This window comes from Coloeus monedula (assembly GCF_965178545.1).
Source record: "Coloeus monedula genome assembly, chromosome: 7".
Taxonomy (NCBI): Eukaryota; Metazoa; Chordata; class Aves; order Passeriformes; family Corvidae; genus Coloeus; species Coloeus monedula.
The window spans coordinates 2,108,059-2,178,039 of NC_138787.1; the positions used below are offsets into that span (position 1 = coordinate 2,108,059).

The 69,981-nt window shown below is 50.2% G+C and overlaps 2 protein-coding genes across 2 annotated transcripts; both read left to right on the forward strand.

The window, feature by feature from the left end:
* Positions 1-4,219: 4,219 nt before the first annotated feature.
* On the forward strand, positions 4,220-11,172 carry COPS8 (COP9 signalosome subunit 8). The gene is made up of 8 exons (XM_082284640.1): positions 4,220-4,349; positions 5,410-5,480; positions 6,219-6,267; positions 6,424-6,556; positions 7,385-7,492; positions 7,729-7,791; positions 8,942-8,983; positions 9,619-11,172. Exons 1-8 carry the CDS (start codon positions 4,272-4,274, stop codon positions 9,696-9,698), a joined length of 624 nt encoding a protein of 207 aa, XP_082140766.1. The 5' UTR covers positions 4,220-4,271; the 3' UTR covers positions 9,699-11,172.
* Positions 11,173-29,487: 18,315 nt separating this feature from the next.
* On the forward strand, positions 29,488-34,885 carry LOC309575065 (uncharacterized protein; the record flags this gene model as incomplete). Its single annotated transcript, XM_082285230.1, has 6 exons — positions 29,488-29,882; positions 30,172-30,461; positions 31,047-31,175; positions 31,310-31,453; positions 31,613-31,714; positions 34,712-34,885. Exons 3-6 carry the CDS (start codon positions 31,071-31,073, stop codon positions 34,883-34,885), a joined length of 525 nt encoding a protein of 174 aa, XP_082141356.1. The 5' UTR covers positions 29,488-29,882; positions 30,172-30,461; positions 31,047-31,070.
* Between the last annotated feature and the right edge of the window lie 35,096 nt (positions 34,886-69,981).

Here is a 69,981-nt window from a genome sequence, read left to right on the forward strand (position 1 = left end):
CTTTGCCACAGAGGATTAAAATATGTGGAGAGCAATAACTGCTGGCCCAGGAGCCAGGGAGGGGACAGAAACTTGGCTGAGGATCCCGGAGAACAAAGCAAAACCAGGAAAATGCACAGACAAGCCTAGAAAGTCATAAAAACAATGTTTAGGTTAAATACACAGAAGGTCTCTTATCCCCTTGGCAGGTTAAGAAAGGGCAACTTTTGCCTCCAGAGCCTCTGGCAGAAGCCATCGCTCCTGGTTACTCACAGGGAAGACAAGAGGAGGGGGATGGAGGTGTCCAGGATGGACCGAAAGGAGCTCGGCCATCCCCAAATCTCAGCTCCAGGGGAGATTTGCTCCGGAGCAGCGGCAGAAGGACACAGAGCCCCATGGGCAAGGACAGCTGGGTGGACAACCCTCGGCATCTCCTGCCACTCTGGTCCCTTTGTGGTCTCCTACACATCCTCCAAGCTCCTCAGCCTCTCTGATTTAGGATTTTTTTACCTTTACTTCATAGAATCACAGAATTATAGAATGGTTTGGAAGGGACCTTAAAAATCATCCAGTGCCACCCTCTGCCATGGGCAGGGACACCTTCCCCTAGCCCAGGTGGCTCCAAGCCCTGTCCAACTTGCAGGAATGGGGAAGCCACAGCTTCTCTGGGCACCCTGTGCCAGATATTTATACCACCATGCTGGAGTATCAACCTGTAGAAGTGAGACCTCAGGTTTGAGCTGAAAAATCAAGGATGAGGACAGCAAAAAAAAAAAAAAGGAAAAAGTAATATCCCAAATATCCCAGATAGCTCCTTGTTTATTGGAGTTTAAACCAACGCCCCTATGGAAATGCAATAGATTAGAAAGCTTGTTTGGGGAAAAAGGCAATGATAATTTCCCATCGGCCGCTCGCCGCTTCCTTTTGTGGGCGCAGCTCCTCGAAACGAGGCATTTTCCCCTTTGATGTCATGGAAGGAAATAACGTGTTTGGATCCAGATTTTCCTCAGATCAGCCCAGCTAATGCCAATCAGGCTGTTGAGGGAATGGGAAGGGTGTGGAGAGGTTCAGCTTGACCCTTTAGCACCGTTCTCTTTAACTTTCACATTAAATTACTGTCCTATTGTTCCGTACCGCGTCTTAATTTCCCCATCATGAGTCTTTTGTTCCCCTACAAAGCTTTGGAAGCAGATGAGAAAGGGAAACCACTTGCAACACATCTTTCCAGAGGGTACCTCCAGATCAGAGGCAGCGGCACATGGAAACGACTGGGAAAATGAAGCGCTGTCACGAAATCTCTGCTAATTTTTCTTGCAAATGCCTTGGTATTGCTTTGAAAGCTACATGGGACTGTCCAGGACGGCAGAACTGGGATCCATTTCCCTTCCTGCTTTGAAATTCATGCGAGGCACAAAGGTTGCTGAGATTTTCCTGCCATCATCACCAGGAGCTGAACAAAAATCACATTAAATTTACTTTACACTTCTGCAGCAGCTGGCAGCCACGTCTTTAAGTGCTTTTCAAGCCTGTGGGCCAAAGAAAAATCAGGATGCTGTCAAGTCAAGGAACCTTCCCGTTAATTTAACGTGGTTAGCTTCGCCAGTGGGATAGATTTTCCAACGTGCTCAGCTGTTTTATGAGTCTAGCCTCTGCTTTTGGTGTCTGTATTGAGAAGAAACTCCTGAGTGAAATAAATGACCCTGTGGTTTTCTGGGATGCTGGCTCAGGCAGACCCCACCACTGTCCAGAGATCCTGGATGATGCCACCGTACTGAGGTCAAGCTCCAAACGACCCCAGGAACATCCTCCAAACCTCCCAGATTTACAACAACCCTGGAAATACAACAAATTTGTTGTATTTTACCTTGGTCACTTAAAAAGAAGTGTATTCCCTTATGGCATATTGGAAAAGGAGGGTAAAGAGAGAGGGAGGATGTAGCACATGCCAAGGAATTGCTTTCCAGAGAGGGGCTGGTGGATTTGGGAGGCTCAGCTCAGCACACCGGGAAGCAACACTTCCTCTGTTGTTCCAAAAGCAAAATCAAAATCAAAATGAAACAACAACAACAACAAAAAAAAAAAGCCGAATTTCCCCCAAATAGGAAGAGTCTTTCGGGTGGAAAGGGCAGTGGCATGTTTGGACGTCCAGTTTCCTTGGGTTTTTAGGCAGTTTCTCTTGCAGCTAGTGCCCTCTTGAGGAAACCTCTCGTCTATTCCATTTCTTACAGGGTTTTTTTCCCCCCCGCCACAAATGAAATGATCTCCCGGCAGGGAGCAGGAGCAAAGTCAGGGGCTGCGATTCTCCCCAGGCCAAACACAGCCAGCGGTGCCAGGGACCGGCTCACGCCTTCCCAAGCTGGACTCACCAGGAAGGAGGATGGCATCGGGACGTGGGATTGTAGCGCCGTGACACTCCCCCCGCCCCCCAGGAGACGAACCCTTCCCAAATCAACGTGTTCCCGGTGGCAATCCAGGATGCTGTGACCCCAGCCCTGGGGAAGGTCTCCCACCGGCATCATCACAAGCTGCCGCCCGCTTTGCTCCCCTCCTCGCCTCCCGAAAACACGGGATAATTGGGAACGGGAGCAAAAGGTGAGGACAGTGCTCCTCTCAGATGTCCGAATGTCAAAGCGACGCTGGCACAGAGCTGGCGGCAACAAAGGGCCGTCGGGATCGATGCGGCTGGCGGGGACGGGAGCGGGATGAGAGGTTGTTTCCCGGGAAAAGTGATGCCTGAGCCGGCGGAGCAGCAGTGCCATCGCCTGGAGCCCACCTCCAAGACGCTGTGCCTTGGGCAAATCCCAAAGCGAGCACAAACACGCATTCGTTGTGTTTTTTCCACAGCCAAGACCTCTCCCGGAGCACGGGAACTCCACGGCAAAGGCATCAGGATTTTCACCGCCCTTCATTTTTTCACCCCTCAAAAGTGTGGAGAACACGTGAATTTCGCATCGAGGTGGTGCAGCTCTTGAGCACGGCTTGGGAAAACTCCCGACACGAAGAATTAATGGTTTGGGGAATGATTTTTAGGGCAGTGCTGGGGATGGAAGATGATGGGAAGCGCTAGGGTCAGGCTTCGTTCAAGGAATATGGGGCGGAGGATGACGGTGGAAAGCAAATTCGTTGTATCGGAAAGCAAAGTTTCGCAGAAGATGAGCCCCTCGGGTTAACTTTACCCCAAAAATATGAATTTACATCTGTGGCCCTGGTAATTACACAGATTTGGAGACAATCCTGCCATTTCCCATCACTTTTTTTGCCTCAAATTGGGCTGCAAAAGCATCCAACCCCACTCCAAGCCATAAACACGGCTCCTGAGCCTTATTCTGGGGAAAGACAGGCAGGGCTGGGGGTCCTGGTGCTGGGTGGGACCTCACTGGGGATGAGGAGCCATGGAAAGGCCATGGACGAGGGGTGGTTCCACCTCCAAAATAGCACCTGTGCTGTTAAATGCCATTTTTGCATCTTGTGGGCTCTTTCACAGGATAGAAGCGCAGATACAGATGCTTGGCTGTATATATATCGAATATTTATTGCATATATATATTGCAGGTGTGTCAGGGAAGGTTTAGGCTGGATATTGGGAAAAGGGTGAGCTCTGAACAGGCTCCCCAGGGAATGGGCACATTCCCAAGGCTGCCAGAGCTCCAGGAATGTTCGGACAACGCTCTCAGAGGTGCAGAGGGTGGGATTGCTGAGCTGTCTGTGCAGGGCCAGGGGTTGGATTTGATGATCCTTGTGGGTCCCTTTCAGCTCAGGATATTCCATGAGCTGTCTCCAGCAGCGCTGTTTGCTCTGCAAGCGGGGGACTTTATAGGGAACAAACATAAAGAAACCCAACTGTAAAACTACTTTTAAAGCCCACCAGAAACAGGCACAGAGCTGCAAAAACACTTCCTATCCCTTAAGAACATCCCTTATGTACACGCAACGTGCAACAAGGGACGGAGTGTGCCCGTCTCACGCGACGAGTACAGAGAGAAGACTGAAGGCGGATCTCCGTCTTGCACGCCAAACACACGCAGTTCTTTTTGACGACACGGGAATCCTGCTTATTACACAGAAAGAACGGGATTTCAAAGGGCTTTGATCATCGCCACCCTCACAAACCGCGCGCCGCCCTCAGCCCCTCACGGCCCTTGGCCGCGCCCCCCGCCCGTGGCCACGCCCCCCCCGCGGTCCTCCAGGAGCACAGAGAGGCGGCCGGAAGGTGCTGGGGGGGGGGTGCTGGCGACGGAAGTGACGTCAGAGAGCGGGCGCCTGATGCGGGCGGGCGGCGCCGTGAGGGGAAGATGCCGGTGGCGGTGATGGCCGAGAGCTCCGTGAGCTTCAGGCGGCTCCTGGAGCAGTGCGAGACGCAGGAGCTGGAGGTGCCGCGGGGCGGGGGAGGCCTGCGTGTGAGGTGGGGAGGGTTGAGTGTTTGAACTTACCCCTTGGGCTCGCCAGAGAGCCCGTCAGAAACTCGCAGCCTGCAGATAAATGAGTATTTCCGTATAACTATTCACGTCGTTTCGGAGGGAGTATGAGGGGGTAGTTTGTGTGTTTCCGTCTTTCTCGTGGCTGAGAAAAGGAAAATACTGACAAGGGAGGTGGAGCTCTGAGCCAGGCTCGGGGAATTACGCTTAGGTCGAGTTTTATTGTGGCAGCTCTCACCGGAAGCTTCCTCCGTGCTGTTTTACATTCTGTTGTTCGCTGGGTGCCCAAGCCTGGCTGCAGGCACTGTCAGGGAAATACGTGGCACCACCGTGATGGTAAAAGCCCTGCCCAGGTGATATCCACGCATTTCCAGCGCTTTTCTAAACGTGGAGCTCCTGCATCCCACTGCAGTGATGCAAAAGCGGGGCAAGCTGTGACTTTTCCTCTTCGTGAACTCCTGTGATCCTGATTTTAGGTATTGCTGCCTTAATTGGCTTCCTGTGAGTGATTGCTGCCCTGCCCCTTGATAAAAGGCCTGAAGCCTTATCGGAAATCTTTCTAGCTTTTAAATTATTATGGACTTTCAAAACGTTACAGCTTTTCTATCACTCGTTTGTTTCCTCCTTGTGCCATTTGTGAGCTCTGCTGGGAGTGTGGCCGGGGCCGAAGCTTAGCTTGGGGTTTTTTGGAGGGCCAGAGAAGCTTTACTGTGGTGCAGTGGCCTGAGCTGAAGGTAAATGAAGTCAGGGGTGATTTAATTTCATTTTCAAACCAGCTGCTTGTGAGGAGCTGCAAAGCCAGCAGCTGCCGCTCTCGTGAGCATAAGAAAAGAGTAATGGAAGATGTAGCCTCGCTTTATTTAATTAAAAATTGCTCAGGCCTCTTCTGTGGTGTGAAAAAAAGAAGAAATCAGTCCCCTTGGAGGGTTCAGTTTACACAAGAGTTGGCTTCCTGCTGTGTTTTGTATCCACCCCTCTTAAAATCTGTAACCCGAGAATCTGCGCTCGTTTTCAGGCCCCCGGAGGAATTGCCACACCCCTCGTGTATGGGCAGCTTCTGGCTTTGTACCTGTTGCACAATGACATGTGAGTGGCCTGTCTCAATCTGTGACACTGGCTTTGTCACCAGCACGGTAGGAGTGGGTCGTGTGGTTAACAAAACACTGTGTTTGCAGAGAAATAATAATAATAATAACAGCATTCCCGGGATTAAGTCTCTTTCACCCCTTGATCTGACAGGAAAACTATTCTCCTTTCTCGCTCTTCTGTTGAACCGTGAGGAAATTAAGGAATAAAGTTCCTTAAGTAGTGGAACTGGCTCCACTGGGAGGTGTTAAACATGTCAGTGTTTTGTTTTGTAGCTGTTCAGGGCTGCATTTGTTTTGGGTTGGATTTGAGGCTGCTCCCTGTGTTTAAATTCCAGCAGGGTAACTCTGGACTGTCCGTGTTAAAAATGAGGGGCACTGTTGGCTCGAAGGAGCTAGATCTGCAGGACTGCTGGGAATTTGGTCTGGGGGGTTATTCCGTGTCCCTGTGTGAACTTGGTGCACTAAACTTGGGGTTTTAGTGAGAAATTGCTTTCCCAATCTGGTGTTAATTAATTAACAATTAATGAACTGTTTGTTGTGTTCTGCCAGTCCAGTGTTGTCTGCTGGAGAGCAGCTCTGTTTTTCTACTTCAGTATCAAATATTCCTTCCTAGAAGGAATATTTTAAAGCACTGAGAGTGTTCATTACAGCATCTGAACAAACCTTGTGGTGTCTCTTTGCAGCCTTTGGTGACTGAGAAGTATTTTTAACTTAAATTTTTTCTTCATTTTTTTAGGAATAACGCACGTTATCTCTGGAAAAGAATCCCTCCTGCTATCAAATCTGTAAGTACTGAGCCAAATTCAACTCAGAAACCTGCTGTGTTTGTTGCACAGCAATGTTCTCTGTAAATCTGGGGGTGGAAATGGGTTGATACATATGGTCAGTGTAGAGAATATTCTTCTGGATTAACACTTTGGGGGTTTTTTTGGTCACAACAGGCAAATGCCGAACTTGGTGCAGTTTGGTCAGTGGGCCAAAGGATCTGGCAGAGGGACTTCCCAGGAATCTACACAGCAATCAGTGCACATCAGTGGTCTGAGACTATCCAGCCAATCATGGAAGCACTCAGAGGTACAAACTGAGCCTGGGTGGGGAGCAGGGAATTGCCTGGAATTATTTCTGTCTGCTCCAACACAAGTAGACAAATGGTTAAGTGTGAAAAATTGTGAAAAATTTCCTGAAGCGGTCAGGAAAACTGTTGCCAAGTCTTTGTATCAGGTGTAAATAAAAAGCTCATTACAAAACCTTGTAGCAACAAATAAATTGGTTTTAGTAGGATTTTGTTTCTGTATATTCTTTGACACTGGAATTTCATAAACTGTGTGCTTTGTTCTGTAAGAGTAAAACAGACCATTAATTACCACGTTTTATCAGACTTCTAACCAGTGATTCAGGGAACTTGGCTTGGCATTTCAAAACCTTGTAGCACTTACAAGAAGGTTTTTCTGTGAAATGTGACTTCAGGCAAATGTTTTCTGTCCTCTGTAATGGTAACATGCAAATTCTTGCTACTAGAGGGCAGTGCAGACTGCTAAAAAGAGGTCTCCTGCAATAACAAATTCTCTGTAGCTTTAGAAACAACCGCTTTTTAGATGCCATTAATTGTTAACTAATCAGATGCAGAGCTTCCTAACGTGTTTTATGTACTGGTGGTAGAGCCCAGGATGCTGCCAGCTGCATTTGGAGGTTCAGTGTGGGCTCTGAGGGGTTTTGTCCTGGCAGAGAACAAGTTGTCGTCTCTTGCTGCTGACTGTGAACTGTGGGAAGGGAGGGGGAACTTCTGAAGTGCCCACTGAAGGCTGGTGGTGATTTTCCAAAGGTGATAGAATTGAGGAAATGTTCTCTGATTTCCCAGCCATGGAGATGAGTCTCTTGTGTCCTGTGTTTCTCTTTCCCTAGATGCAACCAGGAGACGAGCCTTTGGACTGGTTTCCCAGGCTTACACATCCATAGTTGCAGATGATTTTGCAGCTTTTGTTGGCCTTCCTGTAGAAGAAGCTGTGAAAGGTACTTGGCATTATTCCCTGAGTAATTTTTGTACTGATGATGAGAGCAGAGAGCTCTAAGTGATGCTCACTAAAAATGTACCTACAAATTCTGAATCTGGTAAGTGATTGGGCAGTGATTAGAGAAAAAAATCTTGGTTCTGGATAGAGCTTTGATTTTTTTAAAGTTACTTGCCACTAATTATCATTGCTTATTCTCTCCTTGTGTATCTTACAAATGCCCAAATGCCTTTCCAGGTGTGCTAGAACAGGGCTGGCAAGCAGACTTTGCAACTCGCATGGTGATGCCCAAAAAGCCAGGTAGGTGGAGCTGTTACTTCGTCAAACATTCAGCATTTTCTAGGAATTAGGTGTTAAGTTTTTAATTACAGCTTTGCACAGGATCCTATTAGATATTTTTGGACACTCATGCTGCTTATAAATACAGGGCCATGTATAACACGTGGGGAAGTACAATGTCTTGGGTTTGGTTTGGACTTACAAATAGTTTGGATTAAGATGCATCCTCACATACACTTGATTAAACAAAAGCAGACAGGATGTGCTGTGATTGCTCCCTCTCTTCCTCCTCTGCTGCTGGCTCTGCCTCAGTGGAACACAAACTGGATGACCTCAAATGACATGGCTCAATATAATAAAGATGAGTAAAAAATAGATCATCTTGAACCTGAGTTGTTTTTTTTCTTCAGGAGAATTAGAACTTCTTTTTAGGCAGGGATTTAGTGAATCTTTGTGTTCTGATGAGCTCCAGTTGTTGGTATAATTTCCTTTGCTTTTAAAGTTTAAATCTTCTGGATTCTTCACTTTCATGGTGTTGATAACAGAATATCTGTTCCTGCAGAGCTTGGTCTGCAGAATACTTGGCGCTTTTTTTTTTCTTTTTTCTAAAGCTGTACCTGTGACTGGCTGAGGCAAAAATAAATATTAAGCTATAAAAGCAGGGTGAAACAACTGCTCTTAAACTGCTCTGTGCAGCTCTGGCAGAAGGAGCCAAATTACAGCACATCCAAAAGGGCAAGATCCGCTAGACTCAGAAATGACACTGTTTGTACGGGCAGAGTTTGAGGGTGTTCAGAGCCCGTAATAAACAGGTGCCAGGTGTTGAGATTTAGCCGTAAGGCACAAAGCCAACCAGAGCCCTGAGATTTTTATATGATCAGGTGGGGTGTTTGTGGACTGGTTGCAACACATGCAGAGCTTAAAAAAACTGGGAATTACTTACATGTGGGTTTTTTCCAAAAGTGAGTGCGGGAACTACTGTGCAGGGAAAAGAAAGAGGCAGGAGGCTCTTTTGAAGCAACTACACCTTGGGTATTCTGCTTTTCAGTTATAAAGCAAGGTGTGATGAATGAACAGGTTCAATTTAATTACCTTTTGATCTGTGGTTTGCTGCATAGAACTGTTTAAAACTGTTCCACTGGCCTAATTTCTTATGGGTTTTTTTTTCCAGGTGTGCTGGAAGCTTCCTTTAACAGATTTATTCCTTCATCAGGTATTTTTGTTTATATATGTAATGGATTTAGCTAAACTTGCATTAACAGTGTCACCAGCACCAGGAACTGAGTCCTAGAGAAGTTAATGTTCTAACTGGCCCCTCCAAATTTAAAAACAACAGCCCACCCCAATCAGGTGCTATGTAAACTTGCTTCTGCGTTTGTCTTCTCACTCCCTCATGGTTTAAGAAGTGCCTGAGATTCCTGAGGTTCCTACTTCTGAAGTCCTGTGTGTTCTGGTGGTCAGATCACCCACTAGTTTTGTTTGGGGTCTTCAGAATGGCAGCTTGCAAGGGAAGGAGAAACCAGAGAGCTCCAGGAGCTTTTTTCTCAAGTCAGAATCCTGTCAGCCTTCATTATTCAGACTCCAGTGTGTGCAGAGAAATTCTGGAGGCTGTTGGCAAGTGCAACTTGTTGCAGCAGTTTTTGTGTAACTCTTGGACTACTGAATGGTGCAGATAACAGAAAAATTATGTCAACTGGAGCTGGAGGAGATACAGTTAAGATCTGCCCTCAGAAGGCTGTTGAAAGTCAGATGCATTTAGATTTTTTCCCTTACTGTTGTGATGGATGGTATTGCTGATGGATTTGCATTTTAAATTTCATTAATGATCCATTCGTTTTATCTTTATAGAATCTGCTCCGGTCCCACCAATTCCCAATGAACAGCAGTTGGCCAGATTGACTGACTATGTGGCTTTCCTGGAAAATTGATCACCCTGCTCCCGTGTTCAGAACAACTTGGGAATCCTGTGTACTGACAGTTTTAGATCTAAGGTTTATTTTATTCCGTATCTGTTAAACGTTGCAGCGTCCCCCACTCAAAAGTGTGAAGTATCCAGTGTATGTCAGCCCCACTCCTGTTTTGCCAAAGCCCAGCTAGCAGTGAAACAATCCCTTAACTGCTGCAATATTTATTCAGTAGGCACACAGCATACACAGCAGTATTACATAGTACTTTTTTTTTTGTTTTTGACTCAAAGCAGAGCCTTTTTCAGGTGTGCTAGAAATGGAGAAGAAACAATTCTCTGGTGAGTAGTGCAGTGCTTATCACAGACCTATTGCATGTTGAACTAGAGGACAGAGAGTGGAAGACTGCCATGCCTGTATCTACAGAGAGAAAATATTTTGATGAAAGTGAAAGAAAACAATTTTGCAGTAACTCTTACAAGTATTTTTGTGGCATATTTATCATTGATTTTTTTTTTTCTTGTTCTTTCTGGATTGTTAAATCTTGTTCTGATACGAGAAATTTCACATCGGGTATTTTTGTAGTAGAATAATTGTTTAACAAAGACAAATTGACACTTTGAGGAAGTATTTTGACTTTTGGAAGGTTTTTTTGAGTGACATAGGACACCAGATGTTTTCCTGGGTAACCCTACACCTTGAGACCTGTCATGTCTTGCTCTGTTTCAGTACACTGGGCCAGAATCAACAAGAAATAACAATTCTTACCTGTCTTTAAGCTTTCTGGGTTACTTTTGCAGTGACTGGAGAGGAATTTCAAGGTTGGAGTAGGAGCAGAGCCCAGCTGGGAGGGCGATGCATTGTGCTGCAGTGTCAGTTTGAGGAATAATTCTCTCTGTCAGATCACTGCTCTGTTAATCTTTGAGCTGAGAGTGGATTTTGGAAGCAAACGTGAATTCTGTAGCCATTTGTGTTCCGTTGGTAAAAAGGCTGTGGAGAAGAGTGGTGCTTTGAAGGGCACTGCACGTCTCCATTTGCTTCTCCCCCGTCTCTGAAATCCTGTCCAGAGGCTCCACGGAAGCTGGCGAGTGTGCCCTTGTGCTGTGATTGGTATTCCAGTGTGCACTGCCTACTGTACATTCTCTTGGTGAGGGGCTGTTAGCAGGGAGGATTTACAAACTGTGCTCTGCTGCCTTGAGAGCTCCCTTGATATGTAAACACTTTCTCAAAATTATTATTTATTTGAAACCCACCTAAGACTTGGATTGCTAAATTTGTCTTCAGTGATATTAAAGAATATGTTTACACTGACCTTCTGCACTTGACTTTTTAAATTTTCTGCAGAATGCAGGTCTGGTTTGGTGAGTTTTTTAAATGAATTCTTACTGGCCTAATTTGGATAGGGCTGGTTAAGGATTATTGCAATATTTTGTGCCTCGACAGCTTTGTGTGCAGCAATTGTATGGTGTTGTATTAAAAAAAAACCACTGGTACCCTCCAGATGTCGTGAAATGTTCCTTGGTGTAAGGTATTTGAACAGCTGAGTGAAAATTTCCCTTCTGTGTTTGTATTGTGCATCTCTGCACCTGTTGCTAGCACGGAGCCCTGCTTGGAGAAATGAAAATTAGACATGATTAAAGGATTATTATGTACCCAATGAATGGTAGTAGGAGAGGAGCAATGTGGACACTGGTAATCTGTGTCTGTCTCAAATCTAGTATCAAATCTGTATCAAATACAGTAAGTTTGACTGCTCTGTTCTAACAAGTTGATAACTTTGGGATTTCTGGTCTGCTGTAAAATTGAAGCTGGCTTTTAGTTTTGGGTGAGGCATTAACTCATACCTTGCCTTGAGTACTGTGTTCCCAGCCACGCTTCTTGCCTTGTGCAGATTTGGAATCCAAACTGTTTCACGTGGATTTCATTCTCATTGCCCTTATCCTGGTTTTTGGTTCACAAATACCTGTCTTCAGATGAGCAGCTTTGTGCTTCCCTATACAGAGCCCTACCTTGGGAAACACTGTGTGAATTATATCCTAAAGTGACATCCTCAGGCATTTGAATCCTTACCTGGCCTGCACTAACCCTGTGCTTTCAGCTCAACAAAGAGGAAGTATTTATTTTTGTGCTTGTATTTGCTGTTTTAATTGAAGCAATTGGTGTGGATTTTGGAGTTCTTCCCAGTGCTGAGTGGGAGGACCTTTGAGTTAAGAAACCATTAGGAATTCAGTTGGGAACAGAGGTTCGTAAAGGATTTGGAAAAAAGGAAATTTCAGTTTCAGTTTTCCATTTCATCTGCATCCCACATGTAATGGCACATTGTTTCTTGGCATTTTATTATCTTCTCCTATATGGGTCAGCAGTGCTTATTCACCCACAGTTCCAGTCTCTGCAGGGAAAGCTACTCGAGCTCCAAGGTGGTTAAAACAGGAGAAGCTGGGCGAGGAAGCAGGACAGTTGAGTATCCCTGTTGAAGATCCACATGGAAACCTTCTGTGGGCTTAAATAACAAATCCCAGCAGACTTTCCAGTATCTCGTCAGAGGTGCCAGTAATACAGTAAAGAAAATGAAAGCAGAATGCACATGTAGGAAAGTCTCAGCAGGCATTGCAGAACAGTTCAGGTGTTGCTGTAAGTCTGTGCTTCAGCCTGGGGTATGTGCAAGAAAACCTGTGTAAGACAGTAGGGGACTTCTGGAAGAAATTCTTGGGTGAGTGGTTGGTTCTCCCTGTGTCCTACCCTGCAGCAGTTGGCTGGACCATCACCCAGACAGCTCGTTGGTGTGTTCTTCTCCTAAGAAGGACTATCTGGGCTGGCTGGCTTGGCAAAAAGCCAAACAATCCCCCCAAAAAACCCAAAAGACAACAAGCTTTTGCCTCTGTTTAGTGTCAATTTTTTGCGATTGATTCTTTACGGACCATAAGGTAAATGAGTTGCTGGTTTGAGATGGGAAGCAGATTTCCAAATAATTTATGTTCTTGGGTCATTCTAATTAACTTGGGAAGTTTGTAACTTTATTTTTAACTACTTGTGTTGAGCAATGGGAAGTAATGTGCATTCCTGGTTTCCTGAATTTAGGATTATTAAACGTCAGATGCTTCTATGCCTTCACAGCAAAGAACCTCAGCTTTGAGATGCCCAGGCAGTGTGGCACAACTGGGTGTAAACAAAGTCAGAGAACAGGTTAAGCTTTAGGAATCAAGATGCTCCCAATCAATTCCAAAGCAGGAAATGTGGATACATCTCTCTTGAATGTGTTCTCATGTAATCAAAGTACAAGACTGGGAAGGAAGGGAGGTTTTTAGCAGTAGGAGCCCAATTTGGGTATGCCATGTGAGCCTTTTGTTACACAAGGACAAATGACAGAAACAAACAGTGCTGAATCCTGACCAGCATCTTACTTAGTATTGTGTTGTAACCTCAAAGCTGAGGTTGGTGTAAATGTATGCAATGAGAATCCACATGACGTGACAAGACTGGTAGATCAGTGACTGCACCAAGACCTGGATCTGGCCTCTGACCCACAAGGGAGGACACACTCGTGTAGGTGTTTAAGATCTGATGGATATTTGAGGTATGAAACACATATTATTGCTTTGTCTTTTTAAGCGGTGTTCAGCCTGTGTGTGGCAGAATATACCAGCTCTGAGAGCGGTCCTCAGCTTTACAAACTCAGAGTAGGATGATGACAACACACTCTCTTTTCCTATGCTAATTGTGATCTGTGTTTAGACTGAGTTTATGAATAAACATCTGGGACTTAAGTACCACATAAGAGGAAAGTCTCACTCCATAACTCAAACCTGCAGCAAACAAAGGGAACAGTATTTAGTTCAAATATTTTACTGAGTTCCCACTTGTGTGTTGCCCTTTAAGCCTGGCACTGCAGCTGATACAGGGTAAATGAAGTACTAGCCTGCCTTGCTCTTAAAAGAGTTAATACTTGGAATCAACTGTAACTTTGGTATTTATATTTTTCAAAAATTAGTTGGCTGCAGAAATATTAATTGCTCCCAGGTATTTAATGCTTCATGCTGCTTCTGTGGTAAATCACTACAGCAAATGGGTTCAGCCTTGACCTCATGGATCAGCAGAACTGAAGAAGTAGCAGATGCTGAGTAGAAGTAGGGACTCCTGTGGCTGACGTTCAAGGGTGGAGGGAAGCACTTTGTTGTGTGCAGAGGACATGGCCCGGTTCACAAGCTCAGGCTTTGCTGCTACAGGATCCTGCTTTGCTCTTGCTGGAGGCCATTCCCTACCAATGCATGGCCCTCCATTGTTCCTGCACCACGTCTGCTGGACCTGTGGCAACAAGTGTGTCCCGAGTCCATGTGACAGCAGAAAAGGACGGGACATGCCTGCTTCCAGGGCCTGTCTTGGCTGCTCCTTCAGGGTGCTGGCACCATCATCAGAGACACAGAACAGCTTCTCCTCCCACAGCTGTCCCTATCCTCTGCGCTTCCCCAGGTGTCTCCCTTGGAGTTTCCTGGGGAACCTCCCTGTTTGTGGCCGTCCACTGCCCTGCTCAGCAGGGACGCAGTTGTGTTTGGACGGGAGCTGCCACAGCCAGACACGCAGCAACTGCAATGTTGAATATCAGAGGCTGAGCCGATTCTTTCGTTTCCAGAATGCAAGAAAGACAGAAAAGCACAAGGAAACTCAGCAGCTGAAGCTGTTCTGGTGCTACTGCTAATCCCTTCCAGGAAAAAATTCATTCCAGGAAGGAGCAACATCTCGTGTCAGATAACAAGTGCCCTCAGTCACTCCAGGTGCTCCTGCCAACAGCCCCCTGCAGGAAGGAGCACAGACCCCAGTGCACCTTGGCTTTGGCTGCCCTCTGGCAGAGAAGCCCCCTGGGGGCACAGGTCTCTGGGGCAGGAGACGGGCACCAGCACTGCCAGGGCTCGGGGGTGGCAGGTCTGCTTCGGAGGGGACTCTGCCACACCTGCTGATTTCAGTGCTCCCCGGGGCCCTGGGGCTCAGAGCAGCATTCGTGCCCTGGCCCACACGTTCCTTATCTGTGTCACAGCCCCGGCTTTAGGATGGCCACCGGCCGGGACGTGTCCCAAGGAGGCCGTGCCAGCTTCTGTGGAAGACCCCGAGCCCTTCCCGCGGCGGCAGCCGTGGGGGCTCCTGGCGCTGCCCCAAGCCCGCAGAGCAGGGGAGCGCTTGCTTATGGCTGGAGCCGATGCTAAAGTTCCTGTCGGGCTGCCTTAGACACTTGGGGCAAGGGATTCCTTCCAACCTGGGCCACTTGGGCTGGGCTGGGGGCGGCCCCAGGGCAGGTGGCAGCGTGTGCAAGGGCCCTTTGTGACACGGTGCAGCATGGTCACCGTGGGATGGAATGGGACAGGGTGTCCCAGGGCCCTTTGTGACATGTGCTGACATAGGGGCTGGCGGCGACGTGGCCACGCCACAGTGCTCGGAGCACGCGACGGGACAGGACGGGACAGAGCGGTGCTGTGAGGAGCCCCCGCACAGCGCACGCTTTCCTTGCCGACCCGGAGCTTTTCCGAAGCTTTACTCCTGCAGGTGACCTCGAGGCCAGACCACGGGACTTGGTGACCTGTGGCCTTCCCGAGGCTTCTCTTTGCAGGTGCCCTCGAGGGCAGACCGTGGGATTTGGTGCCCCAGAGCTTTCCTGAGGCATCTCCCATCCCTGCGGCCATTGGCCTCCAGGCAAGACCGTGGGACTTGGTGACCACAATCCTTGACGAGGAGTCTCCTGTCCTTGTGGCAGGAGCCCTCGAGACCAGAGGGCAGGACTTGCTGTCCTGTGGCCTTCTCTGTTGCTGGTGCCTTGAAGGAACAACTTCAGCACTTGCTGACTTGGAGCTTTTCCAGGGAATCTCTCCTGCAAGTAGCCTTAAATCCACTCAGGGTCATGGAGCAGAGACCCCCACGTGTGCCCAAGCTGGCCTGGGTGGAGGAGGAGGAAGAAGGCCCTGGAGCTGCCCCCGAAGAGCAGCCTGCAGAGGTGGAGCAGTTCCAGCTGCCGCAGGAGGGTGGGTGACAGAGCTGGGCGCCAGGGCCTGCTGCCTGCAGACAGCTTGGCCCAATCCCATCTCATGCCATCCCGTGCCATCCCATCCCCTGGGAACATGCCCATGGATAGAACGGAGGAGGGGCCGGGCCAGGCCCCCCGCAGCAGCCGTGCTCCATCCCCTGGCTATCCTGGGGCTGTCCCTGCCTGGGCAGCGCAGGGCTGGGCTGAGTTCTCCGGCCTCTCCTGCAGCCCCTCAGCTCTGGCTGCGCTCGCTCTTTGCCAGATGCAGCCCTGGACCGGACACAAGAGCAGGACGGTGCCCACGGCCGCTGCCGCAGAACAGCGCAGGTACCTGCAGCCATCCCCACCTGGGCCGGGCCTGCTGTCGCTGCTCAGCCGAGCACCGCCCTTGGAGCACTCCATGGAGCATCCCTCTCCTCCCTGTCCTTTGTTCTCCTGCTGGTGACTTGCAAATTCATCGAGTGCGTTTGGCAGGAAGAGACCAGCACCATGGGCACTGGGTCCATGGAAAACTGTGACGTCTACAGCACCGACACCAGTGCTGCCATGCTGGATTTGCTTGAGGGAGAGAGTGTTTCCAGTCTAGAGCAAGTAAGTAGCCTGTGGCCAGGGTTCAATTCCCTCAGGATTCAGGTGGGTTCCCAAGCTGCGCCCGCCGGTCACTCACTTTAAGCCTTTGCAGCCATCGCAGTGTAGTGGGAAGGGCAGCACTTCTCTGGGGAAGCCGGGGACATTACTCCCTCTGGCAGCTTTCCAACTCTCCCCGTGCCTTCTCCAGGTGCCCGCCATGGTCAGGGACATCCACCAGTGGCTCATGGCCAATGAGTCTGATGAGCACAGTCTGGACAGGACCCTGCTGGAGCTGGCTGAGGCACACCCAGCCGATGTGGGGATAACTCTGCTGCGTGTGGCCCCATCATGTGACAGGTATGGGGCCCACCTGCCCACAGGGCTCACCAGCCCATCACCCTGTGGAGCCTGTCCCAGGTGTCTGACAAACAGAGAGTCCAGGGCCCTCTGGCTCCTCCATTTCCCAGCCCTGGCAAGTCAGCCCCCAAGCCTGCTTCCATGCTCCCTCCCTCAGGCTCCCTCAGGGGCCAGTTCCTACAGGGATGGGCTGCCTGGGTGCTGCTGGCGAGGGGCGGAGGGCAGAGGCAGGGCTGGCAGCCAGCTCAGGTCCCCGCTGCTGCCCAGGCCTCGGTGCTGTGGCCGAGACCGCCCCTGAGACAGAGCTCTGACCCCACAGAGCTGCTACGACCATGTGGAAGACCATCATGTCCTTGCCCAGGACTGCGGAGCTGGTGCTGCTGCTGCTCCTCGATGTGCTGGGGAGCTGGCCAGAGCACAGCACGCGCACCTCCGACGGGGATGACACAGATGTCTTTGCCCTGGCTGTGAGTTTCTGGAACCGGCCTTTGCTCGCCCCCAGGTCGCCGCTCCAGCAGCTCCCCATCCTCCTTCCCCCACTGCATCTCCCTGCCTCAGGCGCTGGGCTGAAACCTGGGCTAGGGGCAGGTTCAGGGGCACCAGGCCCGGTGCTCCCCCTGCCTCTCCCCTGGCCTCCCCTTCCACGCTCGGGCCCTGCCACATGGACGTCTCAGCAGTGAGCGCTGTCTCGAGGTGGTTTGTCCTTTGCAGGCAACTGTGGTGATGTGGGAGATCCTCCAGATGCCCTGTGTCCCACAGGCAGTCACGGTGTATTTGCCCTGCCTCTTTGTGCATCTGCTCTTCCAAGTGTTCTTCAGCACAGGGGAGATGCCAGAGGAGGTCGATAACTTGTGGAGAGTATGCCGGAAGGAACATGGCCTTCCCACCAACCCCAGCAGGTGCTCCATGCCAGTCCTCCTGTCCCTGCCATGTCCCCAGGGCAGAAGCCAGTGCCCACAACATGACCTGGGCTTTGCTCTGCACATAGGTTTGCAGTGCAGACCCTGAGGGCCCTGCTCTGCCTGGAGTATGAGGATATGGTGACAGCAATGGATCGCAAGTGTGGCTGGGATGCGCTGCTCTCTGCTGACACCCAGCACGATACAGTGGCTCTGCTGGCCAGGTGAGACCCCCTACTCCCCGCTGCCCTTGGCATTTGTGCCCTGTGCCCGGGGTGCTCCTCACAGTCCCCGTGGTCAGGGGCCAGAGGGCCTCATCACTGGGCAACGGCTGAGCTGACCAGGAAAGGCCGGGAGAGGAGGGTGCCCAGGAGCAGCCGCCTCCCAAAGGGCCCAGCTCCCCTTGCGAGGTGGTAGAGAAAGACCAGACCTGTGTGAGTCTGTCCTGGGAGAAGTTTGCCCCCCTGAGTCAGGGTCTTGGTTCCTTTTTTGCCCTGCCAGGGAAGTGTCCTGTGTCTCCATACCCTTGTGTTCTGGGATCGCGCTCCACCTGCTCGGGCTGCTCAGCGCAGAAGAGCCACGCTGGGATCTGCCTGCCCTGGTGTTCCTCGTGGAGGTGAGCCTGACGGCCAGCGCTGCCTCGCTGAGCTGCCTCCCAGCTCTCTGCCCTCTCGCAGCCGCAGCTGCCTGGGACGGTGCCCGCGCCCTGCGCTGCTGCCTGGGCCCAGCCCTGGGCGGTTCCGGGCTCCTGCCGGCCGGCTCCCCTGTCACTGCCCTGTGCCTTTCAGGTCCTCGAGTGCCTGGACTTGAGGGAATGTGGTGGCAGTGTTGTGGAGGTCTCATCAAAATACCTGCAGAGCGAGCGCAGACAGATGCGTCGCCTGGCACTCAGGGCCCTCCTCGTGCTCAGGGACGATCCCTCGATGGTCAGAAGGGGGCAGCGGCTGAAGCTGTGCTGGCAGCGTGGGGCTGGGCAATGCAGTCCCTTGGGCCTGGCTGGGCTTTGGGCGCTGAGGCAGCTGCTCCCAGCTCTCCTGCCTCCCGGCTCAGCTGCCCCAGTGCCTCGGGACAGCCCTTTGGCCACTGGGCCCTGCGGCAGCAGGGTGAGGCTGCACAGCCTTGTGTTCCACACAGGCCGAAAGAACGTGGAGCCTGACTGAAAGCCTTGTGAAGCTCCTGTGGGACACAGATGGAGAGATAGTTGGGATGACACTCGTTGTACTACGCTTTTTATTCTTGGACAAAGACATCCTGGTATCAAGCCCCATCGCCCTGCAGCTGGCTGAGGCGCTCCTGCCACTCTTTGACAACGTAAGGCTCGGTGCCCTCAGCCACAGCCACTAGGTGCCTCCCGGACACTTTGTGCCCTGGGGATTTTCAGGCCCGTGCCCTGGTGGGCCCGGAGCAGCTGATGCTGAGGTCTTTTTTTGTTCTTTTCTCACAGGATGATAACCAGGTGCAGCGGCTCTCCATGATTCTCTTCCGAGAAATGATAGACTTTTTAGCAGAAGAGGGAGAAAAGCCTGTGCAATGGAGCCTGCTCCCACTCTTCTTCCGCTGCCATGATGAGAACTGGCATGTGGCATGGGTGAGGACTCGTGGGCTGCCGGGATCCCCCTGGGAGGGGGCTCGGCTGCCTCCTGCCCTGGCGCCACACGGGCTGCAGCCTCCTCCTGGCCTTGGCGCAGGGACGCGGGTCCTGTGCCCTGGGCTGTGGTGCCATCTCTGGGTCTCTGCTGCTCTCCAGGCCTCTTGGGTAACGCTGCTTCGTGCGACTGAGTTCCTGAAGAGGAGAGATCTCACAAAGCGCGTGGAAAAACAGAAACTGTGGATGTTCGCCAAGTGCCTGGTAATGACGACTTGGAGAAGCCCAAGCTGCAGCCTGGAGCAGCCCCCTGCTTGTCGTGCTCAGTGTGTGGGGCTGGCAGCTGTGCCCCTGCCCACTGCTGCACCCAGGGGTGCCAGCCTGCGCCCCACACGCTGCTCCCTTCCCCGGGCTCTTCTCCAGGCTCCTCTGGCCCCGAGCCGGGTGCCCATGGAGCCCCGGCCCCGCTGGGCCGTGGCGCGGGGCGGCACCGCGGCTCCCCGGGCAGCACCCGGCCCTCGGCCCCCTCCAGAGCCCGGCGCCAGCGGCTGCTGGCCGGGCCTCGGGGCTGTGCGGGCAGGGGAGGCCAGGGCTGGGCGCAGGGAGCCCGGCCAAGGGGCTGAGCCCGCGCCAACCCTTCCCTCCTGGCGCTCTCTCCAGCTGGCAGTGGACAGGAGCCGAGTGACGGAGTACGTGCGCCGGGCCCTGCCGTACCTGTACAGCCCACAGGAGTCCCTGCGAGAGGCGGCCGTCAGGTTCATCGGTGAGCCACGATCCCGGGGCCCCTCCCCGCCCCGCCGCAGCTCGGCCCCAGCCCCGGCTGCTGCCCCGGCAGCGGGATCCGGGCCCGGGGCCGTGGAGCCCCGCCTGCCCTCGGGGCCGCTGCCGCCCTCCCGCAGCCGTGCCCTCGGGCGTCAGGATGCGGCAAGGGCCCGGGCTGAGCCCTGCCGGGGCAGGAGAGCGTGTGGCCACGGGGCTGGCAGCGCCGCTGCGAGGGAGCTGTGCCGCTGGGGCCGTGACCGCCTCTGTGTTCCCAGTGATCGCCGGGCAGAGCTTGACAAGACAGCAGGGAGCGTTCGGGCTCATCTGTCAAGGTGAGTGAGGGCAGCGGGCTGTCAGCGGGGGCTGGCGGGAGGAGCCGCAATCCCTGCCCCGGCTGCGGAGGGCTCTGCTCCCTGTGCGGACGAGGGGCGGCGTGCACAGAGCACAGAGAGCTTTCAGGGGCACGTGGGGGATTCGTGGCCAGCACCTTCAGGCTGATCCCTTGGTCCCTCCTCCCTCCTGGCCATGGCAAGAGCGGGCTGGGATGGCCCTGGCAGGGGGCTCTCCTCGGGTCCCTGCAGATCCGGGATCTGACTGTGGCTCTGTTCCTCTCTGTCCCAGCCCTTGAAGATACGGCAGAGGACATCAGCCTCGCCATTGGAAGCCTGGCACAAGAAACGTCGCAGTTCCTCAGGGCGCTAGAGAGGGCTCCAGTCTCCATCTCTCGGAAGCTGCGAAATCAGCTCCGCAGCGCATGGAAGGCACGGCCTCGTCTCTGGGGCAGTGGCTGGCTGTGCTGTTGGAGCCCTGCAGAGAGGTGAGCTGTCTGCTCTTCTCTTCTGGGGCCACCTGAGCCAGCGGGGATTTTTTTGTTCTTTAGGATTGCTCTTCTCTTCTTTTCATTTTCCTTTAGTATGTAAATATAGAATGTGTTGTAATACACAGACTCCCAGGAGCTTTCTTTTGACACCCAGTGTCTGCAGGACACAGGGGAAGAGGGGAAAAAGGGTGCTTGTGCTCAGCAAGTCCCCCGGGAGTGCAGCGCGGAAGGGAAAATGGCCATAAGCCCTTTGGCCTTTGGTGGCTGTGCTGAAGCCTTAGCGCTGCCGACAGGGCGGGTGGGCAGGGGCCGGAGCTGCGGGGATCCCTGCGAGGCTGGTGCCTGGAGATGGCCCCAAGCCCTGTCCTGGGCAGGAACCGCCATCTGTGTCCTCCTGCCCATGGGTTGCTGTCTGGATTTCTGAGGGCTCCGAGGTGCCTCTTGATCCGGCTCCTCTGGAGCTCCCTCGGGGCTGCGCCGCTGCCGGGCAGCTTGGCCGGGCTGGGGGAGAGCCTGAGGGGCTGGGGTGGTGGAAGGCCATGAAGGGATGATGTCATACATGAAACCCCTAATTGGTTTGGTCTTTGCATGTTAAGTGTTTTAATTAGTTAATTTTGGGTTAAACAATTTTGATTGAGTGTTAATGTTCACCCATCAGTCCAGGTACAAATACCAAGTTCTGCTGTTAGTGTTTTCACTTGCTCAAAGCAGTTTTTCTGCACCAGTTCCAGTTAAAATCCCCCAGTTAAAAGTATCCCAGTTAAAATCCTTTTTCAACTTTAGACCACTTGTACTCTGTAAGAGTTGTTTTTCTCATGTTCTCTGTATACTTTTACAAATGTTTTAAGATGTGTTAGATGTATTTTAATATTTATTTTAAGGGTTTCTACTTTGCTCCTTAAGTCTCAGAACCAGCTCCAAACCCCAGTTTCTAACAGCCAACAGCTAATTTTAGACCTTTAGCCCTTGGTCTGTAACTAAGCTCCATGCCAACCTGAATCTTAATGAGGGCATGTTAGCACCCTTACTCCAGCTGCTGCTACCCCCCTGACAACGACGAGCTATTGGTAGACAGAGATGATCTGTCAAAAGGGAAGCACCAATCACTTAGGACCAAAGGGGTGTGCCATGGGCGGTCTGGGGCGGAGCAAAGGTACTATAAAATAGTGAGTCAGCCGCAGAGCAGGGGCCGACCACTGCAGATTCCAGCTGTAGTGGATGCCAGTGCTGGGCACTGAAGCCTTACTCCTATTTAGGAGCTTTTAATAATTTTTTTCTTTGACTTTTGGACTAGCTAAAAGTCAGCCCAGCACTGCAAGTTATTCCACCAGAGGTCCAGTGCTGTTCAAGCCGAAAGATCTCATATCCCTGCACTCCTGGGGCATACCTCTTGAGCCATTAGGATCCTAAATTTTTATATTTTTCCGATTTTTGTAATTTTTCAATTTTTCCGTTCTTAATAAATTATTTTAATTTTTCTAAGAGTTGTCTCGTTCCTCACAGATGAGGTGCTGCAGAGTCCCTGACAGGACAAGGCAGTGGGAAGGCACGAGGGGGATGTGTGAGGGGGTGGGTGGCAGGAGGCTCCGAGGGGACAGGAGGCCGGGGTGGTGGGAAGGCCTGAGGAATTGGGCGCCAGAGGCCCCCAGGCAGCCGCCTCGTTCCTGCCGCCCGGCTGCTCTGGCGCTTTCCCGAAGCGTCTCCCAGGCCTGCGGCAGAAGCCCTGGAGGCCGGGCCTCGGCAGGAGGGTGGGGGCAGCCCCGAGGTGCTGAGGCTGGGCTGGCTGGGGACAAGGAGGGCAGGGGGGCCCTGCTGGGGCACGGGACAAAGTAGCGGGAAGTCAGATAACCTGAGATTTTACCCTCAAAATGTTCTTTCTGTCCCCTAAAATTTACCTCAGGTTTTGTCACAACATTTTCTCTGTGTTCTCTACAAATTACTTTAGACTTTTCCTCAAAAGCAATTTTGTTCCCTAGACATCGCCTCAAATTTTCCCACCAAAACATCCACCACGTGTGCTCCACGGATAAGCTCCAATTTCATTCTCCCAGTGCAGTGATTACCTCAACTTTAACCCCCAAATGTTCATCCCGTTCCCTGCAGGTGACACCAGGTCATTCCAGCATTCCTCCGCTATGAAGTTCTCTCCCTCTAAGTTACTTCAGGTTTACCTCCCACAAACTGAAACACCCTCTAGTCCTGTGACAACACTGCCCCATCCCCCTCCGTGCGGATCAGGGCAGGGCCGCCCCAGGGCCTCTCCCACACCGCTTATGGAAGCCTGCCCGGCGCCTCGCCGAGAGGGGCGGACACAGCGGGTTCGAGTTCCCGCCCCGCGGCTGAGGGGACGGTGGGGCGGGAAACGCCCCCCTGCGGCGCGGAGGAGCCGGCGGCGGCGCAGCGGGGACCCGCCCACCCCTCCCGTGTCCCTCAGGGCGCGCCCGCGTCCCTTCAGCAGCCCTCGCGGACCTTCAGCGACCGGCACGGCCGCTCAGCGACATGCAGCATGCCCGTCTCCCCCTCAAGTGACACTCACGTTCCCTCAGTGACCCCGACGTACCCTCAGGAACGTGCCGGACATGCGCCTCCCCTCAGTGACCCCCACGTCGCCTCAGTGGCATGCAGGGCACCCGCACGCCCTTCAGAGACCTTCGTGACACCTTTAGTATTTCTATTTTCAAAAATTGGTTGGCTGCAGAAATATTAATTGCTCCCAGGTATTTAATGCTTCATGCTGCTTCTGTGGTAAATCACTACAGCAAATGGGTTCAGCCTTGACCTCATGGATCAGCAGAACTGAAGAAGTAGCAGATGCTGAGTAGAAGTAGGGACTCCTGTGGCTGACGTTCAAGGGTGGAGGGAAGCACTTTGTTGTGTGCAGAGGACATGGCCCGGTTCACAAGCTCAGGCTTTGCTGCTAGAGGATCCTGCTTTGCTCTTGCTGGAGGCCATTCCCTACCAATGCATGGCCCTCCATTGTTCCTGCACCACGTCTGCTGGACCTGTGGCAACAAGTGTGTCCCGAGTCCATGTGACAGCAGAAAAGGACGGGACATGCCTGCTTCCAGCGCCTGTCTTGGCTGCTCCTTCAGGGTGCTGGCACCATCATCAGAGACACAGAACAGCTTCTCCTCCCAGAGCTATCCCTATCCTCTGCGCTTCCCCAGGTGTCTCCCTTGGAGTTTCCTGGGGAACCTCCCTGTTTGTGGCCGTCCACTGCCCTGCTCAGCAGAGACGCAGTTGTGTTTGGACGGGAGCTGCCACAGCCAGACACGCAGCAACTGCAATGTTGAATATCAGAGGCTGAGCCGATTCTTTCGTTTCCAGAATGCAAGAAAGACAGAAAAGCACAAGGAAACTCAGCAGCTGAAGCTGTTCTGGTGCTACTGCTAATCCCTTCCAGGAAAAAATTCATTCCAGGAAGGAGCAACATCTCGTGTCAGATAACAAGTGCCCTCAGTCACTCCAGCTGCTCCTGCCAACAGCCCCCTGCAGGAAGGAGCACAGACCCCAGTGCACCTTGGCTTTGGCTGCCCTCTGGCACAGAAGCCCCCGGGGGCACAGGTCTCTGGGGCAGGAGACGGGCACCAGCGCTGCCAGGGCTCGGGGGTGGCAGGTCTGCTTCGGAGGGGACTCTGCCACACCTGCTGATTTCAGCGCTCCCCCGGCCCCAGGGGCTCAGAGCAGCATTCGTGCCCTGGCCCACACGTTCCTTGTCTGTGTCACAGCCCCGGCTTTAGGATGGCCACCGGCCGGGACGTGTCCCAAGGAGGCCGTGCCAGCTTCTGTGGAAGACCCCGAGCCCTTCCCGCGGCGGCAGCCGTGGGGGCTCCTGGCGCTGCCCCAAGCCCGCAGAGCAGGGGAGCGCTTGCTTATGGCTGGAGCCGATGCTAAAGCTCCTGTCGGGCTGCCTTAGACACTTGGGGCAAGGGATTCCTTCCAACCTGGGCCACTTGGGCTGGGCTGGGGGTGGCCCCAGGGCAGGTGGCAGCGTGTGCAAGGGCCCTTTGTGACACGGTGCAGCATGGTCACCGTGGGATGGAATGGGACAGGGTGTCCCAGGGCCCTTTGTGACATGTGCTGACATAGGGGCTGGCGGCGACGCGGCCACGCCACAGTGCTCGGAGCACGCGACGGGACAGGACAGGACAGAGCGGTGCCGTGAGGAGCCCCCGCACAGCGCACGCTTTCCTTGCTGACCCGGAGCTTTTCCGAAGCTTTACTCCTGCAGGTGACCTCGAGGCCAGACCACGGGACTTGGTGACCTGTGGCCTTCCCGAGGCTTCTCTTTGCAGGTGCCCTCGAGGGCAGACCGTGGGATTTGGTGCCCCAGAGCTTTCCTGAGGCATCTCCCATCCCTGCGGCCATTGGCCTCCAGGCAAGACCGTGGGACTTGGTGACCACAATCCTTGACGAGGAGTCTCCTGTCCTTGTGGCAGGAGCCCTCGAGACCAGAGGGCAGGACTTGCTGTCCTGTGGCCTTCTCTGTTGCTGGTGCCTTGAAGGAACAACTTCAGCACTTGCTGACTTGGAGCTTTTCCAGGGAATCTCTCCTGCAAGTAGCCTTAAATCCACTCAGGGTCATGGAGCAGAGACCCCCACGTGTGCCCAAGCTGGCCTGGGTGGAGGAGGAGGAAGAAGGCCCTGGAGCTGCCCCCGAAGAGCAGCCTGCAGAGGTGGAGCAGTTCCAGCTGCCGCAGGAGGGTGGGTGACAGAGCTGGGCGCCAGGGCCTGCTGCCTGCAGACAGCTTGGCCCAATCCCATCTCATGCCATCCCATCCCCTGGGAACATGCCCATGGATAGAACGGAGGAGGGGCCGGGCCAGGCCCCCTGCAGCAGCCGTGCTCCATCCCCTGGCTATCCTGGGGCTGTCCCTGCCTGGGCAGCGCAGGGCTGGGCTGTGTTCTCCGGCCTCTCCTGCAGCCCCTCAGCTCTGGCTGCGCTCGCTCTTTGCCAGGTGCAGCCCTGGACCGGACACAAGAGCAGGACGGTGCCCACGGCCGCTTCCGCAGAACAGCGCAGGTACCTGCAGCCATCCCCACCTGGGCCGGGCCTGCTGTCACTGCTCAGCCGAGCACCGCCCTTGGAGCACTCCATGGAGCATCCCTCTCCTCCCTGTCCTTTGTTCTCCTGCTGGTGACTTGCAAATTCATCGAGTGCGTTTGGCAGGAAGAGACCAGCACCATGGGCACTGGGTCCATGGAAAACTGTGACGTCTACAGCACCGACACCAGTGCTGCCATGCTGGATTTGCTTGAGGGAGAGAGTGTTTCCAGTCCAGAGCAAGTAAGTAGCCTGTGGCCAGGATTCAGTTCCCTCAGGAGTCAGGTGGCTTCCCAAGCTGCGCCCGCCGGTCACTCACTTTAAGCCTTTGCAGCCATCGCAGTGTAGTGGGAAGGGCAGCACTTCTCTGGGGAAGCCGGGGACATTACTCCCTCTGGCAGCTTTCCAACTCTCCCCGTGCCTTCTCCAGGTGCCCGCCATGGTCAGGGACATCCACCAGTGGCTCATGGCCAATGAGTCTGATGAGCACAGTCTGGACAGGACCCTGCTGGAGCTGGCTGAGGCACACCCAGCCGATGTGGGGATAACTCTGCTGCGTGTGGCCCCATCATGTGACAGGTATGGGGCCCACCTGCCCACAGGGCTCACCAGCCCATCACCCTGTGGAGCCTGTCCCAGGTGTCTGACAAACAGAGAGTCCAGGGCCCTCTGGCTCCTCCATTTCCCAGCCCTGGCAAGTCAGCCCCCAAGCCTGCTTCCATGCTCCCTCCCTCAGGCTCCCTCAGGGGCCAGTTCCTACAGGGATGGGCTGCCTGGGTGCTGCTGGCGAGGGGCGGAGGGCAGAGGCAGGGCTGGCAGCCAGCTCAGGTCCCCGCTGCTGCCCAGGCCTCGGTGCTGTGGCCGAGACCGCCCCTGAGACAGAGCTCTGACCCCACAGAGCTGCTACGACCATGTGGAAGACCATCATGTCCTTGCCCAGGACTGCGGAGCTGGTGCTGCTGCTGCTCCTCGATGTGCTGGGGAGCTGGCCAGAGCACAGCACGCGCACCTCCGACGGGGATGACACAGATGTCTTTGCCCTGGCTGTGAGTTTCTGGAACCGGCCTTTGCTCGCCCCCAGGTCGCCGCTCCAGCAGCTCCCCATCCTCCTTCCCCCACTGCATCTCCCTGCCTCAGGCGCTGGGCTGAAACCTGGGCTAGGGGCAGGTTCAGGGGCACCAGGCCCGGTGCTCCCCCTGCCTCTCCCCTGGCCTCCCCTTCCACGCTCGGGCCCTGCCACATGGACGTCTCAGCAGTGAGCGCTGTCTCGAGGTGGTTTGTCCTTTGCAGGCAACTGTGGTGATGTGGGAGATCCTCCAGATGCCCTGTGTCCCACAGGCAGTCACGGTGTATTTGCCCTGCCTCTTTGTGCATCTGCTCTTCCAAGTGTTCTTCAGCACAGGGGAGATGCCAGAGGAGGTCGATAACTTGTGGAGAGTATGCCGGAAGGAACATGGCCTTCCCACCAACCCCAGCAGGTGCTCCATGCCAGTCCTCCTGTCCCTGCCATGTCCCCAGGGCAGAAGCCAGTGCCCACAACATGACCTGGGCTTTGCTCTGCACATAGGTTTGCAGTGCAGACCCTGAGGGCCCTGCTCTGCCTGGAGTATGAGGATATGGTGACAGCAATGGATCGCAAGTGTGGCTGGGATGCGCTGCTCTCTGCTGACACCCAGCACGATACAGTGGCTCTGCTGGCCAGGTGAGACCCCCTACTCCCCGCTGCCCTTGGCATTTGTGCCCTGTGCCCGGGGTGCTCCTCACAGTCCCCGTGGTCAAGGGCCAGAGGGCCTCATCACTGGGCAACGGCTGAGCTGACCAGGAAAGGCCAGGAGAGGAGGGTGCCCAGGAGCAGCCGCCTCCCAAAGGGCCCAGCTCCCCTTGCGAGGTGGTAGAGAAAGACCAGACCTGTGTGAGTCTGTCCTGGGAGAAGTTTGCCCCCCTGGGTCAGGGTCTTGGTTCCTTTTTTGCCCTGCCAGGGAAGTGTCCTGTGTCTCCATACCCTTGTGTTCTGGGATCGCGCTCCACCTGCTCGGGCTGCTCAGCGCAGAAGAGCCACGCTGGGATCTGCCTGCCCTGGTGTTCCTCGTGGAGGTGAGCCTGACGGCCAGCGCTGCCTCGCTGAGCTGCCTCCCAGCTCTCTGCCCTCTCGCAGCCACAGCTGCCTGGGACGGTGCCCGCGCCCTGCGCTGCCGCCTGGGCCCAGCCCTGGGCGGTTCCGGGCTCCTGCCGGCCGGCTCCCCTGTCACTGCCCTGTGCCTTTCAGGTGCTCGAGTGCCTGGACTTGAGGGAATGTGGTGGCAGTGTTGTGGAGGTCTCATCAAAATACCTGCAGAGCGAGCGCAGGGAGATGCGTCGCCTGGCACTCAGGGCCCTCCTCGTGCTCAGGGACGATCCCTCGATGGTCAGAAGGGGGCAGCGGCTGAAGCTGCGCTGGCAGCGTGGGGCTGGGCAATGCAGTCCCTTGGGCCTGGCTGGGCTTTGGGCGCTGAGGCAGCTGCTCCCAGCTCTCCTGCCTCCCGGCTCAGCTGCCCCAGTGCTTCGGGACAGCCCTTTGGCCACTGGGCCCTGCGGCAGCAGGGTGAGGCTGCACAGCCTTGTGTTCCACACAGGCCGAAAGAACGTGGAGCCTGACTGAAAGCCTTGTGAAGCTCCTGTGGGACACAGATGGAGAGATAGTTGGGATGACACTCGTTGTACTAGGCTTTTTATTCTTGGACAAAGACATCCTGGTATCAAGCTCCATCGCCCTGCAGCTGGCTGAGGCGCTTCTGCCACTCTTTGACAACGTAAGGCTCGGTGCCCTCAGCCACAGCCACTGGGTGCCTCCCGGACACTTTGTGCCCTGGGGATTTTCAGGCCTGTGCCCTGGTGGGCCCGGAGCAGCTGATGCTGACGTCTTTTTTCCTTCTTTTCTCACAGGATGATAACCAGGTGCAGCGGCTCTCCATGATTCTCTTCCGAGAAATGATGGATTTTTTAGCAGAAGAGGGAGAAAAGCCTGTGCAATGGAGCCTGCTCCCACTCTTCTTCCGCTGCCATGATGAGAACCGGCATGTGGCATGGGTGAGGACTCGTGGGCTGCCGGGATCCCCCTGGGAGGGGGCTCGGCTGCCTCCTGCCCTGGCGCCACACGGGCTGCAGCCTCCTCCTGGCCTTGGCGCAGGGACGCGGGTCCTGTGCCCTGGGCTGTGGTGCCATCTCTGGGTCTCTGCTGCTCTCCAGGCCTCTTGGGTAACGCTGCTTCGTGCGACTGAGTTCCTGAAGAGGAGAGATCTCACAAAGCGCGTGGAGAAACAGAAACTGTGGATGTTCGCCAAGTGCCTGGTAAGGATGGCCTGGAAGCCCAAGTCACAGTCTGGAGCAGCCCCCTGCTCGTCGTGCTCAGTGTGTGGGGCTGGCAGCTGTGCCCCTGCCCACTGCTGCACCCAGGGGTGCCAGCCTGCGCCCCACACGCTGCTCCCTTCCCGGGGCCGCACAGGCTCTTCTCCAGGCTCCTCTGGCCCCGAGCCGGGTGCCCATGGAGTCCCGGCCCCGCTGGGCCGTGGCGCGGGGCGGCACCGCGGCTCCCCGGGCAGCACCCGGCCCTCAGCCCCCTCCAGAGCCCGGCGCCAGCGGCTGCTGGCCGGGCCTCGGGGCTGTGCGGGCAGGAGAGGCCAGGGCTGGGCGCAGAGAGCCCGGCCAAGGGGCTGAGCCCGCGCCAACCCTTCCCTCCTGGCGCTCTCTGCAGCTGGCAGTGGACAGGAGCCGAGTGACGGAGTACGTGCGCCGGGCCCTGCCGTACCTGTACAGCCCACAGGAGTTCCTGCAAAGGGTGGCCGCCAGGTTCATCGGTGAGCCAGGAGCCCGGGGCCCCTCCCCGCCCCGCCGCAGCTCGGCCCCAGCCCCGGCTGCTGCCCCGGCAGCGGGATCCGGGCCCGGGGCCGTGGAGCCCCGCCTGCCCTCGGGGCCGCTGCCGCCCTCCCGCAGCCGTGCCCTCGGGCGTCAGGATGCGGCAAGGGCCCGGGCTGAGCCCTGCCGGGGCAGGAGAGCGTGTGGCCACGGGGCTGGCAGCGCCGCTGCGAGGGAGCTGTGCCGCTGGGGCCGTGACCGCCTCTGTGTTCCCAGTGATCGCCGGGCAGAGCTTGACAAGACAGCAGGGAGCGTTCGGGCTCATCTGTCAAGGTGAGTGAGGGCAGCGGGCTGTCAGCGGGGGCTGGCGGGAGGAGCCGCAATCCCTGCCCCGGCTGCGGAGGGCTCTGCTCCCTGTGCGGACGAGGGGCGGCGTGCACAGAGCACAGAGAGCTTTCAGGGGCACGTGGGGGATTCGTGGCCAGCACCTTCAGGCTGATCCCTTGGTCCCTCCTCCCTCCTGGCCATGGCAAGAGCGGGCTGGGATGGCCCTGGCAGGGGGCTCTCCTCGGGTCCCTGCAGATCCGGGATCTGACTGTGGCTCTGTTCCTCTCTGTCCCAGCCCTTGAAGATACGGCAGAGGACATCAGCCTCGCCATTGGAAGCCTGGCACAAGAAACGTCGCAGTTCCTCAGGGCGTTAGAGAGGGCTCCAGTCTCCATCTCTCGGAAGCTGCGAAATCAGCTCTGCAGCGCATGGAAGGCACGGCCTCGTCTCTGGGGCAGTGGCTGGCTGTTCTGTGTGAGCCCTGCAGAGAGCTGAGCTGTCTGCTCTTCTCTTCTGGGCCACCTGAGCCAGCGGGGATTTTTTTGTTCTTTAGGATTGCTCTTTTCTTCTTTTCATTTTTCTTTGGTATGTAAATACAGAATGTGTTATAATACACAGACTCCCAGGAGCTTTCTTTTGGCACCCAGTGTCTGCAGGACACAGGGGAAGAGGGGAAAAAGGGTGCTTGTGCTCAGCAAGTCCCCCAGGAGTGCAGCGCGGAAGGGAAAATGGCCATAAGCCCTTTGGCCTTTGGTGGCTGTGCTGAAGCCTTAGCGCTGCCGACAGAGCGGGTGGGCAGGGAATGTGGTGACAGTGTTGTGGAGGTCTCATCAAAATACCTGCAGAGCGAGCGCAGACAGATGCGTCGCCTGGCACTCAGGGCCCTCCTCGTGCTCAGGGACGATCCCGCGATGGTCAGAAGGGGGCAGCGGCTGAAGCTGTGCTGGCAGCGTGGGGCTGGGCAATGCAGTCCCTTGGGCCTGGCTGGGCTTCAGGAGCTGAGGCAGCTGCTCCCAGCTCTCCTGCCTCCCGGCTCAGCTGCCCCAGTGCTTCAGGACAGCCCTTTGGCCACTGGGCCCTGTGGCAGCAGGGTGAGGCTGCACAGCCTTGTGTTCCACACAGGCCGAAAGAACGTGGAGCCTGACTGAAAGCCTTGTGAAACTCCTGCAGGACACAGATGGAGAGATAGTTGGGATGACACTCGTTGTACTAGGCTTTTTATTCTTGGACAAAGACATCCTGGTATCAAGCCCCATCGCCCTGCAGCTGGCTGAGGCGCTCCTGCCACTCTTTGACAACGTAAGGCTCGGTGCCCTCAGCCACAGCCACTGGGTGCCTCCCGGACACTTTGTGCCCTGGGGATTTTCAGGCCCGTGCCCTGGTGGGCCCGGAGCAGCTGATGCTGAGGTCTTTTTTTTCTTCTTTTCTCACAGGATGATAACCAGGTGCAGCAGGTCTCCATGATTCTCTTCCGAGAAATGATGGATTTTTTAGCGGAAGAGGGAGAAAAGCCTGTGCAATGGAGCCTGCTCCCACTCTTCTTCCGCTGCCATGATGAGAACCGGCATGTGGCATGGGTGAGGACTCGTGGGCTGCCGGGATCCCCCTGGGAGGGGGCTCGGCTGCCTCCTGCCCTGGCGCCACACGGGCTGTAGCCTCCTCCTGGCCTTGGCGCAGGGACGCGGGTCCTGTGCCCTGGGCTGTGGTGCCATCTCTGGGTCTCTGCTGCTCTCCAGGCCTCTTGGGTAACGCTGCTTCGTGCGACTGAGTTCCTGAAGAGGAGAGATCTCACAAAGCGCGTGGAGAAACAGAAACTGTGGATGTTCGCCAAGTGCCTGGTAAGGATGGCCTGGAAGCCCAAGTCACAGTCTGGAGAAGCCCCCTGCTCGTCGTGCTCAGTGTGTGGGGCTGGCAGCTGTGCCCCTGCCCACTGCTGCACCCAGGGGTGCCAGCCTGCGCCCCACACGCTGCTCCCTTCCCGGGGCCGCACAGGCTCTTCTCCAGGCTCCTCTGGCCCCGAGCCGGGTGCCCATGGAGCCCCGGCCCCGCTGGGCCGTGGCGCGGGGCGGCACCGCGGCTCCCCGGGCAGCAGCCGGCCCTCAGCCCCCTCCAGAGCCCGGCGCCAGCGGCTGCTGGCCGGGCCTCGGGGCTGTGCGGGCAGGAGAGGCCAGGGCTGGGCGCAGGGAGCGCCCGGCCAAGGGGCTGAGCCCGCGCCAACCCTTCCCTCCTGGCGCTCTCTGCAGCTGGCAGTGGACAGGAGCCGAGTGACCGAGTACGTGCGCCGGGCCCTGCATCTTTTGCCTTTGCTGTTTTAGAACCATGTTTGCTTTAAATCTTTTGGCCTTAGCAAAAGGCTGAACAACAACGTGTTTCTCTAGTTTCCTAGGATTGTCTTGCCTTGGGAGCAAGAGGTCTGTCCAGAATGAGACCACTCTTGATGTTAATTAAAAATTAGCATCTGTTTTATTAAAAGTATAATTTAAAAAAATCAATTAAAGTTAAAATAATCCAATCCGGGAAAATCCACAAGTAAAAATACCAAGTAAAAATCTTAAAACCCGGGTCTGCAGCATTAGAGACCTTTAGGCCTAACCGGCACAAGGCCCCAGTGCAGGAAGCCTGCAACGCCGGGTTAACTTGGGCTACTCCAAAGTTAGGTAATTAAAACGGTTCCTCTGCGGCATAGAGGCCCGAGCCACCAGCACTGGACGTCCCCCACAACTAATCCCAGGCAAATGCCAGCTCCAGGGCTGTGCCCTGCATTTCATAATGTCCATGCTCCGCCCAGGGCCGCCCACAATCCGGCCCCCACGGTCTGGTGCGATTGGGGGAGTCTTGAAGTGAGGTCATTTGATGCAGCCAATGGATAACTTCTTGTCCAGGGGGCTTGAAAGGCAGGAAAATGTCCTCATTGACATTCATGTTGCCATGGAGCTGAGCTGCAGGTTAACGGACAGAGACTAAAAATAGCCCTTGGCAGTTAAAAGTCTGCTCTTGGAGCTGGGCTTAGGAACTTGGGGAACTTAAGGACAACTAAGGAAAGCATTAAACTGCACTACAAACACTTCAAGGAACTTTTAAAACAGAACAATCAACAGTCATTTTAAGGAACTTTTAAAACTGTACCATAAACACTTGAAGATACTCTTTTTCAAACATACTAATTGACTTGGATCACTTGGGTATGTGCAGGAAACAAGTCATTTGGAAGTTTAAGGCTTAAGGAAGGGATTAAATTTGGGAATATCTTATCAACAGGGATTTTTAACTAGGAACTGTGTGCTTAAATGGTTCTGAGAATTAACTTGATATCTTTAACTAGTTTGATGGGCATTCTAAGTATGTAAAGGCTAATTTGGCAATTGAAACACTTAATATGCAAAATACAAAACTAGGACATTTAACATCTTATCATGGCAAAATCAGGGCACTTAACATGCAAAGGCCAATTTGGTGGGTTTCATATATACCAAGGTCTCTCTTTAAAACCCATTTCCCGTTCAGTTTATCTCTTCAGAGTTCCATCCAGTTCCCACTTTAGTCAGTCACAAGTCTTCTGACTGCACAGCAAGTTGATTTGAGTCAAGATCCATGATTTTAAGAGTGGAGGAGGATAGGAGAACTGGCTAACACTTCCAAACAAGGCCCCGTAGCAGATAACATGGATTTTTTTTCCTCCATCTCCTGCAAAGATGAGCAGGAATATTGACTCTGAAATGATAAGTTTCGACGTTGGCATTTTTTTGTCATGAGAAGTGATAGATGAGGGGTTTTTTTCCATAGAAGGGCATAAATTGTTACAATATTTTTTTTTTTAAAATTAAGCAACTTCACTGCTTAACTTTCATTAGGAAAAATAACATTCCAGGGTGAGTGGGATGTCCTCCCTTTGAGACACTGCTAGGAAGGATGTGGGACTCTGGTCAAGCTGAGGAGGAAGTTCTTTCCCCTTTTAGAAAACTATTACTGTAACTTGCACTTATCCAATTTTCAGGTCTTTCTTGGTATCTGAAGAGCTTTTAATGAAGCATTCTTCCTAGAACATGACTCTTTCTGGCATTTGCAAAAATGTTCTTAGAGTCTCAAGAAAAAGCCATTTAGAAAGAATTTCACAGGAATCCTGGAATGGTTTGGGTTGGAAGGAACCTTACCGCTCATCTCGTTCCACCCCCTGCCATGGGCAGGGACACCTTCTACTATCCCAGATTGCTCCAAGACCCGTCCAACCTGGCCTGGAACACTTCCAGGGATCCAGGGGCAGCCACAGCTTCTCTGGGCACCCTGTACCAGGGCCTGCCCACCCTCACAGGGAAGGATTTCTTCCCAGTATCCCACCTAAACCTGCGCTCTGTCAGTGGGAAGCCATTCCCTGTGTCCTGTCCCTCCATGCTTTTGGAAACAGTCTAAAGAGGAGGTCTGAGAGTGGCCCCAGTCCTTGCTATGTGTCTGCAGACAGAGCAACACTTCTCTGTGTGTTGAGGCCTTCAGAAAGTGACGCAGAGCAGATGGCAATCTACAAAAGAGTGGGAAGTACATTAATTAGTCTTTGCTTCCCAGTTTCTTCCAACATCTTTGCAAAATAGTGATGATGAGTCATCCTGAAGCCTTGTCATTTGTCCTGTGGTTTAGAGTTCTCAGACTTTTGTAGGATATGTCCTGTTGGAAGCACGGATTTACTCCAGACTCTTTCACGGGGATGTAGGCTATCATAAATAAAAGTCAGGAAACCTTAGCTAAAAGCCTTTAAAAATAAAAAAATTAAGATAGTCAAGGTAAGTATAAGGGGCCGTGTCCTGATTCGTGTATGGATATAAACCAAATCCTATTCCTTGTAGGCAGGAATTAAGGCATATGGATGCAGTGCTGCTCCCACAGAAGCCCATGGAAAACTTTCCAGGGACTTGAGAGAAGACAAGGATCCCATCTCAGTTCTAGCACAACCTCCAGAGAACACATCTGGCCAGTGGGAAGAGGACAACTGTGATAAGGAATTTTGCAGGCTCTGTTAGGAAGCCACTGAGAACAAGACTGCCTAAAGCATAGAAAACAGCAGAAGGGGAAGGAAAAATAAACAAATATGGAACCTGTTTAACGTTAAGTTGAAATTTATTTCTGTTTTTCACTGTCTTTTACGTGAGGGAGAAGGCAGTGCTGCTTTCCCCTCCACCTCTAAGCTTTGTGCTGTCTCTAGGTACCTATAACAGAACTTAGATTCTAGTAAATGAATAAATTTACCACTTATGGCACCCAACTTATTCAGTGGGGGAGGCTGAACTCCAGAAATACCAGCATATCTGGTCTGATCAACTTAACAGCACACCACAGGAGCACTTTCTTCTGGTTGTGTTGTATCCCACACAATGGCAAATGATGCTTTTCCCAGCAATAGCTGCCTTGGACAACAGTCATGCAGTGGGAGGCTAGACTCAAAAACCAAAGTTTTGACTCCAAAAGAGGTCTTACTCAGAGTTACTGGAGGACTTTTCTTGCATATCATAGATGTAGCTGGGAAACTCAAAACAACTCTTGGCTTCTTGTCCCTGCAGAATTTGTAACAGAATTTGACATCCTTCAACATTCATGTTTGAAACCTATCAGGTTTTTAGCTGTTTGTGTTCTGTCTTTGTTGGTGGAGCTGGTATCAGCCCTTGCCTCCACAGTGTGTGTATTGTCACTTGTGAGTGGTCAGCTCTACAGCAGCAAAACCAGTCAGCAGGAGGAATAATTTGGGGAAATTCAAGTTATTGCACTGAAAACATTTTCATTTTAATATTTTGGCCTGCCAAATTGCTTATTCAGGCAGTCCAAATTAACTAAAAGTCATAAAATGTAATAATAGTTGCAGACAAAGGCAAAGAGATTGGGACTTTGAGGATGAGCTATGAAATTTAGTAGTGTATTCACAACATGAGTGTGATTGGGGGAAAGAGGCAGAAAAGGAAATGATAAGAATTCCCATAATTTGGAGCACTTCTCCCACATGTGATATGTGATGGTTTTGTGCACCTAAGCACTCTGGACTGTCTGAGATGATTGGCGAGATGGATTTAGCCAAAAGATCCTGGGAAAGGAGCTTAGAATTAGAAAGAAGATGAGACACTATAGACTCAGAGATCTCTTGGCAAGTTTATTAACTCACCAAAGGCTTGTCTTAGGTTTGAGACTGGGTTTAGAGCTGGATCCTTTGATTCTAGTTTTTTTATTTTTTAATTAGGTCCTGAGCATCTCGGCAGTTTTGCAGCCCTCCTTTTGTGTCCAAAAGAGAAACCCTCAGGGTCTGGCAGCGCAGGGATCTCTCAAACACTTCCAAGGGTTCTCTCAAACACTATGTTGTGTTTGTGACACTGAAGGACCATGACAGGCAACGTCCTGTTGAAACCCCTGTGTCCTGCATGATCACCTGTGGCATCCCTGTGTCTGTCAGCCCAGTGGCATACTGGGGAGTGAATCAGTGAGGGAAAAAGCTGTCAGAGGTTCTGCTGGACAATTTGTCCCTATGGCAAGCCAGAACAGCTCCTTGAACTGTTTTGGAGCTTTGACTCACGCCAGGAGGGGACCCTTCTCTCAGCAGTTTCCCGACTCCTTCTGGGCTCATTTGTTTTTCTTACAGGGGTGGTTTGTGCTGCAGGGACTGCAAGGAGAGGGCATTCATCCTTCCTCTGACACATCCCTGCCTTGCCCCCCTCCTGCTCCTGGAGAGCACCGCTGGCACAAACCCCTCCTTGAAGAGGTTAACCACACGGATCGTATTCATTGCGGGATGGGGCTGGTAGGAAATGCAGTGCTGTGCACTGCCAAACCCATGATGTGTGTGCTCTTTCCATTGGGAGCACTGACTCATAAAACGGAATAAAAAGCTGTTACATTTCTGCATGATGAAAAAAACGGGCCCCAGTCTAGTCCCTCTTATGCACTCACACAGTCTCTGTCCAGTGAACGCTTTCCCTGTTAGAGCTTGTGAAACCTGGCTCCTCTTGGTAGGAATGAAATTTATTTCAGCTGAAAAGAATTGGGTGTCACCTTGGAAGGGCCTTCTCCTCACCCCTAGCCAGGGCCAAGCATTGGTCTTGTGACTTTCTAAATACATCCAGATAATTTATTTGCTGTTACTTTAATTCAGCTGAGAGCAGCTTGGCCATGGCTCCCTTGGGTTGTGCTGTCAGCTGGTTGCTGATCAGTTATCCAAGGTATGCTTGGTAGAAAAGAGAGAAAGAAGCCCTTCCCATAGCCGTGGTTCCTACCTCTAATTCCTGTTACAAGTGCAGAATGTGAGAGACCAGCAGGAGAAGTAGATCAGATAAAGAGAGACAAGGAAGCTTTGGAGAGGGTGGGAATATTCTCACTATGTCTAGCACGAGGTGCAAGTTAAATACTGGATTTTATTACATGGTGTGTTACAAAGTGATTGTGATGTGATGTTAGACCTTGTGCAGTCTTCTTCATAAGTGAAGTTTAGGCAAAAACGCCCTTGAACCTCTAATTATTCCATCTAGGAATTGAGATACACAGCTAAGTTGCAGTTTATATTACTGTGGCTATTGAGCCGTGGTCTCAAACTATCTGAGATTTCTGCAAATGCCTCTTTATGTTGCCTAAAATAGGAACAAACACAATATGATTCAAATTATGTGACAGGTCACATAAATTATAAGACAGATGGCTTTTGGTAGCAGCAGCATAGTAAGTGTAGAAGGTAAACAGACTCTGTCAAGAAGTCTGGAGTTGGATCAATGATCCTTGTGGGTCCTTTCCAACTCAGGATATTCTATGATTAAGAAAGAAAAAGAAGTATTTTGCTTCACACTGAGGCTCAAGGAATCACTGCTGCTTGTGCACACCCTCACAGTTGATAATTGTCTGAGTTGTGCCTTAGCCAAAACCTGTTCCTTGTTTTTTGTGCAGCCTGAGCTTGGATGCTCAGCTCCTGTGGTTTTGCTGGCGGGGCAAGGTCAGTTGTTGGGAGAGTGTAACCTGCCCTCTGTCAGGTTGAAGCCATTCCCCCTTGTCCTGTCACTCCAGGCCTTTGGAAATAGTCTCTCTTCTTCTTTCCTGTATCTTCCTTCAGGTACTGGAAGGCCACAATTGTGTGTCTAATTGAGTGTCTAATCTAGGTGGTGTAAAGAGATGGCACTGTTGTTGTGACAAGCCTTGTCCTTTCAAGCAATACCTTCCATGATTTATTTTTTTAGGGGGAATCCAGAGGGATGTATAAGCAAGATTACAGTTACATGGTGACTGCTGAGTCTCTCTCAGTGTCCTGCTTGGGCCACTAAATTCAATTTTAGTGAGCTGAGGGCATCCTAGTGAAAAAATTCTTGTTGCTTGGATTGGACTTGGCTTTCTTTAACCAGTGGGTTTTTCATGTGCTCTGGGAATGCATCCTTGCCTTTCAGTTCAGTGTTCTGGCTAGATGAAGTTATCAGTGTGTGTGAATTTCTGGAGGCAGGGTGGTTTCCTGCTCACTGTGGGAACAAAGTTAAAAGCCGGGAACTCTGCTTAAATCTTTTTGTTATTAGCAGAATGTACTGTGGTCTTTGGCATCCCCTAATTCTGCTTCTCTGCAAACTGATAGATGATTGTGGTGATTACGGTAATTATGGTAATTAGGGTACCTGCCATTTGTGGAAATGGGGAGGATCCTGGAGAAGAATGCAGCCTTTTTAAAATTGCAAAGCAATGCGTCTGTTGAGTATTAATGGTTTGTTAAGTTTATTGAGCGCTTTGGGACTGCTGAATGAAAAACCTTATATAAATGGCACTTAATTATTGTTATTGCTAGAGAAGGCTTGCACAAAAGCAGCAGTTATCTGGGAATCTGGGAAACAAAGGTCTGGAGCACGCTGCCAACATCTGCTACCGCTTAAAACTTACAACATGAGGCACTGATTTGGAGAGACAGATTCTGCAGCCCCTGAGTGTGGCAATCCTGTGGTCAGGCTCTTCATGTCCTGAAATGTTCTGCCCACCTTACTCCATGGGAAGGGACTCTGCCCTGGATTGTCACAGGGATCTTGGGACACTCTGGTTACAAATCTGCTTTAAACACTGTTTCCTTCCTCACAGAATTGAGCAGAAACTGACGTTTTTCACTCACGACCTCAGGTGTCCTCACAAACATGGGCAGGACTGTGCTGTAGAGCACTAAGCAAAGTTTTCCAAGGCAGGTAAGGAAGCTTTCTATTTCTAGGAGCTCCTTCAAGCTCTTGGGTCTCAGCATGTGGAAAAATCCATTAGTATGTGGTGTTTGGCTCTGGCTGCTTTGCTTCTGGAGCAGTGGGAAGCTCCACCCCTCCATCTGAAGAGAAACTGGGAACCTTGCAACACCAATCTGCCGTGAGTCATCTACCCAGTGGCTTCAGAGGAGAGAGGAAGAAAACCTTCTGCCCCCCCACAAGCTGATTGCCAGGGCGTGCTGCCATGTCCTAGCAATTTCATGGGTACCATGATGAATTCACTGACAACCTGCTTGGAGCTTTTCTGTGCTGCAACAACAGCAGAGGGAACAGGGCAGGGCAAAGACATTTATTTAATACTTCTATTTCTGTTCCTGTTTTGGACCAATAAACTGTGAACTGGCTTTTGACCAGTAGGTTTGCTCACAGTCCTGAGGAACAGGTAGTGGTGACTGGTGAAGTTTTGTGTGTTGACTGAACTGAACTAAATTCTTCCCATAACAGCTAAAATGGATCACTTAGCCATTTTGGGAGCATATTCAGCTAAAAACAAAGCCCATGATTCAGTAAAGCACTGTTTTCTTTATCCTGTTTGTTAAACATAATCCAGAGAGCTTCCAAATCTTGTTTTGATGGCTATTTTTAGCTTTTTATATTGTCTACGACCAGAAGCTGTAGAAAGAGGCCCAGAACAGCATCTCAGATGTGTGAGCAGCCCTTCTAAGGCACACAAGAACCAACCTGAGGCTTAGTTTTATGTCAGGTTGAGGAGGAGTTTGCTTTTTGGAGGTCTCCCGTGTCACACAGACTTCCTCATCACAAAGGGAAGAGAGGGGAGGGCTCCACCTCCATCCCCTCTCTCGTCTTTCAACCGGCCTCAAGTTCCATCTGCTGCATTTGTGCCACCAATGGCCATAGTGGTATTTTAACTCCATTTTATACATAAATACTTTGTTATTCAGCAAACCCTTTTGATAGTGGCTGGGAGGAAAGAAAAGGTTCTTTTTCTGAGATCTTTTTTCTTTAGCAGCTCAACTACAAATGGAGGCAAAAAAGATAAACGGTGAATGAGTACTTTTATTCCTCTTTGATCTTCTCTGCTCTTAGGACACTTTTGTTGCTATTTCCACCCCACAGAGACGAATGTTTCCTCTGCATCCTCAGCATCTGCTGTCCCATTAATCCATCCCCACAAAGGCCTGTGGTTGCTCAGCACACTTGCATTGATAATAATTTGGCTGAGAGCAGTGCCCTGTGCTCAGGACAGCTGGGATTGCTCTTGCACTTGCTTTCCCAGAGTGCTAGGAAGGAAGATTGCGTGACTCGGGAGAGAGTGGAGAATGGAATGCCAAAGAGCAGTTGGTTCCCAGATAATTTCATGGTGGCAGGAGCTGTAATTTCCACAGGTGAATCTGTGGGTTCTGGTTTTGACCATGAATGCACGGCCTTCCCGCTTGCGTGCTGGACTGGGAGAGTGGAAATGTTAATTTGAGCATGGAAGGTTCGTCCCTTTGCCAGTGGCTCAGGAGGAAGGAGAACTGGTGTTTGTGCATGGATGTGAACTCTGGTTTTGCAGGGATCTTGTTTCTTTATAAGGCAGCAGATGCATATTTCCTTCCAAAGGCAGGCAAGAACTTTACACTTAGGATTTGTCTGTGTTTTCCTAGACTTTGAGATCTGACTCCATCTCAGATCATGCTCAGTAGTTTATATTCACAATCCAAACTCACTTCTTTCACTGCTTCCTGTTCTGCTCTGCAAAGTTATTGATGCTTAATGGGTTAACTCCCTTAGTTAATAAGGAAACTGATTTTTTTCTTCCTAGTCTTGAAGTTTCCCCTTAGGGACGATTCAAGCTGACTCCCTCATACTTTTGACAGTGCCTTTGATATTTTCCTAACAAGGTCTTAAGTAAGTATTGTTGGTCCCTAGTGGTTTAGAAACAGTAAGTCAGAACCTCAAAGACTGAAAAATAAAATCAAGATTCCTTTTTTCCACATCTTCTAAATCTTTTAGGGCTTGTTACTTCCTATTCCCCAGGCATTCCTGAACTGTAGCTGCTGAAGTGCTTTTTCTCACAGAATTACCCCCAGAGCAGCATTTTGAACAAGATATTGGGTAATCCAAAACTGGCAGCATTGACTGTACAGAGTGTTATTGGTTTGTTCCCTGTGCCAATTTTAAACATTTCAGTGGTGTTGGATGTTGCTGAGAGTCTGATTAAAATTTTGATGTGCTCATCCTTAGGTTGTCTGTGCAAGAGGGAAATACCTGGGCTGGATTTGAAGCAGATGGATTAAAATCTAGGCTCTACATGGAGCACATGGAGCATCTTCCTTGCTTATGCATTCCCTAGCAGGGGAACCAAGGTCAGGACAAGCCCAGTGTGCTTGGAAAAAATCATTCCCAGTGCTGGACTGAGGGCACGTACAGATACAAGAGCCCCTGATGTTAGGGAGAGAGAGATCCTGTGCTGCTGCAGCTCAGTTTGCACTCCAGTTTTTTACTGGTTGTGATCTCTCAGGAACAGCTACTGCTGAACTTGCTCCTTGGGACCATTCAACATATCCATATTGGGGATTTTATTTGGAACTGGAGAGAAAATATGATCCTTGTGCATTTTACGCCCTCTTGGATCAAGAGCTGGATGAATTTTCTATCTACCCCTGCAGTAGTTTCAGGAAATGTTGTTTTGTTCCTGGTGATGCTCCATCAGAGCTGCTCTGAGGAGATGCTCTGGCTGACACGCAGCTCCAGCCATGGAGCCTGCTCCAGAAACATTCCTGCCAAATGGCTGGCCACTGAGTCCCTGCTTCCCAGCACCAACGACTGGCTCCTTGCAAGGTGGGGAACTGCTGGGGGAGGGAAGCATTTCATGAATCACAACGCCCACGCCTTTGCATACCCACGAATTCCCAGCCAAAATACTTCCACCCTTATTCACACCAGATCCCACCTTTACTCCAGAATCTTTTCCATCTGTCCTGCAGGCTGCTGTGCAAAAGGGAGATGAGAGAATCCAGGGCTTCTCTGAAAAGACAGAGTTGACCTGAAGCAATAAACGTGTGTGCCTGCATCCAGTGACTCTGTTCTCCTCTGTTCCTGCTGTCACTGCCATCACCAACATGAGGACAGCAGGAAGAGGATGGATTTACCAATCCATCTGCTGTAAGAATATCTTGCAGCTGGACAAGGAGCAGTCTCAGTTTCTCAGTGGGTGCCTTGAGAAGCTTTCTCAGCTCTGAGAGCTTCCAGAGGGACTCTGCTCATTTTTCATGGGATGTATATTTGATAGTAAGCCAAGGAGGGTACTTCCCTCTGGGTCTTTAGCTAGTGGCAGGGATTTCCTGCAGTGGGGACTATTTTAAGCACCTAAAAGCATGTGCTGACTGGTGTAGGACACTCTAAAATGGCTCGATTTGAAGGACCTGGGGGGGAGTGTCAGGCAACACCCAAAGCTTTTGTGATCTTGGGGTATTAGCAGGGCCTGGAAAGGAAAATATAGTGATTTTCTTGCTGGTGTGGTGAAAACAAACCACCCTATTGCTGGACCATTAATCATGAAGGTACAGGCATTGATTGGCCTTTCTACCATATGTTGGGGTGGTTAGAGTGGGGTTCTTCTCCTCTTTCTTTTCCCATATCCATGACATAAGGATGGTCTCTTGCCTGTTTATCTTCCTAGATGTAATGCAAGGATAGTTATCCCATACTCTTGAGTTGGCGTTTGGATACCCAGTGAAATGGATAGGTATTCAGTGACCAAATCCCACGAGGCTTATCTTGTCCTCAAAGAGATTCCCAGGGCTGGATCTGCTCCCTAAAATAAGTGTTTCTGTATGAACAGAGCCCCTTGAGCTGGTTGAGGATGCTGAAGGTTGGCAGGAGTGGCTGCAGCTGGCTCATGGTTTGAGGAGGAAATGCCAGGCAGGAGTTTGTCACTGTGTAACTGATATTCTTAGCTCCACCCTGCTCCCCTTCTGCCAGCTAAAGCTTTCCATGGAAAATTTAGCTGCCATTGGCTCTGGTTGAGGCTCCAGGCATTGAGACAGCTTTCATTTGTGCTGTTCAGGTCTTTAAAAACACACAGCAGGGACTAAACCCCCAGTGAGGTCACAGTCTGGGTAGTGACTGATGGATGAAAAGTTGGCCTTGTCCCCCAAAATGGTGATTATTACTCTCTTTATAGTCATGTCTGGGGTGTTCAGGTTACAGAGAGGGGGTGACTCAGCTCTATCATCATCTGAGCTGCCTTACAACATTGTCTGTATCTTCATTAACCACCTAAGGACCTTGGGCAGGCTGGGAGCAGAGCTCAGTGCCTCCCATCAGCTGGGCTGCATCTTGGCCAGGGTGGGAGGCAGCTTCTCCCTAACTCAGTGATAAACCACTCTCAAGTTAGGCTCGCACAAAGGGTTGGGAACATTTGTTTTGGAAAGAAATTTGGCATGAGGCAACAAAGAGTCAAGATGCTTATTTTGTTCACAACTGAGCTGCATAGAATTTCAGGATGTAGTTCTGACTTTTTCTTAAGCATTTTGATTTCCTCACAGCTTTATCTAATGTGATAAGATTTTAAAGAGTTTGTTCAGCCAGAGAGAGGTCTTCAAGAGTCTGCAGGTTCACACCAGGTATCTGTGTCAGATCTAGAAATAAACCCCATGTCTCCAAAGACTTGATCTCATCACTGCAAGGGAGCTAGAGGTGCTTTTTCCTTGTGTTATATGAAAAGAAGGTTAGGCTGGAGCGTCTGCCTTGGCAGACACTGTTTTTCCTTTTCCAGGGAATGAGGGGAAGGGATTCACTCCTTCCAGTGGGAATGAGAATTGCCTTTGTGTTCAAGTCCATAAACTGCAAGAGATGAAGCTGAACATTATGTACAGATTAGAAATGTAGTTTTGCCCAGGAACTAAAGATGCAGGAAAAAGAGTCAGGGCCTTGGCAGCAGCCTGGAACATACACCAAGTTCCTATGTTGGGTGTGGGATTAAAGCCACTTCTTACAGACATTGCAGGGAAGTCTTTGAGACTGTCTTCCAGTGATTGGTGGAGGTTTCCTGGGAAATGGGGAATGGGTGCCATGGGGGAATGCTGCAGCATTTCTGTAAACCAAACCAGCTGCTTATTAGCCTTAAATCTCTGCTCCCCAAGCTGAACGTGCTCCACTGCTCCAGGAAAAATCATGCACTTGAATTAGCCTGAGGCACTCTGTTGTTCTTTGTTTTTTTTTAAATCTGGGAGAAAGAGGCACAATTTTTTTTTTTTTTTCTCTTCACTGTGTTAGGGTGGGGAAGAGTTTTTTTATCAGGAATGAAAAAAAGATGAGCTGTCACTTTTTCTCTTTGGAATCTGAGGGGGTAAAAATCACACCTCTGAGAGCAAAAAGAGAGAAGAATTTTATTGGACCTGTTGGGGACACAAAAAATATCTTTCAGGTCAGCTTCAACAGCTGAGCTTGGAAAAGAAAATTAGTAGAAGAAAGAAACATTGTTTTAAATAAAACCACTTTAAGTTCTAAACTTGGACCTTTTCCCTTGAAAAATGTTACAGCAAAACATTTTGTGAAATTTGAAACTTAAAACTCATATGGAGTCAGTCTTTCCTATGAATATTTTCATTTTCAACGAGGTCTCTGTTTGTTCCAGTGCTCCACTAAAATATTCCTAAATAACTTATGCCCCTAAAAAAGTGTCTCTTCCCTGCATTCAAACCAACTGTTGTTCAAAGAACTTCTTCTATGAAAGAAAATGTGTCAAGGTATATTTGCAGTAGGGAGAACCTGAAGCTCAAAGATACATTCAGTCATTCTGATCAGCTGGGTGATGCTGGAAGATGGAGAGAGAACTTTTGAAAAGCATGGAGTGATAGAAAAAGAGGGAATGGTTTAAAACTCAAAGAGAGAATGTTTAGATCTGATGTTGGGAAGAAATTCTTCCCTGTGAGGGTGGGGAGGCCCTGGCACAGGATGCCCAGAGCAGCTGTGGCTGCCCCTGGATCCCTGGAAGTGCTCCAGGTCAGGTTGAATGAGGCTTGGAGCAGCCTGGGCTAGTGGAAGGTGTTCCTGGCCATGGCAGGGGGTGGAACGAGATGGGCTTTGAGCTCCCTTCCAACCCAAACCATTCTGGGGTTCTGTGACACCCATGCACCCCGGGCTTCACCTGCAGTGGCTGCACATGACATTTTGAGGCCATGAAGTTGTTTTGGTGTCTGTGTCTGTTGGAAGCACAGCCACAAGGAGGACGTGTGGCACTGTGCCTCCTGCGTGACGTCGTGGGCTGCGATTCCTGGATGGCTGCTATGCGCACAGGGAAGAATTTGATCCTGTACAAACAGGACAGCCACGTGCAGTTATAGGCAATTCCATGTTCCCTTTCCCAGGGAATATATGCTGCTCAGATGACATACATCCCTCTTGGTTGTGCTTGCCAGCACTTTCCAGCTGACATCATGTTTGCACGAAGGCTGCACCAAGTAGGAACTGTATTAACCATTTAGGTTTTCCCCCACACTCTGATACCCTTATTTTATCCTTTTCTGTTCCTGTCTACTATTTTATCTAAAACACTTTGAGCAAAAGTGGGAAGGGGGCTTGTTTTCACTTGCCATAAGTTGAGGATAGTGTAAAGCTATAAAAATGCAGGCAGAGAGAAAGACACTCTGAAAGGGAGTGATGGGAATAGTGGGACTGTGATTCTTAAAGTTTTAGACCAACCAGGCTGCTGTCAGCTGTCTGACTTCCCCCAGGAATATGTGGGGGAAGTCAGACATGGATTTCTGGTGAGCTGGTAGCAGTCCTGTCTGGTACCAGCAGTGGGATATCTGCAGATCTCAGCTTGGGCAGGGCCAGATTAGTTTGCCCAGGCTGTGACTTGCGTTAGTCAGGTTCAAAAATCAGGCAAAGCAAAATCAGTGTGAACCAAAACCAGGACAAAGCAGAAACTCTTTCTACATTTAAGAATGTAAGAATGGTTCTGCTGGGTCAGAGCGGAGGTCTGCCTGACTGGGCATCTTGTTCAGGGGTAGAGATCTGGAAAGAGCATAAAGATAGAGCACATGTGTAGTCACACTTCTCCAAATCTCCAGCAATTTTGGCTGGGAGGCATCCTGAGCCAGCAATGTTTGTGTTTATTAATTCTCATTGGAGTTCAGAAAATATTTCTGCTCCCTTTTAGGGAATGGCAGAGGGTCCTGGGTTATGGAAGCTGGGATGTAACCAGCCTTCCTGGATGCAGCATGACCTCCTGGGTAGGACTGCTGAGCATGGGGTTGCAGGTTGTGTTCCCTGGGAGGTTGTCACTTGCCAGGCAACCTGACTCTGAGGACAGCTTGTGATCAGGGGTGCAGGAGGTTCCTGCCTGTGGTGCCAGAGCAGTTCTGAAGGGTCGGTGAGGGAGGTGGGGATGCTTCAGCCTCGTTCAGGAGCAGCAGGCAGGAAGAGGGCAGCGCTCCCAGTTCCTACGCTGTTCAGTGAGGTAACTGTGTCTGTGACTGGAATTGAAAATTCTGCAGGGGCTGAATGAGCTCGTGAGTTAGGAAATCCAGTTTGCTGCCACGAACAGCCATGTGTATGCTGTCTCTCCATGAATTCACCTTGGATGCCCTGGCTTTCCGTGTCTGTAAGATGGAACATGACAAGGCTTTTGCTTCCACCAGGGCAGCCACATCCCCGTCATTTTCACAGGCACTTTGCAGCTCAGACCAAGCCTAATTTGCATGAGGCAGCACAGGCTGATGCACTCTAACACATGCAGGGATAATGCCAAGCAATAACTCTTGCCATATCCCTGGACTGCACTAGAAGTCACTCTTGTTCTGTGTTGAGGCTCTTCCAGTAACTAACTGGCAGTTCCTAAAGAAATATGTCCCAAGTACAGATGCCATTAAACCTAGCCCATTTGTCTCCTGATGGAGACATTCCTTGTCTGACTTCCTAATGAATCATGGAGAGAGGGAAAAGTTGCTTGCCAGGCCTCCTACTCATTTTTATCCTGAGAATATTAATCCAGGGTTCTTCTCCAAAAGCCTCCACATAACCAAGCCAAGAGAGAACAGGAGGGACAGCAGGAGATGGCCCAAAGGCCTACAGCTTCCATCCTTGTTTGCTCCATAAAGTTTCCACGGTGGCTTTGGAAGACCAGAGAGTCACACCACCAAACTGAGCAGTGTGTAAGATGCAGGTCGTGAGTTTCAGTGCATCAAACTGAAAAAGAGTGGGTTTAGATCAGATACTGGGGGGAAAAGCCTTCCTTGTGGGGGTGGTGAGGCCCTGGCACAGGCTGCCCAGAGACTCTGTGGCTGGCCCATCCCTAGGAGTGTCCAAGGCCAGGTTGGACCGGGCCAGAGTTTGAATCCAGTTCTTGGGAGGGTGATACAAGTTTGCAGGATTTTTCTGTGTCTCGGGCTGGCATGCTAGTAGCAGCACTGTTACTTTAAAGGCTGATGCCTTCCTCTCCTTTTAGTGTGCTAGAGCCTCAACCACAAGCCTTGCTTTAATTTAAATTTTAAACAGCAGACAGACACACATGCAATGAAGAATTATGGGCTGTCACTGCCAAGGATGCCATCAAATGGCTGAGAGAAAGGGAACATTTACAAACTAATAAAAGCTGTTATTAAGGGGATTATTAATGAAAGGCCTTTGAGCAAAATAACTCCCTCCCTCTCCAAATGCTTGAGGTTATTTTTTTGTAGCCTCCTCTTTATTTTTCTTTTTACTAAGTCTCTTGGGAAACTAAATACCAGAAGTAATGATTGAAGAAGCTGTCACCATCATATGGGTCATTTTTTTGGGACCCAGTTTCACAAGAGCTCGTGTCACGTATCTGTCCACCCTTGATCTTCTGCACAGATGTAGTGAACTTCACAGCCTGTTCTAATTAACACCAGGCCTAATGAGGAGTTGTGAGTGGGAATTCAGGGGTGGGGGGTGGGGGTGGTGAGAAAAATAATTCATACTGTTGTTACTTTGTTTTGGTTAGTTAGGGGAAAATGGTTGTAGGGGTGGAAAAGATGATTTGGCACTTAAGGTTTCCTTTGGCAAATGGGGTGAAGAGCTGGGATTCAGGGGAACTGGGTGTTTTCCTGGGGTTTGGATCATGTCGGTAGGGGATTGCCTGTCATGTCATGGTAGTTGCTAAGGCCTTGCTATACTGGGCACTGACCTGACAAGGTGACAGCAGTGGTTGCTTTGCTTTGCTGCTGTGAGGTCACTCATTCCTGGCATTGTATCCCTCCCCAGCAGCTCCAGCTCCTAATCCAAAGTACGTAGTGCTGTTCCCTGGTGAGTGTAACATCAGCAGGTTGGGAACACCTGGGCTGTGCCAGAGCAGGCTCTCCGTGAGCTGGGCTGGATATATCAGTGCCTCGGGAGCAGATGTTCTCTCTCCTGTGCCACCTTTCCTTGGAAAGAGGTGGGAGGACAGCACTCCTAAGTCACTGGATGTCTGCATCCCCAGCAGTGTGGGCAGCAGGCACAGGGAGGAGATTCTCCTGCTCTTCTCTGCTCTCCTGCGACCCCACCTGGAATACAGTGTCCAGTTCTGGTGCCTCCAATGCGTGAAGAACATGGGACAACTGTTGCAGCAAGTCCAGAGCAGGCCACAGAGTTGATAAGGGGACTGGAGCACCTCCCCTATGGAGACAGGCTGAGGATGTTGGGGCTGTTTAGCCTGGAGAAGGTTGATATATGGAAGAAATTCTTCCCTGTGAGGGCCTGGCACAGACTGCCCAGAGAAACTGTGGCTGCTTCATTCCTGGAAATGTCTGAGGCCAGGTTGGATGGGGCTTGGAGCAACCAGTTCTGGTGGAAGCTGTCTTGCCCATGGCAGGGGGTGGAATGAGATGAGCTGTTATGAGATAATGTTCCCTCATGATGTGGTCTGAGGGAAGTGCATTTCTGAGCTGGATACAGGCTCTTCAAGGAAACCAGGGCTTTTCTGGGAAGCTCAGAGCAGTTTGGCAGATGTTTGTGGATGGAGGTACCTGCAAGAGAAAGGCAGGGATTGATCAGTGTGGAGAAGACAGAGGGCAAGGCCACAGTGCCTGGGATGGACAAGGCAGCCTGTGCTCCATCCCTGGAAGGGACCAGGCTTGCTCCTGTGGCTCTGGTCTGACTTGGGCCATGAGCTCAGACAGCTGGTAGAAAATGGATGATGCAGAAGAAGCATCTTTGGAGTTGGAAGGAGTAAAAGGCTTGGCTTCTTCCACGGCAAATGTTTCCGTGAATCAGGACGGAAAAAAACTTCAGCTGGATTAGTTGTGTGCAGCTGGGAGAGGGGACTCTGCCAGTTTCTCCCGCCTTGCTGTCACTGCGAAGGAAAATTGGGAATGTCTTTAAAGGGATTTTGTGTGATGCAAGTGCATCTTTCCTGAGGTTTGGGAGGCAGAGGCCTTGCTGGTGTCTGTCTTGCTTGCATCTGATGCAGATTGTCCCCAAGGGCCACATGCCCCTTGCTCTCAGCCTTTGCAATCCAGCTGCAGTTAAAGTCCTCTGGCCTAAGGAAATCAAGGAGCTGAGCTGCTTCTCTGCTGAATGAAGCACCTATCTCCTGTGTGGCACTGGGCTCAGTGGGAGCCTGGGAAAGGGAATAAATGGGATTTGCTCTCTGTTAGTGCTCTCCACTCTCTTCCTGCCATCTCTGTAACCTGTTACAAAGCACAGTCCTCTCAGCACTCCTGAGTGTCCATCGCCTAAGATGTGCAGCTCCCACAAATCCCAGGGGGATATGCCTTCAAGTGTGGAGGAGTTGGCATTCACAGGAGCACAGTGTTCCCTAGTGACCAGCCAGCAGTGGCTGAATACAAAGCTGAGATCCCCATCAAGTCCTCCTGTTCAGGAGCTACCTCACCACAGAAGTAGAACTTTCCATGCCATTATAACTCTTGCATCTGGAGGAGCTGGGAGGCAGCCTGAAGGCTGCTTCTAGGGAGGGAGGCCAGTGTTAAAGGATTTGGATGCAACTGCGGCAGAACAAGATGGGCTTTAAGGTCCTTCCCAACCCCAACCAGTCCATGACATTATAATCTTCACCTCATGAAGCTTTTGACTGGCACAGGGAGCAGGGCCCCGGCATACCAGGGCTTTGACAGAGCAAGATGTGGACACAGAGATCTGTGTGTAGCTGACATGACATGAGTACCATTTGGGAACCGTTTCCTGGTTGTTTGCTCTTGGGGAGACACTGTTGGCTTAACTGGAGAGATTGCTGCCTTGTGGGCTGAGTAGGAGGGGAGGATCATCCATGCAGCCTGCATCCTCTGGGCAGTGAGAAGGAGCAATATTCCCAACAGACATCTCTCCCTTCTCCCTTAACAGTGTAAGATGATCAGGACAGCTGTGCTTTACAGTTGCTGGTCTAAGCCCATGCCACGTTTATTTCAAAAACGTTCCTGTGTCGGGTGCTTGTGGTCCTGCCTGTAAAATGGTGCTTCCTGAGAGCCTTCCTGACAGTCCTCTCTGGTTCCTTTCCTAGGAGGCTGGTACTCTGCAGTTCTGCTTCTAGATTTGCATTTGCTCTCTTCCCCTGCTTCCTGAACACCCTCTGTGGTAGCCTGAGGTGTGCTCGAGTCTCTCCCAGCTGTTGGTGTGACTGATGTCCCTCAGACATATTGAAGTCAGTGCACAGAAGATCTGTGGGTTCCCCTTGCATCTGGACCTGGTTCTGCCACCTCAGGTGACACCATGGTGGGTGCATGGCCAGGCAGTATCCATGGATTTACTCTTTATAAGGACAGCAATATCACAGAATCCCAGAATGATCTGGGTTGGAAGGGACCTTAAAGGTCATCTCAATCCACTCCCTGCCATGGGCAGGGACACCTTCCACTAGACCAGGTTGCTCCAAGCCCCATCCAACCTGGCCGTGAACACTTGGGGGAAAAATCAGTCTTAATGTGAAAATCTCAGTTTTGGTCAGAATACACACTTTCCACTGGAGTCAAGACAGATGGAACACTTTGCCCACTCGTGCAGCAGTGTCTCACTCCTGACTGCGTGCAGTTGGTTTGGAAGAAAAAGCTTATTTAGGGTTCAGGCTATTAAAAACATCTGCTTTCCCATGTATCCTGAAATGCTGCAGGATTTGAAAATGGAGAACATGTATCATGCTTGTCCCAGCCACCATAAAACATCGTCTCCATAGTTTAAATTGTGGGATTTTAATGATGATGTATCTGTATTATTCAGTCCTGTGTAATGCACTTTTGGTTGTGGTGCTGTGATCTCTTTTCCTGCGTTGGACCTGGGCCGCCTGACCATATTTGCAGTGTGTGGTTAAACATCAAATGCATCAGAATAAGCAAAATAATCACTTCCAGACTAAACACATTTCAAATTTGTTTAGAATATTGAACAAGCTTCATCACTGGGAGATGTCTCTTCTGTGACTTCAAACTACATCGATGTGTCTTTGCTGATGCCAATTTCTTTTTCCCATGTTTTTGGACTAGAAGCATAAAATTCTCTGAAAATCTTCCTTTGACTGTGGTAACTTTTGGCTGAGGGTCAGTCTGGGCATCTCTGAGCATTAATATCTATGCCTTCCATGGACCCTGTGGAGCAAAAAGTTATAGACAGTTATCCTCTTTCATGTGGGAAAACTGGATCGTGAACAGACAATTATCCTCATCTGTTTAGCTTGGAATGAGTTGGGAGAAGCTGGTGACAGTGCTGGAGGAAAGCAGAGTTTTGGCATTGGCTGAGTTTGCTACAAGACCCTTACTTTTTTTAGCAAAACTGTTTCCTGGTGCTCAGGGCACTACAGCCCTCCTGCTTGCATCTATCCTTTACTTTTTTGGGCTGATTTGTCTGTCTCCTTGCTGGCTACACTTGTGCAGTTGTGTAAAGAGTTTGTAATGCATCCGTGCTCCTCAAGGATTCTCTGGCTCCCTGTTTCTCTGGAGGGAAGGGTGTAATTAGAGTCTCCCACCGAATTCCAGTGGGTGATCACACACGGACCGTTGTCCCAAACCCGTCCTGACCCTCTGGGCACCAGTGCAGGAAGAGCCAACAGGCTCCTTCCTGGCCTTGCAAAATAGCAGGAATGCTGAGTTAAGAGCAGGACAAATTATAAGGCTGGGTCCTGAGTAAAAAAAAAAATATAAAGGTGCCTGCAGTCAGTCGGTGTTGTCCAAAGTTAATGCTGGGCTTTCACGTGGCCACCGTGAGCCGTGGATGCTCTGGAACAGTCGGCTTCCCATTGGGAAGCTTTCCTTTGAGTTTAACAAAGCCCTTAAGCACAAGCCTCAGGGCAGAGAAGAGATTTTTGCCCCGGTAACAGTAAGATCAGACATAAACCTGAGCATCCGACTGGAGTCAGCTTGAGACATGGTTTAAAAAATGAGCTCCTAATCGAGCTCTTCCCCACCCAGAGACAGTTTTTATCTTGGACTTCTGAAGTTCTTTACAAGTGAACCCTGGCTTCCCCTTATAAAATATTTCATCTTGGATAGCAATGCAGTCAATCATTTCAACCTGTTCTTGGAATGTTTCTGCTTGCAGCAATTATTTTTGCACACTCAAATTGTCTTTTTTTTTTTTTTTCTCTTGTACCTAAATAGTAAAGGACATGTAACCATGGATAGCACACAGGGTTTTTTTTTTTTTCCAAATCACTGGAGTACAAGAGTGAGGATGGAGAGTTTGTGACAAATTGTTGTGTTGATAAACAAATGGGCTCAAAGGAATTAGTTTCCCAAAGTAACTGCAGCCATTGAAAAGTCCTTCTGCATGTTTTTGGCTTTTCTGAACACCTTCTTATCAGTATGTTTAGTTAGAAAAATACTTTTTTATCTACCAAGAAATGTCTCTTCTGGTTTATTTTTCAGAACGTGAAGTTTTGAAACTTAAAAAAAAAGCCTCCATTTATATTCCAGGAACAATCAAGAGTTTAATTCAGATGCTGCTTTCTTCAGAGTTTTCATGTCATTAGGAACAGGGCATTCAGAGATGAAGCTGGATAAGATCTGTCATCTTTATGAAGTCATGGAAGCATCTGGATACAGTATGGAAATCCTCAACCAAAAACTTTTTGAAGTCTCTTTTTAATGTAATCATCCAGGCTTACTCTACTAAACTGTGTATTTATTGGATTTGGGTGGAAGATGAGGCAAGCATCAAACTGATACTGTAGAATATAAATTAAGATTACAACCCCTAGGGTAACATCCCTAAATTGTGAATGTTAATTGTATGCACTTTTCAATATGTAATTGATTCATGACCGTCGTGAGCATCAAACAAAGCAGCAGCAGAGCGGTATCTGTTCAGTGTGCGACATTGAATCAACATTGTGTCATGACCTTTTGCTTTCTGAAGTACCAAGGAGCAAAGAAGCCAAGTAAACTGTGTGCATGGCTTGGCTTCCTTGGCCTCAGTTCCTTAATTACCAAGTGGGAGTAAATAATAAATAACAATAAAGAATAAAACCTGAGGCACCACTTGGAACGTGTTGTCCCAGGATGAAAAGCTTCACCCTGGTTCTCTTTCTGTTGCTGCTAAACCCCAGCAGATGGAATAATCCAGCATGTGGTGTATCAATGACCTGTCCTAATTATCATTTACCTCTCCTCAGTTTAATTAAGCTCCTGATTAATGTGGCTTTCAGTTTTCCCACATAGCAGGGTCACAGCAGCTTTGTCTGTAACGGGATTTACCCCTCTCTAAGTATTTCCAAAAAGAAGTCCCTGAAGTGATTCAAGAAGTCACTTGAAAGGATTCCATGAGAAGGGAATGAGATAGCTACAATATTTATTTCTTCCTGTTTGCCAGGCCAAAAGGAGCTGGAAAAGAAAGGAGGAATGCAAACAGATATTCAGGATTGTTCTTCATGTCAGGACATTTTCTGCCACCAGCCCACCAGCATAGCTGGTGACACCTCACGGGGGATATTCCAGAGCTATCTGGATGCAGTCCTGTGCTCTGGGATGACCCTGCTGGAAACAGGGAAGTTGGACCATTGACCCACTGTGGTCCCTTCCAACCTGACCCAGCCTGGGATTCTGTGAAACCGAAGCCAGCCAAGAACTGGAGGAGAGTTCCCCTTCCTTTGATCTCAGTCCAGGCTTGGGGGATTGCTGGACTGTAACAGGTAAGGGTGACCAGAGCTACCTGCAAAGCTGCTGTGAGATAATGGCTTTTATCTGAGCTGGAAACTGTTGGATCTGTTCCCAGCAGCAGCAGCCATGAGAATGGCCTGGAGGAAGCAGCTGAAAGCAAACAAACATTGGGTTTTTACTGTTTCTGAGAACTGTCTGGGTCACCTCCTTATCTGTGATTTGTGTTTCTCAAGAATAGGCTGCTCAGCTCTCAGGATGAGAGGACTCACCACCTTGGAATTAGAGCTGGGAAATGCTTTTGGAAAATCAGAAGATGTGCTGGAGGAAGATAGTGTTGTCCTTCTGGCCTGGCAGGTTTGTAAAGGTTTGGGGCTTTTTTTCCATTAAGATGAGAAATTGATTATATTATTTGGAGAGAGGTATTCCTTGGAAAACTCATGATTTACTCACACGCCATGTCCGTGATGTTCTGTTGCTATGACCTCAAAAGAAACAAACAGCTTCCTTGTCAAAAAGCCTCCAACTCTCTTGAGTGGGCTGTGCTCCAAGGAGTCTGACTGTCTCCCTACAGGCATCTCCTGCTTCTTCCTTCAGGATTTCTCCTTAGGTGTTTGTTGCCTTTCCTTTATAAAGTCTGTGATTGTCTGTGGATCTCAGAGTCAGTCCACAGCTTCCAAAGCAATCATGTGTTTACAATATTCTGGAAGGAAAAAGACTTTTTAGCTTGGGAGTAAAACAAGATGACATTTCTACTGACTTGTATTGTGTTTGACTTTGGACTGTGCATTGCATTTCACTTTTCACCATGTGTTATTCCTCACCCCTTGTGGACTATGGAATAAAATGGAAAGAGAGGTGTAATGGAGGATAACTGGATTAAAACCAGTTTGTGATTGTGGTCATGTAGTGCTTCTTTCTGGCCTTAGTCTCTGAATTTATAACCAAGGGCCAAGCAGTGCCCACTGTCAGGGCAGAATGTGGAGGACAGCACTGAATCCCAGGAGAGGCAATATCCTACAGCAGGGTGGGATAATCTGCTCCAGGTGGGAGCACAGTGTCTCAGAGCACTGTTATTCCACCAATGATGTTACGTTAGAGCATTACATGAGTGGATTCTGCTCATTCATTTCAGCTCTGAGGGCTGACAGTAGTGAGGAATTCTGTGCCAACCACATCTCCCTGAGGATTTCTTGGCTCTGTAATTCCTTACGTGCTGGAGCAGATGATCTCCAGCAATGTGGGGCTTCCCCTTCTTGGGGTGGCTACTGTTTGCTCTGGGATTTCGCAGCACATTCAGGCAGAAATTAATCTGCTTCTTGCATGGAAGGCCCAGGTCTACTCTGGGTGCACAATGTGTGCACAACCTTCTGAGAGCTGGATTTCCCATTCCTCATTGTGCAGGTCTCTCAGACGCTGAAATCTTTGACTAATGCAGAAAATCCTTACTGCTTTTCAAAGTCACCCTGTGGGCAGGAAAAAAAGCACAAATGGAGAGAAAAGTGACCCTATGTGACAGGCTCTAAACTGTGACTGATTTATGTTCTGTAGTGCAACATGACCCTGCCCTGAGCTGCAACAGAAGGAAATTTGCCTTGCAATCAGGGAGTTGTTAAAAATGTGTCTATTTCTGTCAACCCAAGTGGGGAAACCTTTGGATCCCATTCAACAGGTTGGGATGACTCAACTCCCAGCTGAGTTGGTCACCCTGCCCCAGTACATACAGTATGTGACACAAGGATTGATTCTTCTTGGCTCGCTTACTGGGAATTTTTTGTGGCATGTTGCAAAATCCTATCCTGTTAACCCTCTGGCAGACTCGTGGTACAAGCTGGACCTTCACTACCCTCAACACAGGATGAGGAATGGGAAGTTTCTGACCTAATTTTGTGGTCTCAGTCTCCTCCTTATCATTGTTCCCAGGTTCTGTGGGACATTTCTTCCAACATCTCATCTTTTATGAGCTCATCTCTTATGGCCTGCAACAGGGAACAAGATTTTCATAACCCTTTAGCAGCTGTGAGATGGAAGATGGGATTTTTCCAAAGCACTCACCCTGTGAACTGCCCTTCTGTGGAAGTAAGTGATGAGTGATCTCAATTTCTGTGGGACTAAGGTCAGAGCAACAATAGGATTTTTGTAGAGTCCCACAGATTAAGCCAAGTTTCGAGCACTCACCATCCTGAATTCTCTTCAAGGACAAGAAGGGAAATGCCAGCAGGAGACCCCAAAGGAACAGAAAATTTTCCCTGCTCGTTTCAGCACACAGTGTGGGAGCCGAGACCTCTTGTGAACTTGGCCGAATGCTCCTACCTCTGTTAATCCTGTAAAATGGATGTAAGAGAAGTAATCTGAACAAAAGATGGGGTTTTTCAGATATGTCCACATGTGATCTTGAGTTAAATGAGCCTTGGCCTTGAACTATCAGGACATTTTGTGAATGGCTTCTGTTCTAGAGTGCAGACAATGACATTGGTCTTAGAGGGAACAGGTTTCTCCTATAATTATCAACCACAATCACATTGGAAGGGACCTCAAAACTCATCTCATTCCACCCCCTGCCATGGGCAGGGACACCTTCCACTAGCCCAGGCTGCTCCAAACCCCATCCAACCTGGCCTTGGACACTTCCAGGGATCCAGGGGCAGCCACAGCTTCTCTGGGCACCCTGTGCCAGGGCCTCTCCACCCTCACAGGGAACAATTCCTTCTTCTCCTGGCCCTGAAATCAACGTCATTAGGCTGCAGAGTTTAAAAAAAAAAAGGGAAAAAAAGGAAAAAATGAGCTGGGTAGATTATATTTCTCTTACTTATTTTAATCAAGAGATTGGGAATTTCAGCCTCTGTTCAATGACACGATGTGAGACTGAGACTCGCAGATAAAGGGAGTGAGTGGCTCCTGCCCAAAATATCTGTGATGTAAATAGATCAACATGGTGCTGAGGGAGTGGGGCATAAAATGATGTGGTTCTTTGAACAATAAGGCCCCAAGTGGATTAGAATTCCCACCAGAATTCAGCCCAGGTTGATTCATCTGCCTATGGTTGTGTTCTCCATTGGCTCGAGGAATGCTGTTTCACTCCCTTGCTGCTGGCTAGCCCAGAGGGCCACAAGCCATGTGTGACTGAGTCCAGTTCTTGGAGAAAGGCTGAACTTAAATTCCACTCCTCCTAGGGCCTCTTCTTGAGTCCCAACTAGAAAATGTTGCATCCTCTCAAAAGGAGTTGATACAGCCTTTTCCTGTAGCTGATTTAAGTAAAGCAGTATCCTCAATATCACCTGGCTTGGCAAAAACCCACTGAAATCTGAGTGAAAAGCCAACTTTTGTTGAAGTTCTCCCTGTCCCAGAAAGATTCAGCTGTGTCAGCAGCAGATCAGAGCTGCCTCTCCCCGTCTGTGCAGCTCCTGGCTCTGCATGTCGGTGTGGTAAAAATAACCCTGTTTGAAATCTAGTGGAAACATTAAGGGCTTAATTATCATCTGCTTTGGAGCTTTTCTTTTCAGCCGAGACTGAGGAGATAGGAAGAATTTGGCTGCTGTTCTCTGCTCCTGCACCACCCAGCCACGATGAGAGCTAAAGCAACGTGGTGGCTCCTGTATTTTTAGAGGCTCCTCTGGCAGGAAGGGATTAGAGGGAATTGCAGCTACTTCAATACCCCCTTGTTCCAGGCGAGTGTGTCCTGGAACAAGGCCTGTCCCCAGCAGACCCCTTGGCTGTGTGTAGCTTTATGTGAAAGAGGAAAGTAAAATCTATTTTTAGGCAGTCTGAGTGGCCCGTTACTGGAGGCAAGGTTGTTGACTCATGCCCATCTGATATCATTTAAAGGGTTAGATATTGCCAGCTAACAAAAATAAATGCTGTTACTCCCTCCTAGTCAATAGAATTAGCTGTTCTTAAGCTGACATTTGCTTTTATGGCAGAGGCAGTGCATCCCCAGGGCCCTGTTAATAATGTATACATGGCTGAGAAGGTGCAAATCTGGATTTTCTTGGGATTGTGGTGATGGAAACAGAAATATGAAGGTAGCAGAGTTGCCAGGGAGCCTTCAGCTCTGTGTCTGTCACTTAGGTTCATCTCTATTCAAAGAACCTGCAGAAGTTATAAGGGAAGGAGACAAAAGGCTGCTCTGTTAACACCGAGGGCTCTTCCCTTTCCATGGTAGAGTCTCAGAAAGGCCCTTCCCTCCTCCTCCTCCTCCTCACCCGAGCCTGCCTCAGGAGCATTCTCTTTGTTAAGCAGAAACTCTTCTGTTTCCTGTCTGTTGGTTTTTGGCGTCAGTTTTGAAGCCCTGAATCGCTCCCTGGGGATGTGCACTAGAAAACTGATGGGAACCGGTTTCCTATCAGCAGCTGAGACACAATTCCTGGCTCCACTTTTCCAGGGAATCACGGTCTGCAGACCTGGACAGCATCATGTGCACAGTGTAAGAGACCAAGCACCTCTTGTGGGCTGAGTGTGTGAAATCCTGAGGCAAATACTTCTTGCAAACTCAGGGCACAAGGGAGGTAGGAGGGGAAAATATCAGCTCATAAAGCTTTGCCTGCTGGCTCAGAAGCAGGGAAAGAAATGCATAAAAAGTGAATATAGTTCTGTTTCATTTTTAGGTCACAGCTGGAATTAACCATGAGGTATTTAACACTGAAGTGGAAGGGAGGGATGAAACACCAGGGAGAGGAGCTGCTTGAAACCTGGTGAGCCCAATGTCTCATTTGAACAAGAAAGATGAAGGATTTGCTTGATGTAAGGTCACACTTACTACAAGATCCTTGTCTTTCCTTCCCTCAGCTGCGGTAAGGAAAGCCAGGCCTCCAGGTATCCCACTTGAAATGTAATATAAAGGGGAGATGCAACAGGCAGGTGGCTGTGAGTGAAACAGGCCTCCCAAATACACCTTCCACTGCTTCCGCTGCACCTGCTCTGGCCAGGCTGATTCTGTGAAACCAGACCAGAAGCCAGAGAATCCCAGAAAGAATCCCAAGATGCTTTTTGTTGGGAGAGACCTTAAAGCCCATCTCGTTCCACCCCCTGCCATGGGCAGGGACACCTTCCACTAGACCTGGTTGCTTCAAGCCCCAATGTCCAACTTGGCCTTCACACTTCCAGGGATCCAGGGGCAGCCACAGCTTCTTCTCAGCCTCACCACCCTCACAAGGAAGGATTTCTTCCTAACACCTAACCTTAACCTGCCCTCTGTGAGTTTAAAGAGTCATGGAATCACCAAATTATTGAGGCTGGAGAAGACTTCCAAGGCCATTAAGTCCAACCCATCACTGATTCCCACCTTGTCACCCAGTCCAGAGCACTGAGTGCCACGTCCAGGCCTTCCTTGGACATCTCCAGGGATGGGGGGACTCCACCACCTCCCTTAGCAGCCCCTTCCAGTGCCTGACCACCCTTTCCATGAAGAGATTCCTCCTGAACCTCCCCTGGCACAGCTTGAGACCGTTTCCTCTCGTCCTGTCACTTGTTGCCCAGGAAAAGTTGCTGATCCCTACCTGGCTCCTGTTTTAGAGTGAGAAGGTTTCCCCTGAGCCTCCTTTTCTCAAGAGACAGAGCTGAACTCCTCCCCACAGCTGCTCTAATCCCTGCAGCAGCCCAATTCCCAGCATGATGGCCATTTCTCCCATTGAAGGAATGCTGAGAGCTGCTCTCTGGGTGCACCCTTTGGCTCACCATAGTGGCCATGGTGCCTTGATTGGCCTGTTAGGATTCAGGGTAATCAACACCAAATGGGGTCTTGCTTTTAGAACAGATTTTTTTGTACCATGGTAATAGGACTCAGAAATGTTCCTGGAAAGGGCTTGTTTTTCTCCCAGATGAAAATGGGGGCAGAGAATGGCACTCTAGAGACAATATCTGAGTCAATCCCAATGCTTTGTGGGGTTTGGAAAGACTTCCTTAAAGTGCTGCTCAGTGTCACTGGATGAACAAAACAAAATTTACGCTGCTCCCCAGGTTAGCACTGCACATGCTGGGCTGTGCTCCCTTTTCCCTACCTAGAAAATTTATTCCAGACCTGAAAAAAACCTCTTCCCCGATGTAGGTAAATTCCTTTCTAATAAAAACACATTTTATTTTCCTGACAAAACAAGATTTTTCATGAGGGGAGTGGGGGAAAACTGCATTTGAAAACACACAGCAAGAAAGCACATCACAAGAATATAGGCCAAGTAGCCATCAACAATTAGTAGAGTTTCTTGGAGAGGGCGCCAAAAGAGCAAAAAAAGCTTCTTTATTTGTGATATGTTGATAAATGATACGCTAATAGCTGAGGCATGTCTTTAGTAATTATTTGGTTTTAAAAAACCTAAGCAGAGCCAGGATCCTGTTTGAGCTGAAGGGGCATTTGCAGTTTCCCAGTGAGGCAGACATTGGGATCATACCCAGCAGCTGTTGGGAATCACAGCCATGGTCCAACAACGCCCTGAAAGCACATGCCTAACTTTACCCTTCCTCCATAAAACTTGTGGTACACAGTGACAAGGCACAGCAAAAGAAATGCTGGATAAAGGGGGAAAAGATGGACTTGGCCAAGTCAGGCAGGAGGCCCGTGTCAGAGCCAGGAGCTGAAATCACCTCTCCTGAGGACGCTCTTTACCATCACTGCCAGAGGCAGAGCTGACCTTCCTGTGGCTCCCTGTGCAAGATCTCAGGCTCCACAGGACCTGACACTTGGATCCAGCTTCTTACTTTTATCTTTTTCTTCTCCTTGGCCCTCAGGCTGCTTTCCGAGTGGGCCATGAGCATCCAGAGGGCTTTTCCAATTGGAAAAAAACAAACAAAACCCAAAACAACCAAAAACCCTAAGTATGACCAAAACCCTTCCCTAAGGTTTTTTTAACCAAAGTTCCCAAAGAAATTTATTGCTCTGGTAGAGGACTGTGTTGTGCAGTGTGGTCTGAAAGGTGGGGAGGAGAAGGGAGAGCAGGAATCCATCCTGTGGCATGTGATGAGCAAGATGTTCACCTTGCAGACAGATGCTTTTCAGCAGTTAGTGGGGATGCAGTCCCTGCCTAATTGTATTTAGCCGATCCCTGACCTTTTAGATCAGTGGGAAGAGTCCCAGGCAGTCAGCAGACTTGAGAAAAAGCCCCAAATGACAGAGAAAATGAGAGTTTGGGAGTTTTGAACTGCTAGTGTTTGACTCATGGCTGTGGGTATTTTCCTCTCTGCGCAGCTGTTGGGAGAACTGGGGGTGGCTACTGGGAGATGATTAAATCCATGTGACATCCCTGAGGTAAAAGAGCTCTGTGGTGAGGCCTTAAAATGTTACGGCAATCCCAACAACCAACAATCCCGACTAGCAGGATTGAGTCTGGGAGAGCTCTGCTGTGAAATTCCTGGAGTTATTTGGGCAGTGATAGCACCCACTGCCCCCAGGGTTATGTGGGCGAGGTCAAAGAGATGGATTGTTGCCCCCAAGAAACTGCTTACAAAAGAAATGAGAAACAGAAATGAAGGGGCTGTTGCAAATGTGAAACAAGAAACAAGAGGGTTGGTCAGATGTGGGGGCTGAAGGCTCCTCTGGCTGCTTTTAGGTGCCTTCTCGGATGAGCTGACTTTCTAAGAAAGGTTTTAATGAGGTGAAAAGGAGCTCAGCTCCTGCAGAAGTTAGGACCAAGGATGGCTGTGTCCTTGTAAATCCTGTCTCAGTTGTAGAGAGGAAGAGAGGCTCAGGAAGCTGCACGGCTGTGCTGTTCACAAGCGCTGATTCCTCTCTCTTCCCAACTCTGCTTCCAAGAGGGGTCAGAGCCAGGGCAACAGTCAAAGTGCCAGGGAGGAGTTTCAGTGCTGATAGCCATAGTTTGTCCTCCATCTGCAAAGCTGAAAATGGAGAGCAACCAAAAAAAAGTCTGGATGATAATAGTCTATGATGATAATAATGATAATAATAATCCCCAATTCCCTCGTAGTCGGTCTCATCTCACCCCACCCTTTATTTCTTCTCCAGAAATCCTGTTTCCACGGGATTGCTGGCACCCTGAGGAGGACAGATCCAGCACAGGAGTCATGCTGGAGGTCAGAGAGATAACATGGGATGGGATGGGATTGGATGTGGGTTTCTTTCAGGACAGTGAGTTCACATCATGGTCTGCCAGAGGTTTTTCCATGGAACTTTAAGCCTACCTTTTAAACTCCTCTCTGCCTCAATTTCCCAGCAATTAAATGGGGATGGGACTTTTCTCTTTAGCTGTTTGCATTGTCAGCTGTCTAAAACAGAGGCAGTTCCATCTCCTAGCATGCCTGCTCCTGGCTGTAGCTGCTGCCACGATATCCTTTGTAATGAGGGAATGAGCATGTCTGCCTCTCTCTGCTCAGGACCAGCCAGGAAACCCTTTAGGTTTCCTGTCACAGCACCAGGGACAAGGAGACAGGATTTGACTCTGAATTGCCAGATCCCAGCACGGATTAGCCAGGCACATTTACGAAAAGCCACAGGACAATCTCTGCTCGGAGAGGGATCTCCTGAAGGTTGTGTCCCAGCCCACATTGTTCCCAGAGCAGCTGGGTCCCTCTGGACTGCTGGGCTCTCACGAGCAGGGCTGGCCTGAGGGCTCTGAGCAGGTGTTGCAAATTTTCCTCCTTTTGTGTTTTTTTCTCAAGCAGGGCAAGACCATCTGTTACACTCTGAGGTCATTAATGGTTTCCAGGATTGCCAGGAAATAGAAAATAGTTGTGCAGCCCGCGACGTGTAGAGCAAGCAGATATTATGCTCACATACGCAGGAGCACAGAGCAGGGTGTAGGGGTTTGTGAAATATTCCAGTGGGGTGACTTCCAGCGGTTTTGCCTTTAGGAAGCTGCACAGCTGTTCCAAGCTGTTGAGCACTCGGGGAGATGAGCTCTATTTGCATGACAAAGGCAAAAACAATGTCGTTGTCTAAGTCACCTTCTCCTCGGTGTGCCAAGCAGGGGTCCCTTCCAGCCCCTTGCTGGGACCGCTTCCACCTGCAGCCAAGGATCTCCGAGGCGTTCCTTAGCACTCAAACCCACCTGGAGAACGTGGTGTTTTGGGCTGTAACCCAGAAATCCAAATGAAAGCCTGCTGGAGCCACTGGGAGTCTTTCCATGAAATGCTCAAGGGTTTGCTTTGGATTTCATTTGCTCTCTGCAAAGCTGGGCCGCGGCCAGTGGAATGAGTCTGCTTTGGGACACTCACGCTATCCCTTGAAGGGGTGTTTCAGAGGTTAGGAAGAGTCTCCAAGCAGGAAGCAAATCCTACCAGGAGCACCAGGGCCTCCTGGATCTAATCACCCCTGAAGCCTTAATGAAGCTCTTTCATGGGGCAAGGCCACTTGGTGCTGCTGTCACTTGAGCACAAATCCTTTGTGGCCTGTAAGGAGCTGTGGGTGCTCGCAGGAGAGCTGGGATGTGCTTGTGTAGTTTTGCAACTGCACATCAACATCTGTCTCAGGATCAGTATTCATGGATCACTTATCAGGAATCTGGCTCAAGTGGGAGGAATTGTGATAAAAATGTCTGCATGTTTCATTTGCAGCCAGGAAAGGGGGCTGAGTTTTTCTAGGCTGGCGTGGGTTTCCTAGGCTTTGACAGAACAGTTTTTGTTTTGACACTGTCAAAACATTTCTTTTCTTTTCTTTCTTTCTTTTTTTTTTTTTGTGGTGCTTTGCCCTTTTCAATGGAGATGCTTTCATTAGAATCTGACTTCAGTATGCTATAGACTGTGTGATTTTTATAATATATTAATAATCTGCTCTATTGTTTTGCTATTAGTTCACCTAACTATTTTCTACACCTTTGAGAAGAAGAGTTTTTCTGCTATCAGAAAAAAGTCAGCTTTAGTAAAGCAAACTGTACTGATATTTCTGGGTGTTTTTTAAAGCAATTCACTGAATAATTTCCACAATTTTAATTTAATTTGCCTTTCTAGGAGCTTATAGAAAAATACTGGGGCTCTCCAGAGAACAAAAATTACACCTCCCAGCCCACATGAGTGTGGTTCTTTTTGCAGGGATAAGGATGCATTTATTTCACTTTATAAATCTTATTTCATGATCCAAGTGGTCTGGCAATAAGAACCTGTAGTAATTTAATGTTACTGATTTTATATTTGTTATTACATGTACCTGACTTCACCCAGGGGGATTTCACTGACTCTGAGGCTGGCTGCCATACAGAGTCACAGGGATATTGTTAATCCTCTTATTATAACCTGGGAATTTGGGAATGGAGACAGCCATTATTTTCCAGAGGTGGTGCAGGGAATCAAAGGGAGGTGAAACCATGAACACTGGTCCCAGAACTACCACACAGCATCAGGACCCCAGCAAGTCCAGCAGGTGCTACCTGTGTTTTCCATTTTCTCTTGCCAGTGTTTTTCCCAGATCTCAACCTTCTGTAGGGAGAGGCCTTGTAAATGTCTTTCAGGAGCATCCACTCTGTCCTATTTAAAACTTTGCTCTGTCCTTGAGGAAACAGAATTTTTCCTCCCTCTCTTGAAACTTGTGCTATCTTCAGCTGTAGCATCACAGGAAATTAATTGATATGATCCTGCATAAAACTGTTTTCTCAACAGCTTCACCCCATCCAAAATTCTTACTTTCTGAAGATGAGAGTGATTCACAGTACATGCATATTTTTGAATTTGCTCACAGTTAGCAGCTTAGCAGGACTCTTCCAAACTTAAAAGCCCAGCTTGGGAGTAGTAAAGGGCTCAAACCAGCTTATTTTGGTCCAATGCAGGTAAATAAGTGCATCTTTGCACCACATGCATGGCCTCTCCCCCAGTTCAGCCAGAGGAAAGCCTGATTTCACTGCCAGCAGAGTTTTGACTCCATCTGGGTGAAACTGGATGGAATGGTAAGGACTGGGCAGCCGGATTGCAACAGGAGTTTAGGGGTTGGAATAGCTGTGGAATGCCCAAGCAGGAATCTGGTGCAGTGGAGCCTGGCTCGAAGTGGAGACTGCAAGCCCTGCCTGCCCTGGAGACGTCCTACAGTCCCTGTGAGGAATTAGAGGGAGTTACTCAGTGATTGGAGACAGACAACCCTGCAGCAGCGTTTGTTGGGGTTTGCAGCTTTCTAAGTGCTCCGATTGCCTTTTAAACAGCTACTCCTTTACTCAAGGAGAGCCAGCCTGGGGCTTCCCCAGGGTAAATTCCAGATTCCCATGGAAATCCAGGAGTCTGGGGACATTTCAGGCTGGCCTTTGTGCTTTGTGATGTCTTGCCTTTTTCGGGAGCGTTAGATGCTACATGCAAAGCAGATCCGGAAGTGAAAGATCTCAGGAAAGGGTTTGCCCTTTCCTTGTATTGAGAAATGCAGTCCATCCTCCAGCTTTTGCCCACATTGCAGCTACCCAGGCTTGGGATAATCTGCTTTAAGATAGCATGATAACATTCAGCTTGCCAGGGGCTGCTTCCTTCAAGTATCAACTACCAAACATTTGGGCCAAGCCAGTTCCATTCTTTGTGTTGTTTGGTTTTGGGGGTTTTTTTCACCATTCCCTGAGCTTTCTAGGAAAAACAGTTTCCTCTGCAACCAAATATAGTTCTAACTCCTCCACTAAGAGCACTTTTGATGTGCTGTTCAAAGGAAATCCATCGGAGCAGGGTTCTGTTAATAAAACTCTGGAGAAACAGGAGGTCAAATGACATGAGTAAATAGACCTCTCCGTCTCTTCGGAGCTCCCATTCAAAGCCAAGAGGAATTTATCCTGACAAAAACACCAGTTTTAACTTTGGAGATTGCTCTTTGAGCCACAAAGAACTAATTCATTCTAGTGGATTGCATAAAGGCACTTATCCACATCTTTCCAGTGCTCCCAGATGTATCCAGGGACAACTATTTTACTTTTTAAAATACACTTTTCCATCAAAAGAATTAAACCCCAAACCCTAAGTCCCAGATTTTTTTTGGTGTTTCTTAGATTCAAACATAATTTCTGACTGGAGCCAGAGGTATTTAATCTGAGGAGGAGGCAAGGGTTTGCACAGGATATCAGCTGGCCAGGGCTGTCTTTACCCAAGGAACCTCTGTTTCTGAGATCTGCTGGGTTTTGTTAGGGTTTTCTTTCTCCCCAGAGAGAAATCAATGCTCCTGCTTTTTCTGCACATGGCCCCGTGCTTTTAGCTGACTTTCCACCCTCCTTTTCACATAACTGAGGTGTTGCCAGCATGCAAAATACCACATCTTGCAGATAACTTGTGCCCCAGACACTTTATTCGTGAGTCACACACACATCCCTGGGCATGGGAATCCTTTCCTGGTGCTGTCACACCCTTGTTTTCACCAGGATGAGGAACCAGAGGTACGCATGGCTGAAAATCTCATTTTGGACGGCCTACCCAGCCCTGTGGTTTGTCTCTCCACCTCTTGTCATTCAATAGCCTTGGGCTGCTTGGGGTGGGGACCACCAGCAGTGATGGAGAGATGTGTTCATCTCTTGGAAAATACTGTTTTCATGTAGCCACAAACCCAGGGCAGTCACTGCTCCCTGCCACTTCCTTCTCCCAGTGTCCAGAAGTGACCTCACAGAGGCCATTTGCAGGTTTTTCAGGCCTCCAGAAATGCAAGAACTTCAGCCAAAAAATCTGGCTCTCTCTCCCAAATCTTGAATGTAACTGAAATACCTTGGCACAGGCACTGTGAGTCCTCAGCCTGGCAGAATCTGTATTGTGTGCAAGATTCTGGGTGCCCTACAACCTCAGTCCCACTGTTCCCACGTAACCTGAACTTATGATTTCTGTCAGGAAAGCTTGAATTAAGGGAAAACCTGTGGTATTCTTTAAGGGATGAAAAGGAGTAGGTTGGAAAACCCAATCTGGCCCACAGCCCATTAAATGTCCACTTGCTGATGGGAAGGGAGTCCGTGGGATAGACTCTGTGGGGAGTTTCTCCCTTCTTTCCACTCCTTTGGCTTTGTGCCTTTTGCCAGCAACTTCCATGGCTGTCATTCTGGTGACATTCCTGTCTAATTCCCCCCTTGGCTCACAGACATGGTCATCAGACTCCGTGGGCAAAAATCTTGCCCTGGTTTGGCTCAGGACCTAACTGGTCACTGTTCCCAGCCCCTGCATGGATTTCCATGCCCACAGCTGCCTACAGCTTTTCCAGATTTCCAAGCAGCCCTGTGAACCAGTTACATCCCCACGTCCAAGGGGTTCCCTTTCCTCCAAATGACTCATGGCCTACGTGTATAAGAGGCCCCTTCTTCCAGAAGTTTCCCAAAGACATTGCAGATGTTGCAAAAAAGGGCAAAAGCTTCCTGGAAATTACTGTATTGTTGGGATAAAATGTAAAATATTGCAAAGTAGGATTTGTCTTCCCAAGGGAATGGCAGGCTGGCTCAAGTATGCATTCCTCCCACCTATCTTTAGAAAGACTGACTCACTCTGTGGGGCTGCTTCTTTCTCTTTCCATCAGTTGCACAGTCCTGCATGTGCAGCTTAGATGGGCGTTGAACTTCTAGGGTCTTTGAAGGACTCTGTGATATCTTAGTTTCTCTTTTCAGGTTGGTAGTGGTCAGCCCAGCTCCTGGGCAGCTGATTTGTGCTTTAATCATAAAATGAATCCCAAAATTATAGATGGTTTGGGTGGGAAGGGACCTTAAATCCAGTGTCATCCTGCCCCCTGCCATGGGCAGGGACACCTTCCATTATCCCAGGTTGCTCCCAGCCTGTCCAACCTGGCCTTGGACACTTCCAGGGATCCAGGGGCAGCCACAGCTTCTCTGGGCACCCTGTGCCAGGGCCCCAGCACCCTCACAGTGAAGAATTTCTTTGGCAATGCAGTAAATAGAGTAAAACATGTGAAACTTCTTGTTTTAAGCCGGGCACAATTATCTGGACACATATAAATGGTGTTTGCAAATTTGGGGTTAATGTATCTGAAGTCAGAGTTTGGATTTAAAGATCAGTTCTTTGTGCTGAGTGAGAGTAGGCTGATTTTATTAAAGATACTTTTTGCATGATTTTTCACGTTTCTCTGACTGCACATCCCCATTGAGTTAAAGAACAGCCCTCACCACAAGCTATTACATCATGAACTTGATATCTCTCCCTGGGAGAAGAAACACTTTTTAGGAAAAAAAGCAAATGGAGAGAGGGGGGAAAAGAAGGAAGTGTTCAGAGGAGTTCAGAAAGCCTGAGATTCCTCCAGGGTCCCCAGCTGTGCTGTATGTTGTCCCAGCTGACCACCAGATATTTCCGCTCTGCACATTAATGCATTCACAGAGAGATCAAAGCGCCTGCCCTGGGCGCGTTCCGGGCCAAGTGTGGATGTCCTACCTCCAAACAGCCTGATCCCAGAGCTTCCAGCCCTTTATCCCTCCCTCCTGATATGCCTGGGGCAGAGCACGGGCTCTCTGGAGCTTATTATGGGCAGTGTGTTAAGTGATGGACAAATCTTCCCAAGCCCTGTGGTCCCGGTGGCCTGGAAGCCACATCTGCTGCTGGAGTATTTCGGGTGATGGAAGCAATTTTCCTTTCATGTTGAGGGGAAGAAGAGCAGCACTTCTCTGATGGTCCCACCACTCCACAGGTCCTGTGCTGCCACTCTTCAGAGGTGCCTCTTTGGAGACAAGTGCTGGTGGGTGGCCTTGGGACAGCCCAACTCATCCAGTGTTAGGAGGTTGGAGGAATCCAGTTAGGATGGCCCTGCCAGCTCTGTGCCACACAGGGTTGGTTTGTGATGCAGCCCAGAGCAAAGCCACATCCTTTACCAGTCAGGAAATGCTTCTAGGCAGTATTTTACATCTCCACAATATTTTTTCGGAGGAGGGTTCTGAAATTACAGAGTCACAGAATGGTTTGGGTTGGAAGGGACCTTAAAAATCATCTTGTTTCAAGGCCTGGACAGGGACACTTTCCACTAGAATCAGTCCTTGGATCCTGCCTTTCTAAGTGCCCTAAGCAACCATCACTGAGAACAAAGGGACAGGGAGATCTGCTGAGAATTGAAAGTGCTGGAGACAGTGGAGAGTGTTGTGCAAGGGCTCTGTCCCTCATCAGTGTCAAATTGCACAAACTAGAGTTGGCCAGAAGAAGTGAACTAACAGCTCACTTCCTAAAATGGGAATATCCCCATATGCTCTTCCTGGCTGAGGACCAGGGGCAAGAACAGCAAGGGATGGTAGTGACTGCTGAGTGTCCCTTGCCCCCACAGTGCCCAAGGGAAGGAGAACAGCCCTCTTTGACAAGCCCTGGGGCACTTTGCACCCTATAAAATCCCTCTGATATGACTTTAAACCTAAATAATGTAACTTCCTTGAAAAGAAGCTGCTGTTCTCTGGGATCCAACCTCTGCTGGTTAGATTCCCTGGGGCTTGAATGTTTCAGGCATGTTGCTAGCACAACAAGTTAAAATGGGAACTTGTAAACTCCTGTATTTGGGGTTTATTTGCACAGTTAAACAGCAAAAGATGTTCTTCGAAAGGAGAGAGCAGTCAAGGTCCATCTGTGCAGTGTGGGGAAAATGACTGGTAGGTGCCAATGGAGGAAACCCAAATACACCATGGGACTCGTCACCCTGGGAATGATCCATCATTCCATCCATCTGCTTGGGATTCTAAGGTTGCAGGTTTATTTTGATTTTAGTTTCAACTACGCTCACCACTTAGCCCTGCCCCAAGGCTTTGGGCAGCATGACCTTCCTGAGACCTGAGGTGCTGCTCATCTTCTGCTACCACAATTTTTGCCTCTTTTTTTTTTTCCCCCCTTAAATGGCCACAGCGGGATTGTATCCTGAAGGTTTTTCCAGAGGAGTCATTTAGCCAGATGGCATGTTTGTTTAGCAGTACCTCTGGACACCAGTGCCTTCCAGATGTCCTTGAAAGAGCAGAGTGTCTTGCCCACAGCTCATCAATCGTGCAGTCTCTGCCTGGCCAGAGCTTGTGGACAGCATCTGTCCTGATGTTGCTTCCA

Excerpts from the sequence above, each read along its gene's own strand:
- COPS8 (XM_082284640.1), top strand. The coding sequence starts at position 4,272 with ATGCCGGTGGCGGTGATGGCCGAGAGCTCCGTGAGCTTCAGGCGGCTC. Across the intron at positions 4,350-5,409 it reads GCGAGACGCAGGAGCTGGAG|GCCCCCGGAGGAATTGCCAC; the intron begins GTGCCGCGGGGC and ends GCTCGTTTTCAG. Across the intron at positions 7,493-7,728 it reads TGTAGAAGAAGCTGTGAAAG|GTGTGCTAGAACAGGGCTGG; the intron begins GTACTTGGCATT and ends ATGCCTTTCCAG.